Below are 71,709 nucleotides of genomic sequence, written 5' to 3'. Positions count from 1 at the left end.
TCTTAAAAATAAATAAATATTATCAAAACTATTTTTTATAATAAAATTATCTCTATTATATATATTTTTTAAGAAATTACAAATGACACTGTTACTTTTTAAACCGAGTTTATCTATATGAATAAATTGGTTTTCAATTATGCTGCTTCTATGGAAAAAAAAAAAAAAAAACCTTCGAAAAGGATCCCATGTCAATTTGATGGAGAGTCTTTTACCTGTCGTGACTCGATAGTCGTGGGTATTTTAAATCGGAGTTGGGTACATAAAAAGAAACGACTCCAACCCGACCAATCTTGAAACAAAATAGTTGAGTTTTGTCCAAAAAAGAAACTACAGAATTCTGAAAAAGCGCGCTTGCTTTTTCTGCCGCGGGTAAAAAACAATTTAATATTGTGATAGTTTTTTAAAATATATTTTTTTATTAAAAAATATATTAATTTTTTTAATATAAATACAATCTAACAATATATAAAAAATAATTTAAAATAAAAAATAAAAAAATTCAAAAAAAAAACACAGAAACAAACAGTATTTGAAAACTTCCCCGGTACGCTGACGCAACGTAAATTACTGTCATTCTCTAACCAATCATGACATTGTAGATCTGATTCAAAAAGTCTAGATCAAATCCTTTCAATTATCCAAGCAGTTAAATCAGTCACTTTTCCCGTCAAGTCAATAATAAAGTAGAGTCCATGTACCATACAGTAGTCCCTCCCTCATCCGATCTCTGTCAAAGTAGAAGACGTCCCGCGCAATTTTGATTCTCTAAAAAAGAAATAAAAATCTTTTTTTTTACCCCATAAAATAAGCACACGAGAGAGAAGCCAAAGAAGCTCCAGGCAGTGAGAGAGAGAGAGAGAGAGAGAGAGAGAGAGAGATGATGAAGAGGAAAACCCTTACAAAGAGAAGCTATACGAAGAAAAACAGGAGGGCGAGCAGCACCACCGCCAAAATGAAGAAGGGCACATTAATAACCCACTCGCAACAGGTTCAGCACCACCAAATCCAATCATCTTCTGCCACCTCAGCAGCAGCAGCAGCAGCAGCAGCGTCATCTCGCTTCCAGAACGTTCTGGACTCCGACCTCATCGATCCTCAGCTGCTTGCTGAGGATGTTGATGAAAAAGATTTCATCCTCAGTCAAGATTTCTTTTGGTAATTTTTGTTTCTCTTTTTTAGAAATATGAGTTTAATAATAATGTCTTTCTCGTTATTGTTTGGTGTTTTTGATAATGGTTAATCGAATTATCAATAGTTTTAATCGAGACGCAATCCTCTTTTTGATGTCACTGAAACTGTATATGCAATCTGCAAGCATCTGAATTAATTTTTTCTTTAATATCTTGTTGTAAATGCAGCACTCCAGATTATATCACACCAGACAATCAGAACTTGCTCTACAGTTTTGATTGCAACAAGGTGATGCCTTAACCAGTCTTATATTATATACAGATTGACACATGCTTGCGAATTAAAAACGAATTTTTCGATGGTTTGAATATTGGTTTGCCACAGGAAAACATTCCATGCCCCAAATCACCGGAGAAAGTAAACACTGTCATATCAAAAAAGCTTCGACAGGGTAAGCTGAGTTCATTTGTATCATGCTCGATTCTTGATTGATGTTTCAACTGGCTTCGCATTGCAAATTTGAGAATACTTGCATGAAATCTGTTCATATCATCTCGAGCTTTACTGAATTCTCATAGCGTGGTATTAGATGCTAATTATATGTATTCTTCTCTCGTGTGGTATTCCCAGTTCATCCTCTCAGTCCTACTTTGTCTGACCAGCAACCAATCGTGGATATCGGGAAAGATAACATCAGTGCAGAAGAAATGTTAATTGTGAAACCATCAACTCTGGAAACCAAAAAGCCTCAAAATTATGTATCACAATCTGCTGTTTTTTTACGCTGTCAGGTTATGCCCCCTCCTTGCATCAAGAACCCGTATTTAACAGATGCTTCAGAAGTGGGTATAGATCCATTTGGCAATCAAAGATCAAAATGCGCAGGTACACTCTTGTTTGTTATAAGTGAACAACATGATTATGGGATGATTACAATTACAATTACAATTTCTTATTCATTATTTTTCTATAAATTTTAGAAGGCAAAACTTTTCTCCAGAGAAATTCTTGTTACTTAATGCTGCAATCAACAGGATTTTTTGCAGCATTTGCCGGCGGTGATGGCCTGTCACGCTATCACACAGATTTTCATGAAATCCAGGTATCTATCCAGATTCCAAAAGCTCTAGACTTATTCAGATCACTACATATCATTTCTTGTACTTATGTTTAGTACTTTGCCTCCCTTTCTAGCAAATTGGAACTGGGAACTTCAGTTGTGTTTTCAAAGTTCTGAAAAGAATCGATGGTTGCTTGTATGCTGTGAAACATAGCACAAGGCAGTTGCATCAAGATGCAGAAAGGTAGTTTCTTCATGCTTTTTAGATACAAAAATCGTTTGTTCAACCAACACATTTAGGCTGTACGGTTTACATTTTACAGGAGGAAAGCATTAATGGAGGTTCAAGCTCTAGCAGCTTTAGGTTAGTGGAGTACTAATTTCTGAGCTTTTTGTACTTCAGCTAGCTGTGGCATGAATAATTGTTTTCTAGTTGATTTCATTGTCTTACATCCTTAGGATATCATGAGAACATTGTTGGATACTACTCGTCTTGGTTTGAAAATGAGCAACTCTACATTCAGATGGAACTCTGTGATGGCAGCTTATCCATTAATAGATCTTCTGAATCCATAACAGAGGGAGAAGCACTGCAAGTCTTACTTCAGGTGAACATTTTCCATGGACCATATAATACTTGAAAACTTCATATGAACTAGATAATTCTCAATGGTGGCACATAAATATGCATTCCACAAAGGGTTTTTTATGATGATGTCAATAAATTTCTTATTGAAATAATAAAAGCTATTTCTAACATCACAAGTCTTACAGATTGCGAAGGCATTAAAGTTTATTCATGAGAGAGGAATAGCTCACCTAGATGTGAAACCTGACAATATTTATTTCAAGAATGGAGTTTATAAGCTCGGTGATTTTGGATGTGCAACACTTCTTGACCAGAGTCTACCAGTTGAAGAGGGTGATGCACGCTATATGCCTCAAGAAATCCTGAATGAGAATTACAATTATCTTGACAAAGTTGACATCTTTTCCTTGGGAGCAGCTATTTATGAGCTTATTAGGGGGTCAATTTTGCCACAATCAGGAACCCATTTGTTTAACCTCAGGGAGGGCAAACTGCCTCTCCTTCCTGGTCATTCATTGCAACTTCAGAACTTGCTAAAGGTATTACAAGTTAATTTCTTGTCTGCTCTACTTGCGGTCTATAGGAATGGCAAAGGTTTTTTCCTCCCAGTCATGTGCCCTGTTTACGAGCTGATCAGGATTTATTTGGCTCATCATGGAAATCTTAAAAAGAATCTTTTTAGAATTTATGTGAAATATTTATCGTAATAAATCAGTAATTTATGTGTAAAAAAAATAATTATTGCAATTAAATTAGTTAAGTGTGCAAGTTTGGGGTTGGGGGTGCATCAACCTGCCCCTGCCGTAAAAATTTGGTTTTTTCAGGCAGGTTGGGTGGGGTATTCACCGAATCTGGCCAAATTGTCATCGTGCTTGCAGACTTTTATGGAAATGGGTCCAAACTGTCTTGAAGGCGGCATCTTAAAAGAAAAAAAATGGTATTTAATGACCATGTTCTCTTTTACAGTTTTGTTCAAGTACGTAGTTCAGAATGGTTCACTTACAATTTACTTGCTGCTGTATCTTATTTCATTGGTTAGAATTGTCCCTGTGTAGTATAGTTTGCAGGAACTGTATATGAAGAGAGAACAAAATAACATGTTAGTAGCCTTTCTGAATTTCTTAAGGTGGCAAACAAATTTCGTTGTCCATTTAAGTTGCAGGTTCCCTGTAATAAACCCAAACCTGCTTGAAGCAATTTATATACTTTATTGGTTAGGTTAAAAGTTTTTTTGTTGTAGATGAAACTTGTTCTTTCACTGTGTATCAAGTCTAGTCTTGTATTGTTATGAAATATCAACAAACTTTCTCCTTGTAAAAAAAATTAAAAAACAAAACTTTCAATTGTATGGCTGATTTGTCTGACGGTTTCGTAATTTTATCAGGCCATGGTTTGTCCTGATCCCGTTAGGCGGCCTTCTGCCAAGGAATTAATCGAAAATCCAATGTTTGGTAAGTTCAAAGAAATCTAATATCCCAAGCAAAAGCTTAACTGGATTTTGACAGGAACACGAGTTTTGTACGTAGCTGCTTACGATCAGCTACCCTGCCAAGGAGGCCCAATTGCAAGATTATGAATGGTCAATTTTGTGAGAAGCAGTCCCTTTGGGAGTACAGGCACCAAATTTTCCTACTTGGTAGGATGCATTATGAATGTGTCATGCTCATCAAATGTTGCTTTATAGGTATGCAATTGCAATGAAAATGCCATCAGGACTAGGATACTGATGATAATCTGATGCCGAGATGGATTTGGTTTATGATCTTGTGGAATGGTGCAAAGGACTCCTGTAGCCGATCCCAACAAGTTTGGGATCAAGGCTTGGCTGTAGTATACTGTGTCAAAGTTGATGGTTGATTTAAACAATAGATCAAATGATAATCTCTTTCCAACCCGGTTCATAAAACCTCATTTCTGCGTAATCTACCGGTACAAATTTCTTCTACTGTTCTTTACATATGAAGTGACAGTCTGGAACATTGAAAATAAAACGAGTCAAATTTACAAGCAATAAAATTACAAAACGCTGCATCTTTTGGTACTCGAGGTTGGTTTAAATAAATTTTAGACAAACAAATTACCTTGTAATTTGAAAAAAGAAAATGGTGATTGGAGTCTGAGCTGGTCTCTGCCATGCGTAGTGGAAAAGCTTCTATTTTTTATTTTTACTTTTTTTACTTTTTGTTTTTTATGGTGAAAGGCAATTTACTAGTAGTAAGAGACCTGATCTAATGTTTCCAGGTGCACTGTTGTTTGTAATTTTTGATATCAATAAATTAGAAAACTTTAAATTTTTTTTAAAAAATTAATTTAAAAAAATAAAAAAAATTCAAAAGCTTTTCAAATGGATTGCTAGCTGCTTGTCATTTCCTCCACTAGAGCTCCCGTTTGGAAACGTGCCATTAGTGTTTTCAATTTTAAAAATAACTTTTTTAAAATAAAAAAATAAATATTATTTTAATATATTTTAGTATGAAAAATATTTTAAAAAGTGACTGTTTAACCTGTACTCCTAATGTAATGTTTTCAGTGCTTGTAATTTTTTATATTAATGAATTAAAATAAATTAAAAATATAAAAAATAAATTAAATTTTTTTAAAAAGTAAAAAAAATGAAACCGCCAATCATAAACTGCTCTGGATGGTTTTGGTGTGGTCATGACTTGCAAATTTGAACATTTTCTTCACCAACGTACATGTCATCTCTCATCTGGTCAAGGAAATCAGGATGCTGAGAGCAACTGCCACCAGCAGTTTTGGATGCTTTCAGGAGACATGATTGACCTGGTTGCAGCTAGATGGATCATCTCCATCTTTCTTACATCTCGTCAAATTGCACTTGCCTTCGCGGGTTGTCCATTCAGGTCATCTAATTCTTCGGGATATCATATTTTATTCTGGAAAGTTTTTTTTAAAAATAAAATTTTAAAAAACAAATTAGTTTTTAATGTTTTGTAATATTTTAAAAAATAAGTTTAAGAATACTTTTTTAATTTTTAATATTTATAAAAAATTCCTTTTCATTAAATAAACAAGATTAATATTTGTTTGAAGTAATCGTCGTTTGCTTCAACTGAAAGCTAAGTTACCAAGTGACAAACAAAAAAGTTGTGTCGGCTTATTGTTAATCTACGTGTGTTTTTCATCCCTACATGGATGGAGGTAAACCTCTTAAAGGCGTTTGTACAGAGAAGAAAGACAAAGACCTAGCCAGCCAGCCAGCCTCGGAACCCAAAATCAGCTTCGATGTTTCTACTCGTGCAGTCCACGGATGTTTCCTTGGAACACATGAGCAGCAAGTTTCGAACGTCAAACAAAATGCACGCATGTGTTTCTTGTTTCCACCAGGAATATCTGTTCATCCATCATGCAGATGCCCGATTCGTTCCAATGCTGAAGACAGCAGGTTTCAACTTTGGGGTTTCTACGATTAGAATATGCACTTGGTTGTTTTTTAAAATATTTTTTATTTAAAAATATATTAAAAAAAATATTATATTTTTAAAAAATTCATATTTGATATAGTATTTTAAAATTATCTAAAACCACAAAAAAATTTAATCTAAAATTAAAAATTAAAAAAATTAATTTTTTAAAAATATAAAAATAATAAAAAATAATTGAATTATGCAAGGTAAAGACAGACCACTGGCATAAAAAAAAAAAATCAAAAGATGATGAAAAGAAGTGGGTCAGAAGAAGACATGGTATCCTCCAATTCCTTTACCTCTTGTGACCTGGCTTGTATTCACTCTTTTTTTTTAAAAAAAATAAACATTTCGGCAAAAATAAAGTATAATTTTATATTAAATATCTAACAAGAATTATGCAAGGTAAAACTACACAGATCATCAGATTACTCACAGCAAGCAAAATGAAACTGGATAATCAGAAATCAACGATGAAGTTATTAAATATTCTTGGAGGGACCATTCATGCGAAGAAAAAGAGCAACAATAGACTAGTGTCTAAGGCATCGCTTCTACTATAGTGGTATAAAAAGCAACCACTCGCATAAAATTTCACTATCAATAATAGAAAAAAGGGAAGGAGTGGAAAAAAAAGGGAAATTTTTTAATCATTTAAAAATGATTAAGAAATGTTTATAAAAAAAGGGAAGGAGTGGAAAACTCACCCGAAAGAAAAATTAAAAATATAAAAAAAAAGGAGCGGAAGAGAAGAGAAAGGAATGACTACTGATTAATCATTTTCCAGCAGAGACAGAGAGAAACGTGAAACAACCCAACACATTTACAAATTAATTATGCGAGATGGCTCGCTTGATGGTTGGCGCAGGAAGATGGTTTTTTCTTTTTTTTAAAAAAAAAACAATCATCACAATAAACTTTAAAAAATTAGGGGAAAATTTTGGTAAAATGAAGTATATTAATCAAAAATGAATTCTTAAAATATTACTCTATTCATTTGATAAAAAATAAATTATAGAAAATAAAAAAATTATTTTGATGCATTTCCAAATAAAAAATACTTTAAAAATCAATATTTACTACGCTTCTAAACACCGCTTAAAAGAGTTGGGGCTGTTATCTCTGGGTTTGATGTATGGTGTGGAAGAAAATCTAGCATTTATATTTTTTTTTAAATGCTGGTTGAACCGGTTCAATTCAGTTCAGTTTAATTGGTTTTAAATTTTTAAAACTAAAACCAAACTGAATCAATTTTTTTTTGAAATTTTCTAATTAGTTAATTCAATTTTTTTTAATTTAGTTTTCTTAATTATTTTTTAAAATTTTTAGGTTTAATCAATTTTTTATTTTTTTCTCATCTCTGATATACTATACATTTAAGAGGGGGAAATAAGAAAATTTAAACTAGTAACGCCACGTATGCGAAAGCTGGCGGCCATATAAAAGTACACAAGGAAGAACCACTTGTAGTGCAATAATAGAATGCTAGAAGTCTTCCTGTGAAGTCTGATGCTCCGAACACAGCCTGCCCTATATAATGACCTCTCAAGTCTCAACGAACGAAAATAAAAGCATGCGGCCATCTGCTTGAAAAGTCTAACCTCTAGTATAAAATGGGCAAATCATTCCAGCCACAACCCACAAGGTAGGCGAAGGAGATATCTACACATGTTTATTTTTGTGTTTTAAAATTAGTTTTAAAAAAATTTAATTTTTTTAATATTTTTGTTTCTAATTACTATATTTTTAGTGTTTTTAGATCATTTTAATACACTGATATCAAAACTAATTTTTTTAAAACAAATATTATTTTGATACATTTCTAAGTGAAAAACACTTTAAAAAATCATACTCCCAGACAGTGCTGTAGACTGTAATCATCATTTTTGAAGCTTGTCGAGTGGTACGCTAATAAATATGTTTTTTAAATTATTTTTAATTAAAAAGATATTAAAATCATACCTTTTTTTCAATATTTTTTTAAAATTTTTGACATTAATATTTCAAAACCATAAAAAAACATATGAAAAACATTAATTTGATATTTTTTAAATAAAAAACACAATATCAAACATGCTGCTTTTAAAGTGACTGAAAATTGTGAGTGGCTGAATTTTTTTTTTTCCTGTGGGAATTCTCTTCAAATCAACAGTTAAACTTGGTATTCATGTGCTTTCAAGTCAAACACGTTAACCTTCTAGAATTACAAAAAAAGTATTTCATTGTAAAAAAATTTAGATTACGCAATTGCATTAGTTAACTCTAAACCATTTCCAATACTGCGGATCGGAGCTACTGCATGCTATAATTTTAATGGCACAATTTATTTCTTTGTTTTTCTTCGTGTCTGCAGCAATAAACAGATTTTCGTTAATAAAATCTTGTGTTTAATTATTAGAATGAGGAAAAATATTGTCGCTTCGATTTTTTTTAATAAAAAAATAATAAACATGTTATTTGCACCTATTTTACCTACGCCAATCAATCATAAAAATAAAAATTAGGTTCTGTTTAATTTTGAGTGATATAATTTAATTGGTCAGATTTTAGATTTGTTTTCTATAGATTATCAATTAAATCCTATAAACCTTAGAGTTATTAAAGACTTACATGATTATTAACTTTAGAACTAATAAGATTAGTCGAGAAATATATAAACTGACCCGAATACTCACATTAATAATAATAAAAACAATAGGTTGTGTTCTAGGGAAGGAGATCCCTCTAACTAACCACATAAATCTTTAATATTCTAAACCTATTTAACTATTTTTTTTCATGAATTGTTATTTAATATTTAGCCAGTTTATTTCATGGAAAGTAATTTTATAAAAATTATTTTCTAGATTTTTTAATTTTTTTTATCACTATAAAAGTTAGATAATGAAAAATATTTTTCAACTAAAAAAAATTAATTTGGTTTTCAAGAAAATAATTTTCTTTTATTTTAAGCAGAATATACATTTTAAAAGTTTTTTTTTTTAATTTCATCTCTTGAAATTTGATCTTGATATCAACTTTGGTCCTCATTCTTTTGATTGTTATTTATTTATTTTTTATTATTTTTTAATTGATTGCTATTTGGTTCTCATTCTTTTTATTATTATTTATTTTATTTAAAATAATTTATAAAATTTAATTTTTTTAATTTCATCATCTTTCAACTTTTTTATCTATCAAATTTGTTTTTATTTTTTTATTGTTATTTGTTATTTAAAATAATTTATATAAGTAAATATTTTTTTTTATTTCACCATCCTTCAAAATTCTCATCTCTCATCTTTCAAAATTCTCATCCTTCAAAATTGAAAGTTTATTTCCCAGCAAACAAATGAAACCTTAATGCTTTCTGTTTTTTATTTTTATTTTTTGGTAATACTTAATTTTATTTTTTTATTAAATAATCATTTGAATTTAAAATTCTAAACTAAACACATGCTAATAGGTAAAATCCATTTGAATTTAATACTATACATTGTTCTCATAATAATTTAATTATCTTATAAAAAATCAGATCAATTCAAAAGGTCAAGTTCAATTGGTAAAAGTTCATTGAATACTTGCGCTTTTAACCAGAGTCGGCAGAAAATCATTTAGTGGCATCTTATTATTGATTAATCCTAGTTTGTCGCAAAGTCAACATTGGCATTTGAGGGACGACTTTCCTGTGGTGCTGCTCCAATTGGTCCAATTGCTTCACGTGATGAAGGCTAAAACACACGGGAGCAACTAGAAAAGTTTTGATAATTGTAAGCCAGAAAATAATGCTAGCATTTGCACACAACCCGCGTCGATTATTCCAAGGCTGTCTTAGTTTATAATACGTTGATGATGACTACATGTATATAAATAAATTAAATTGATATATTAAATAATTAGTTAATTTTTTAATTTTAAAAATTTCATTTATCTTTTTTAGTTACGGTGTCTAATGGTTCAATATAAAAAACTAGGTGGTTAGTAGCTGTTAGCAGCAGGTGCCTGGTAAATCAAAATTACTAGTAGCTAATATTTGTAAAAGATTTTGTTTTGATGGAAATGAGGATTCTCCAATATTTAAATCAATAGCTTTTAGAAAATATACATCCTTAAAGTGTTAAGAATAAAAAGATTATCAACCTTGAATTTAAAGGGTTTATGATGTATTTATAACTCATGAGTTTTGTTATTTTATGGAGATGAGGGCTAAAATGTAATTTTAGTATTGTGATATTTTGAGTTGTATTCAACTGAAAATCATACGTATTAGATAAATATAAAATCTTAAGGGACTCGTGTGGGATCATGAAAAAATTTCTAAAAAAAAATATTGGGTTTAGATAAGATTAAATTTTTTTGAGGTGAAAAATAGATTTAGATGCATTACCTGAATTCAAACATGGTAAGTTCAAGTATGATAGCCCGAGCTCACGGGGGTGCTGGGATGCACCCCCAACCAATTGGGCATGTCATGCCCAACATTATGGACATGCGCTCAGATGGTAGGTTCTGGCTTCTATGCCCGAGCCTAGGTGTATATCTAGTATAGACTCGGGCTACAATACACTAGCCCATATATCTTGGTAGGAGTTGGGCTTGGGTATGGTAGCCAAGTCGGGGTATTTTTAATTTTTTTTTGAGGTATTTTAGGTTTTTTGAAAGTCTTTTTAGGCCCCTTGAAATTTGGATCCGTTACTTGACAGCCCGAATTCCTTCTACAAAATACTAGATTGCTGTGATAATGTTTTTTAAAAATTGAATTTTCACTAAAAAAAACATAAAGTTTCATTTTAATATGAAGTTTCATTGTATCCTTCCTTTTGACCTAATAATAATTGCACTTTCACATGAACCTTAATCACAGGCTTGTTGCGCTTTGGTGTATAATTAATTTTAATATGTTAATCTGAAACTTCTAATCATTAATCAATTACTATGAAATTGATTTGAACGGTAACTTTTACAAATCTCTTAACAACTCTGTTTTTGAAGAAAGTTTTACTAATACTACAGTTTGGTTACAATGACATTTCAAGTAAATCTTATTTATGACAATTTTTATTGTTAATTATAATTTTCTTGGATTGGTATCGTCTTAATTGTTTTAAAAATGATTGATCATGTTAATTTCCAATCTCATCATTAATTTTGAATGCAATGATTTAAGCCAAGAATTTGCATCGTATTTTAAGCCAAGAATTTGTACCCCAAAACAAAAAACTTCATGCCAAAAAACTTGTGTAAATGTTACTAAACAATTATTTTAATAATGAAAAACACCATATCTGTTAAATAATATTTATATAGTCTTATTTATTAAGGGTAAAATAATACTTTTAGTTTAACCTATATATATTTTATTTGTATTTAGGTTAAGACTAAACACTCATAATATACAAATTATTCAGAATTTTAACATTTTTTTTGTGTTTGATATTAATTATTTTAACAATATTAAATTAAAAATCACTAAATTTAAGAAAATTAATTCTATCTCAACTGATTTTTATTATGTGTATAAACCAAGCCGCATTAATTAATGTTGTCGAGAAAGTTATGTATATATATAATAATGGATTTTTAAAGGAGGCACACGCGGTTGAGTTGTAAAGGAGCGAGGATTTTTTTCCCCCATAATTATATCAATTTAAATATAGATGATTTGGAAAGAAAAATAAAAATCTTGACCAAAATTAAGTATATAAAACTGATATATATGAAGATTATTTAGTAGTAAAAATAATAATATATAATTTGAGCCATAGATTTTGACCACAAGAAAATAAAAATAGAAGGATGGATTGTATAATTAAAAAAGAAACGTAGAAATGAAACAAGAAATTACATTAAAGAGATCGAATGGGGGACCATTTACCATCTCAACATGTTTACCTCGGACATCACGTTGGGAGTTGATGAAGATTGTAATGAAGTTCGATGCCCCCTTACTTCATGCATCACTCGTGTGGTGTGGGCCATGCTATGATCACACGTATGGTGGCTCTCTTTTCTCTTCATATAAATACCACCCTTGATCCTCACTTCTAGGAACTCCATCCCCAGGCTTCAAATCCTCCTCTTGTATATTTTAGCTGTGAATTTGTTGATCAAATTCTATTGCGCCTATATAGATTAGAGAAAATGTCCGATGAAGCAATAAAAGCTACCAATGAAGAAAGCCGAGAAGAAGAGTTTTCACCACAACTCAACGGGAAGAAACTTTCTTGGCAAAAGTTGCGCCGGAATGACTCCTTGGAAATGGAATCCGGCAAGTTTTCTGGTCGTCAAGTCCACGGCTCCAAGGTCGGCCTCCATTTCTGCTTACCACCTGACAAAATAAAAACACGGGATATTTATAACTAGACAAAAACACTCACTGATTCATTAATCCCATATCTTTCAGTTAGTAATTATATCATCATCATCATTGCCCTAAATCCTCAAGTATGCTGATTGTTTCATTTCTTCTTTGTACAAAATGATTATCGTCTAACTTCATTTGTTTTTGGTTTTCCTAAAGGGTGCAAGTTGGTCTGTGATCTTGCAACTAGCATTCCAAAGCATAGGAATAGTGTATGGAGATATTGGTACATCACCTCTGTACGTATACGCCAGCACCTTCAGCAAGGGGATCAACCACAACGATGACATCCTGGGTGTACTTTCTTTGATTTTCTATACTCTCACCTTGATCCCTCTTATCAAGTACGTCTTAATCGTCTTACAGGCCAATGATAACGGCGACGGTAAGCTCGCTGATCTGATAGATAGAGATATGCATATATGCCACTGTTTTTTTTTTTTAATTATTATTAAAGAGATATGCCACTGTTATCCTTTTCTGTTGACTTTATAGTCTATGTTCATAAGATTTGGGATTAGCCTAAACTCTTTTTTATTTTTTATTTCTCCAGTTAAAAAATACTTTTAAAGAGTATATATGAAGTGTAAAATACCACTTCAAAGCTAGGGATTTGTGTTTCCAGCTTTTTATACCGTTTAGATACTTTTCGTTTAGCACACGAAACACGTCAGTAATGGGAAAATGATGATCGGAGGGTGCCGTGCGGCATTTGGAGTAAAACTATGAGCAATATAATATATACAGATGTGGCCAAAATGACGAGTTATGAGCACTATTATTACCACAGTGGTGGTGTTCGTTCTTTCTTTCTTTCTTTTTGATTTTTTTTTAAATTTGTCCAGTAGAAGTGGGCCAAATAGCATTGAATCTACCCATCATACGTCAGTCATAGAATACCATGTCCTTAATTACCAGGAGAAAGGGAAAAAAAATCAAATCATGCACCCTATGCCAAGAGGTTTTAGTCAATATTTGAAAAGCATGAGCAGCTACGTTAGCAGGCACTAGTTGAGTTTGAATGATCTTTTGGTTGGAGCTAGCTGCAAATCTTGAATAAACATTACCAGATGCGTGCAGTATGTTCATTTATATTTTGGGCTTGATTAAATCTTACTTTTTGATATGAAAAAAAATAAAAATAAAACACTGATCACATCGTGGTCATTAACTTGAATGTTCCAGGAGGGACTTTTGCCTTGTACTCACTTATATGCCGATATGCCAAAGTGGGTCTGCTCCCTAGTCAACAAGTTGAAGACCGCGATGTTTCCAATTTCCAGCTGGAGTTGCCAAGCAAGCGTTTACGTAGGGCATCAAAGCTCAAATCTAAGCTGGAAAAAAGCAAATTTGCTAAGCTCTTCCTCCTGTTTGCAACGATGCTCGGTACTTCCATGGTTATTGGGGATGGTGTCCTCACTCCTTGCATCTCAGGTTTCAATCCATCATTTTTCAATTTGAGATTTTTTTTATTTACCATTAATTTACTAATTTATAACCATATATATCTTGTAATTAAATATTTGTAACTATCAAACAAAATATTTTTCATTTAAAAATATTATTTTAATTTAAAATTAAAAAAACTTAATAATATTAAAAAAAAACTTTAAAACACACTCCTAATCTCCTGCTAATTGATCACAGTTTTATCTGCTGTGGGTGGAATCAAGGAAGCTGCATCATCAATGACCCAAGGTACAGATTATCAGCATGTGTATATTTTAATCATACCGCTTACTTTGACAAGAGAGCTGAAGACAAAAGCTAGCATTGAAAACAATGACCCAAGCTACAGATTATCAGCATGCGTGTATATATTTTAAACAATGACCCAAGCTAGCATTGAAACTCATGTCTCTGAACTGCACCATAGAATCTAGACATCCGGAGTAACCAGCACGTTGAATGGAATCTTTCCCATCTCTTAGGATATTATAATTTTTGGCGATTGAGATCTGAATCTTGGAAAACTCAAAACCCACCGGTCTTGGACAGAATTTGTTCTAATAGTTTACTATGTTTAGCTACAAAAGATGACATAGGTTGTTCATTAGTCTTTTCGTTCTACTGTTGAGGTGAGAAGACATGCTGGCCCAAGTTATTCTTTAATTATTGATGGATTTTAAGTAATCAGCTAATGAAAGATGAGTTTTTACTGTATAATTTCAGTATTTATTTATTGGGATTTTAGTCAAATAAACCTTTTCGATTATAATCTCGTCATCACATAAAATAACAAAGTCATAAACCGATACACTAGCGTATTAAAATTATCCAACAGAGTAAGTAGTACAATCCTTCACGTTTGGGTTTCAAAGGCGGCGGCTGCAAGCCGCTGCTGCTGATTTTACTGTGATTTTTTGTTTTCCTGATAGATAATTGGCTGGTCAATTCCAATCATTTTTCATGGCTACAACCCAAATGCTTAGTCAATAAGATCTAGTAATTCGATTGATCATCAGAGGCCTAATGAATTTCTAAATTAACAAAAACGCAAATATATATATATATATATAAACTTCATTTGGATTTTTGGATATATATATGTGTGTGTTGAATTTCTCTAGTGATAAAGTACATAGCCACAAATTGAGGACTGTTAAATAATGGAGTTAGCTTGCCAGTAAATTTAGAGCAGAGGAATCCCTGAATCTGCATCATTAACTCAGATTTAAGTAATAATTCAAATAAACTAAAAAAAAAAAAGAGAAGAAAAAGCTACTCATACTGTTCAATCTTGCGCATGCAGATAGCATCGTTTGGATATCGGTAGCGATCTTAATCTGCCTATTCATGGTTCAGAGATTTGGAACAGATAAAGTGGGCTACAGTTTTGCACCTGTGATTTGTGTCTGGTTCTCATTGATTGGCGGTATTGGCATCTACAATCTCTTCAAGTATGATCCAGCAGTGGTCAAAGCTTTGAATCCAATGTACATAGTTGATTATTTCAGGAGGAACAAAAAAGATGCATGGATTTCCCTTGGTGGCGTTGTCCTTGCCATAACAGGTTCTATTTCTTTCAATTCAAACAACAAATACTGCTTGATTATATATGAATTAGCTCTTAAATTTTTGCTCATTAGACAGCCACTAACTAAAAACTTGCATGCAGGAACTGAAGCACTATTTGCTGATGTTGGTCATTTCACAGTTCGGTCCATTCAAATAAGCATGTGCGTTGTGACATACCCTGCTCTCATATCGGCATACGCTGGACAAGCCGCCTTTCTTAGAAAGCACAACGATCTTGTCTCAGCGACCTTCTTCAAGTCTATTCCAGGTTGATGAATTTCCTTGTCTGTTAATTTTTCATTATAACCATAGTTTTTTAACCATTCAAGGCAACTGCATTATATACAGACCCACTGTACTGGCCAATGTTTGTGGTGGCCGTAATGGCATCAATTATTGCAAGTCAAGCCATGATTTCGGGGACATTCTCCATAATTCAACAATCACTAGCACTTGGATGCTTCCCTCGGGTGAAAATCGTGCACACATCGGCTAAGTATGAAGGGCAAGTCTACATCCCTGAAGTCAATTACCTTCTTATGGTGGCATGTGTCTGTGTCACGCTTGGCTTTAAGACTACTACAAAGATTGGCAATGCATATGGTAATCCGCAGCTCTTCACAGATTATTTTAGCCTCTTTCAAATGTCAGATGATGCACCCATAATTGTTTTTAATATATTCTTTGAGGCTGATAAATTAGTTGCTAACTACAGGAATTGCCGTGGTGTTTGTAATGACTCTCACATCATCCTTCCTGGTACTCATCATGCTAATGATATGGAAAACCAACATATTTCATGTAATTGTCTTTGTGCTTACAATTGGAACTGTGGAGCTTCTGTATTTAAGCTCTGTCCTCTACAAATTTGACCAAGGAGGATATCTACCATTAGCATTTGCTGGGGTTCTAATGGCTATAATGTATAGCTGGAACAATGTGTATCGAAGAAAGTACTATTACGAGCTTGATCACAAGATTTCTCCAGACAAGCTGATGGAGGTTTCTGCAGGGAACTTTAGCAGGCTTCCTGGACTTGCCATGTTCTACTCCGAACTTGTTCACGGCATCCCACCCATCTTCAAGCACTATGTGGAAAATGTGCCTGCACTCCACTCAGTCCTTGTTTTCGTATCCATCAAGACTCTGCCAATTGGCAAGGTTCCAGCTGAAGAACGCTTCCTTTTTCGTAGAGTGGAACCAAAGGAGCTCAATGTGTTTCGTTGTGTGGCCAGATATGGATACACGGACGTGCGCAATGAACAAGAGCCTTTCGAGGGAATGTTAGCTGAAAAATTGAAGGAGTTCATCAGAAACGAGCACTGGTTCTCCCAAGCATTTCTCACTAATGGGGAGGTGACCGAGAAAGAAGGAGAACCAGATGATGGACAAGTTGAAGATATGAGGATGGAGCAAGCTGCTGAAAAAGAGAAGCAACAAGAGGATGCAGAGAGAGAGATAGAGATCATCGACAAAGCATGCCGTGCTGGTGTTGTTCACTTGATTGGTGAGAATGAAGTGATTGCAAGCAAAGGAGCGAGTTTGGGGGATAGGATTTTAATCAATTACGCTTACAATTTCTTGAAGAAAAACTTGAGACAAAGTGAGAAGGTGTTTGACATTCCTCACAAGCGCATGCTTAAGGTTGGTATGACTTACGAGCTGTAAGATAAAATCAAGTGCTGATGGTAAGACAAGCCCAACTCTAGAAGCTTAGATGTAATTACTACACTACAAGACCGCTGATAGCAGATAAAGAGAAATGTACTTCGTGAAGATCATATTGATTTTGTAAAGAATAAACAGAGATATGAAATGATGAATCCTAGAATACCATATATAGAATGTTAAATCGAGCACTTGTTAAGACGAATTAGGCGGTGAGCAATGATTTCCCTAATTTACCATACATTTTCATGCAAGTGTTGCACTGTTGTATACATACGATATCTAACCACCTGTGTGCAGGGCAGCGATGTAGTAGCTGTGTTTTCTGCAGATTCTGCAGGAGGGACTTCCACAAAACGTTGCAGTAACTTCAGTTATTTCCAGTAGACATAAAAACCAGTTAGGGTTCTTATCTATCATAAAATTAGATGATTTTTTTTTAACGTTTTTTTACGCTTGGCTCGCAAAGATGTGTTCTGCGATTATTAATATTACAAGAACAAAGGGTATCCTTGAATAGCACAAATTCCTATTCGCTCGGTTAAGAAAAGTTTTAGCAAGCCAACGGCACTAAAAATTTAAAGAGTTTTATAAAAGAATAAAGTCTTAGCTGAAATAATTCTGTTTTCTGTTCACTTTTGAAATGAATACACACAAAATTTACCACAGTTTTATACGGAGGAGCAATTCGTCTCAAGATTCTGATACTCTCTCCTTTATCGAAATGCTTTAGACAAGAACCAATTATTGATGGCACTCGAATGATCGCATCACTAAGATAATCTGCCTGTACAAAATGGTGGCCGGCAAAAATATTTCTGCTTAGACTAGCTAGCTAAATTGCACCATTTACAACTCCACCACGTGTCCTGAGGCACATCGGCAATACATGCCCGACTGCTAGATGTCACATGGAGAAGTGCTCATACCCACTTCCATTTTGTCCCGTTCATGGGTGTGACTGTAGTCCGTACACTATGCGTACGGGTACTGTAACGAGTGATAAAATTCGTCAATACCCAAAAAAACAGTGGTTTCTGCTGGTTTTCTATTCGTGTATTAGATGGGCATTTGTGTATTTCATTTTAGAGAAATTTTAAGATAGTTCAGAAGAAAAACTAATCTGTTAGCTCGAGAAGGCCACACGAGTATGAAAACTTCCTAGCTTTTGTAAAAGAAGAACGGAATAGCTCCCCAACATTGAAAGAAAAGCGTAAATCTTGTTCCTCTCTCATGATCTTTAGTGGTTATCAAGGAAATATCAGCTAGCTAGCATATGTAATAAATTAAATGGCCAAAGTAGAATTTGATGCCTTACAAACCCCAGAAAGCCTTCCTAGTAATGTTTACTCTAATAGCTTCTCCATGATCTCGTCCCTATCTTCTAAGAATCTAGACAATATTGACTAATCCTCGCTTTTGGGAAGATGATCCAAATCATTTATATAAAAAATTGCAGCATGATCGAGACTTGATGTGTGTGTGTGTGTGAAAGAGATCACGACAAACTAGGATAGTTCGAGACATTTAAAATCGTGGTCCCGGATCTAGGGCTTTCAAAAACAAAACAAAAAAACCATAGACAATATATGGTCTACCAGGAATATCACATGGCTATATGCATGAATGGCGAAACATGAACCCAGGATACGGACTTGTAATGAAAATTAATGAAAAACACATAGAGACGGCAACAGGGGGATTAATTCCAGTACTATGAATTCTTCATGAAACAGTAATCAGTATCATAATTGTACGATTTATGGGTTAATATTTATATTATTGGATGCTTTAAACACGACGGCAGGATTTTTCCGGATTGTGTATACGAAAGACATAATATTTTCAATCTTGAGATTTTATATATTTTATTACATTTTGTAGTACAAAATAAATGCAAGAACTTGAGATCTCATGTTCAAGAGATTTCAATATTCTCTTACATATGATCACCACAATGTCGAAGGCCTCCTATATATACTTTTGTGTTAAGTTATATATATATATATATATATATATATATATATATATATATATATATATATATATATCCATCCTTATTTACAATTAAACCAAAACAGCCCGATATAATATATAGAATCCGTTTAGGAGAACGGGTATACTTGTGGTTTCTGGGTTTTTGACCCTGAAACGCCACATCATTATTTTGGTTACCTCCACTTTTTTGTAGGAGGGAGCCCCATGTAAGGAAAAAAAAAATAGAAGTTTTGTGACGGTTTAGAAACGGTATAATATTTTAATTTACAAGAAAAATAGATTTCAGAAAAAAAAAACTGAAACTTACTATTTAAACTCAATATTTCAAAAACTGAAAAACTAGTTTTTAAATTTTTTAAATTTATACTGATTTTATAAAACAAAATTTAAAGGTTCATGATGGTTTTTCAATGCAAGTTTTCCATCATTTTTCAAAAAAGAAAAAAACAATACAATTTTCTTTCTTTATATACAAGTATATTTTAGCAATGTAAAGGTTATTTTCATATATTTTCATATTTGGTTAGTGTCATAAATTAATTTTTATTATAGATATAATATAGATATTTTTTGAGTTAACAATATAATTTTTCATTACCATTTTTAATTTGAATGGAATAAAATTAAGGTTCTATAATTAGATTATCATGCACAATATTTTTGGATTATTTTGATATACTAATGTTAAAAATAAATTTAAAAAATTAAAAAAATTATTTTGATGCATTTCAAAATGAAAAATACTTTAAAATACAATTATTATCACAACCCCACTACAGCTACACCTAGAGTTACCGATACAACTAGATCCCACTCTCAATGCCAAACTGGCACATAAATAAATTAAGTGACAATTAAATATTATTTTTTTCATGTTTCACTCAATTTACTTTATTTTCCATCCATCCTAATTATACTTTAAATCAAAATAAACAAGCTCAGAATTACAAATCATATGACTTAAGATTCGTTTTGAGTACCATAGGCAGCTGTAAATCTAATTGATATTTTGAAAGTTCATAGCATGAATTTCTTTCCTTTTTTTTTTTTTGCAATTCCAACCCTAAAGGATTAATTATCTCATGTGAATTAGGGTTAAAAACAAAAGGAAACGGAGAGAATCCTTCTCAAAGATATTAAAATTAGCAGGAAAGAGTTAATAGCAGGATGTAGCTTGATTGGACTTCATTATCAAAGTCTTAACCTTAATTTCACATAACTCTTACTGTAATTAATAACAATCAATCAAAAACAAACCCAAGAATTTTTAATGCTCACAGAAATTGATCGAAGACAGCTAAATCAGCCTCCCCAGCCCCTCATCAGCAATGCCCCACTACGATCACCACCACAAAAAAGAAAAAAAGAAAAAAAAACCATAACCAAATATCATAACAACTAGCTATATCAATACCAGCAATATTTAAGACTAATTAAGGACTATTACCATACTTTGTTCCAAGAATTCAAAATCGCCTTGAGAGACTATTACTTCTATCAATATTCCCAGGGAGCTTCGATGGAGTATGAGGATAAACAGTAGCCTTCAAAATAGATTCACCTCTATACTTCGACGAATCATCCTTTTCTTCGTTGTTGCTTGCCTTGATATGGCTAGCTCTCTCTCCTTCGACCTCCCTATATTTGTATAAATACCTCTTTAGGGGCTCGGAATAATCATCAAACCCTAGGGATGCAAGAGCCCAGCATATGTCGTCCCCGTTAACTGTCTTGCGCTTCTCCTTGTGACACTTGTCGGATGCCTCTCCAGTGACAAAGCTTATGAACTCAGATACACATTCTTGCATGGTTTCCTTGGCTTCTTTCGAGATTTTCGCGTTGGGAGGCAGAATCTGCTTCATGATCCGTCCCACATTAGCTATGGGAAGCAACCTGTCTTGCTCCTTGATGATTCCATCATCACTGGTACTGCCTCCAGCAAAGTCGTACTTTAGCCATTCCTTATCTGAATTATTATTGCCTATGCTATCAACCATCTGAATAAAGAGAAAGTCGATGTCCTGTTAAACAAAGACACGTTGCTATCCCTTGCTTGCTCTCTCGCTGATCATTTATAGAAGTGTTCATGTGTGACATGCCTGTCATATATGCATGTCTATGTGTATGTGCACCATCGTCATGGGGAATCTTGACATGACGTTTTGTTTTGTGAACGAAAATTCATCTAATGATGGGAGTTATTTCTATTGGCGACTTAATTTAAGATGTTAAGCCTAAGATTTGTGCGGTTTCATCATTATATATTATTATGCCTATTTTTCTTAATTTAATTAGATATAATAGATGTAGAGTTTTAAGTCCATAATTATTTAGCCATTAAAATTTTAATATCATATTAAATAAATATTTTAATTAAAAAATTTAAATTAATAAATAAGATTTTATAAATAGTTTTTAATTTAAGAGCAGTTATAGAGCCGGGGATAGGGCGGTAGCCAACCTCTAGAATAACTATATCATTTTTTTTTAATATATAGTAATAATTTCCCCACACATGATATATATTATCAAATAAAATTTCATAGAAGAATTAGTAATACTCAACACATGACAGGCTTTTAAACTATTACATTTAGTATTATATGTATTAATACCTTTTTAATTACCAATAAAATTCTCTAATTGTATCATTAATAATTATTTCCACCGCATTAGTTCCTAAAAAAGACTTCTCTTCTGTTACACACGATTGATTTCTATTTCTAAAATATATGTACAACAATTAATAAATATTTCTTAACACTTGAATAAATTGTTATAGGAAGAATTCCTTCTACTTTAAGCAGTAAATTTGTTATCATATATATTTTTTATGTTTATTTTTTTTAATTCAATTATATAACAAATTTTTATTATCAGTTTAAAGTTGTTTTTAATGAACATACAATCTTTTCTATTAAGTTAAAAGTTAAAAAATCAGTTTAAATTAATTGGTAAAAATCACATTTCCTTTTTAAGTAATTAAGTAATTATTTGTTTCTAGCAATTGAAAGTAACTATTCTAATGTTGCTTCTAGAGATAACGATATATCATTTAGGTTTTGCTTTGAAATGTGATAAATGTTAGTTTTTAAAATGTTTTTTTATTTAAAAATTTTTTAAAATAATTTTTTAATTTATTTTTAATATCATCACATCAAAATAATTTTTAAAAATATATAAAAATTAATTTAAAAATAAAAAATAAAAAATACAATAAAATCATAATGACAAGACAAAGAGACAACATGGTTGGTCATGTATGGTCAGTAGGATAAGATTCTCCACATGACGTGGCAGATCGCGACATGGACTTGGTCAGTTATTTGAAGCTAGGGGCCTACGGGAACACATTGACGGGTAAATGCTGTAGCTGGTATGAGTTAGGTCTTCTTTTCAACACCTAACCATTTCGGGTTACGGTAACAATGTAAGACTCGGTTTTTTTTTTTAAAAAAAAAACAAGATTGAATTTTAAATTTTAAATTAATTTTTTATATATTTTAATCAATCGATGTAAAAAATAATTTTAAAAAATAAAAAATATTATTTTAATATATTTTTAAATAAAAATTATTTTAAAAAATAACTATTACCTTTAAAAATTCCTAATAATCCTAAAACTTGTGTAAGAAAAGGGGTCAAAGAACTCAAAAACTTATCAACTTCGACAACATGGTCCCCCCTCCTTCCCCTTGATTTGATATTGAACCTCTAATGCTCTCAATAAATTTGAACCATATATGAATGTTATATTAATCTTTTAAATTTAAGTTTGTGGACCGCATATGTGCAGGTGTGCTTCTTAATTTGTACATACAACCAAACTAACACCTAAAAAGAATCAATCAATTATAAATTAGAAACCCTATGTTTATTACCTAACTATATACAACCTGGAAAATCATTTTACTTGTTGACCGGAATTCATGAGGTGGTGTTTGAGTCCAGAAACTTTGCATCATTGCAATAAATAAATAAATAAAACCGTCGAGTAAGCAGAAAATTTGAATTTATGAGACATGTTGACATGTGGCAATCATTGATATAATATGTGTAGATTGTGCAGAATTTTCTAGTGCGGTCACTACCAGGATATGCAATATGCAAAACATCGATGAAATATTTTGTCAATGTTTAAACACTGATTGTGTTAGAATAAAATTTAGCAACAAAATTATAGACGCAAGATTGTGGTTGGAAACACATCATCGATGATTTATATGTTACTATTCATTTCATCAGTAATATAATCATCAATAAATTTACAAACAAAAATGAAGTGCCAGAAAAAAAAAGATTTACTGGCACCCATTTCATCGGTATATCAATCGGTGATTAATTATATTACCGATGGAATGATCGACAATATAAATTGTTGATAATTCCATTGGTGATCATATATGTATTACTGCAGAATTAAATCGTCGGATAATTATATTTAACATTGATAAATCTTGTAATTTTTTCCTAACTCTCTAGAACTTTCTGATGGACTTAGTCCGTCAGTAATCTCGTTTGTAATTGTTAGGGAAATATCATGTAATTTTTTTCCAACTCTTTAGAACTTTTCAAGGGACTTAGTCCTTCAGTCATTACATCGGTGATGTAAATTATGTTAATATTGTATTTAATAAAAATTAAAATAAACGATACAAAAAGAATTAAAAAGCCCAAATTTTTATTTTTAATTTAATAAAATATTATTCAATACAATTTATCTAGCAGATAGAAACTAGAGGATGAGGTGGAGGTGGATCTTTGTAGGAACCAGGAGGCGAGGAGGTTGACCACATGTATTAGTGAGGGTTGCCAATAATTGCTCGAGGAGATTAAATTTATCCCTCAAGTCAGTTGTCTCAGACCTAAGTTGGGTTGTCTGAGCTTGGACTTGTTCTCATATGATCGCCTAGATTGTGGAAGATTGATGGCTCAATCCTAATTGTGAGGAACCAATGGTCGATACACTACAACATGTCCACTTATTCTCGACCGTAGTGTTAGAGATACCGTAAACTCAATTTCTATCAAGTCCACTAGTAGATCCAACCTCCAACCACAAATCCGAATCAAGTTCTGGATGGGTTGAAGGATCCTCCATGTATCTCTCATACAACCAGGCGTTATATATTTTATATAAAAAAAACAAGTCAGCAAATTAAAATAGTTTAAGAAAAAATTTATTGAAATCCAACTTTCCACGAACTTCTGAGCTCAGCTATCCATAAGCTATGTCACGCTCGATGGTTCTCATTTTGCATATAGGTTTCAACAAAAAGCTTAATCAGTCTTGGATTGTGTCCAAACACCATAGCCCGCAAAAGAAAGCTATTGTTTGTTAAACATTTTTATATAATACAACAATTTTTTTAAAAAAAATTATCTAATAAAACAAAATCTTACCATCCGCTTTGTATACGAAATGAACAAAATGGATTTGCTGGTGTGCGTGGTAAAGAAACCATGAATCTCCATGGTTTGATTCTTTGTATCAGTCTGTGATCGTTGCATAAAAGCTCAGACATTATGTGCTAGATATAAGTGTCCTAGATAGCCTTCAATATGGGCAGAGGTCTGAAATCCCTCCACGCGGTCATATCTTCCTAGCCTGGAAGACCTCTTTCTTTTGTATATTTCATTGATTTTTCTCGCGTCTCATACCAAGAATCATGCAACCTGGTTTGTAAAAAAAAATGGATTTTTTTCTTAAAATCATATTTTATATTCAATCTTACCTAATGACGTTGTGATTCCCCCACTCTCCCCAGGAAATAGCGTTGGCACCTTCCTCTCATTAAAATTTTTCATTATACATCAATTTCATAAAATAATTAATTTATTAAAATTAAAAAACTAAACGAATTAAATAATAAAAAACTATTTATATATATACTAATTGTGAACTTTCTGAATCAAGCATTTTTTCAAGATTTTTGAAAACACGACTCCACTGAAACAAAAGTACTTTCATCGATGATTTCATCGTGCGAGAACCTCCACATTTGTAAACTTTAAATTCTATTTGTTCATTGCAATTAATTATTAAAAAATTATCCATTCTTGTTTATTTTTTTTATCTAGCAAGAAAGAAAAACAAACTTATATGTTGTCGTTGGGCTTCCACTGAGCAATATATTTCCCAATGTATACCTGCTACTCAAACAAGGCATCCCCTCAGTGAATTGCCCCTCTCAAGCACGTGTTAAGAGAAGGTGCATGTGCCTGAGGTCACAGCTGGCACCTAGCGATTTATTGTCATTACAAGAGTTATCAGAAGAATCAGCAACGCTCTTATCCGTATTACTATCTAATGACAATATTCTTTTCATCATCTAAACAAATTAAATATAAAAAAGATAATAATACTATCATTATATTTTATTTTAAAAAAATTTCGTTAGCACCTTTCTTATACGAGAGACTATCTAAAATTTTATTACTTGCAAATATGCATCAATAAATAAATCCACAACACAATTGGTTTTATTTATAACTATTATTTCATTTATTTAATTTGAAAATAACCACACAACAAAATTCAAATATTCATTGTTACTTTCAACTTGATATAGATCAACTAACTCATCAAGTTGAAAGACATCGTCTCCCACAATTACTTCATTTTTACTATTCTGAACAACTTAGACACGACCCCTAAGTTTGGTTTTAACTATGAATAACCAATCAACCTTAGAATGATCCTATATAAAGGAATGAGTGTATGTGTAATAAACTTGTTGGCATTGCTTGACAAAAATAAAAACATCGTCAATGTTATGAAATCTAACATTTGTATTAATTTTGACCAAACCATGGTGGCCATCATTGAGACCTGTATAGAATATTGATAACAACATGTTTTAATTAATAATGTTAGCTAAACAAATTATCGATACCCGGTTAATTATTATCATTGATTAAATTCAAAATTATTCAATCTATTTTAATAATATCCTTTAATGATTATTATTTTCCCTAAAAAATTCAAATTTCTCTAAATTTATCTAAATTTTCAACTTAACAATGAAATTGATAAAATATGAAACGTACTCATTAAATAAACTATTATTTATTTCATTATAAAACACTTAAGTTACAAAAAATTTCATCAAATGACAAGCAAATATAATTTGTTAAAATCTCAAACAAACCCTATCATGTACAAATCATATATTCAGATAAAAATTTTTTATAGAAAAAAATAATAAAACAAGTTAACACACAAACAAACTACATATACTACATAAAAATACCAAAAACTTATCATAAAAAATAGACAGGTTTGCTTACTTGATGTGGCGAATCTTTTAAAAAATTGAGTCAAAACAAGGATATTGACAAACCAAGTGTTAGGATGACCAAATTTGTGATGATAAGAGCTTGATTTGTGACAAAATAACAGGGGAAATGGTGTTGTTTTCTGCAAAGAAGAAGAAGAATAAATGGGGGAGAGGGAGACGGGCAGTCATCTGACAGTTATAATTTAAATATTATCGATGGATTCAATGATGAGTATTAATAAATTATATTTCATCGGTAATTTTATTTGCAAATCTGATATGTCATATTTTCATTTTTTTCTTCATTTCTTGATTTTCAATTATAATTTCCTCGGTATTCATCAACAGAAATTATTTGTCGGTGAATAGAGAGAGAAACAACGATATCATTTTTTGTCGGTAAATATCAGTGTAATTTATCAATGATATTTTTTTCATTGATATTTTTATTTGTATTTAATAATTTTCTAGTAGAGGGTATTCGATATGTTAATTAAAATATAAAATTGATAACTTCTTGTTGAACCCATATATTCAAAATTTTAGTAACAAGGTGTGGGTTCTAAATAAGATGTTTCATATATATTTGATTCAAGTTAAAACTTTTGCAGTTCAAATTTTGAACTAGCTGTTACTGTTTTCAATAACGAAAAAGGTTGTATAAAATGATTTCACAGAGTTCAACAATAAAATATTCTTTATAAAAATATCAATAAATACTTCAACCACAACCTATTATTTTTTATTACGAAAAAGAATCAGACATTCCCAGCTGCTAGTTTGCTCATTTTACTTCATTTTTAAAGCTTGTTATTATCAATAAATACCTTCATTTATTTATTAATTTCTTTATTTAATGTTTTAATGTGATGAAATGTCTAAAAGCAAAACAACTACAAAACAGTGTGTGTATAATTGATAAAGGAATAAAAATTAAGTTACAAGTCATAGAGAGGATGATCGAGGAAAGATACAAAACTAATTTAACATTCAACAAAAGAAATGCAGCAAAACAACTACAAATAAACAGCATCTAGAGATAAATGAAAAAATCCCATCGCTTGATAAAAAAAAAATATAAAAATTATTCGAAAATATATGGATGTAATATTTAGAATCTTAACTTACAATTTTATATCCTTTGTTCTCCACTCATGCAACTACCAAATAGGAGAAATATTTTAAGTTTGATTTACTTACTTTTCCCTTTTCTTCTCAACCCTTTCACATAATAACTCTTCATTTTCATGTATGTATAGTTATCCACACATTTGTAAGCGTAGAGAGAAAAATTCTAACTCGATATATATGGCACCTTTTTCCTCAACCTCAACAAAAGTAAAATCAAACGAACTCTCATATGTCATCATTTGAAACGAAATAGAACCAAGGAATCAGGATATTTAGAAAACTTTGGATGGTGTCATGCATGGTGATGAAAGAATTTCAAAACAATGTGAACTGTGATATTCTGCGGAAATGGACGTACATATCTTAATTTAGTGCATATTCCTTGGAAAATAATTTAACGCTCTCAAAGAATATATCCCATTGCAATTTTTATATTAACGTGTGTCAGCTTGATGTATGTTAAAAGTTTATTGCTTCTCGCGAAACAGGTTGTCTAATTACCCAAAACTCAGCATCAAACTGCCTTTTCCTGCGTGTATTCACTGTTCACAGAACATGATTGTGGTCCTCGCAGAATAAACAATTGCAAAGTTTTCTCAAGATCATTAAGTACAGGTCTAGAAAAGCAGAAGACATACTTATGGGTCTCATACCCTCAACTTTAAACTTTTTTTCTCCTTAATGAAAGCTGCTGTATTTTTCCATATTTATATGTGAGTGTGTGTGTGTGTTTCTTCTTATCTTCATGAGCTCTTACATTTATGTAAAGAAACCACCATCCCAAAATTTTGAGTTTGTCTGTTTAATTTTCCATCTAATGTAATTACTGACATGAGCAATAAAACCCCAGATGTGCGTTGTTGGTGGTGGTGTAAGACTTTTGCTGTGTGTTTCTGTGACGAACAGCTGGAGAGAGACGTAACAAGCCCAACCATTTGGGGCTTCAGGGTTGGACTTCAAAACAGTTCACAACTAATTATAAAGTATTAAGAGAATTTAACTTAATGATCAGTAAGTGGGGGAAGGAACTTAATCTCTGAAAGGGACTTGGAGGAACCCTAAAATTATTAAAATTAATTAAGGATAATGTATACAAAACATTAATTAAGTTCTTGGAGGACCTTAGGAAAGTTATACAGTACTTCCTGTTTTTCAACCTTTTCCATCTTAAGATTCCTCCTCTAGCTATCCCACTCCTCATCTCTAGTGGGCATCTCAGCTGATCTGATCTAGATTTTCTGAATCGAGAGCTTTGTTATAGTGGGTTATGGACCAATCCGAGAAAGTCTGCTATGCATTAGGAAATAAAAAACTGCCTCCATTGTATCTTTTTGCAGTTTGTTTAGGGTTTCGTTAACCCATATATAATAGATTTTTCTGCATTTGGAATACTCCTTTTCCATTGTATTTTTTTAATTATATGCTATTCTACCACTTGACTGAGAAATCTTTGCTCTGAACGAGAGAGCTCTTTTATTTTTTCTGTTTTTGTAAATCACAGACACGCAGCAGTCTGATCCGGGAGATTGGATTCAACAATATTGTATCTTTTGAAAATCACTTCCAGAAAAATCTGCTTCATTTAATGAGCAGGTCCCATGAATTCAAAGGTTGAATTCTTTTCCCAGAAGATCTTGGGAAGAATTCGGTAAAATTAGATTCAGAAACCTTTGAAGGCTTAGTGTAGTTTGGTAAATAGGTTCGTTCCTCGTATTATTATCCGGGTTGGAATTTTAGAGAAGGTGTAATAAAAATAATTTATTGTGAATATCTAACTTAATAACATATGAAAGGATTTAATCTCGATGGGCTAAAACTATCTCGAGTGCTTTACCGTTAAGACAAAAAAATAAATAAAAAATTTCACACCAAGGTGTAATTAGAGAATCCGGTGGAAATGGAGATTTTAATTAGAAAACCTTTTGTGAGTGCATGGCTGAACTCTCTGCGGAAGGTATAATTAGAAAATCTGGAATTAAATGGAAAATTTAATTCAAAATTCGTTGCATGAATTGAGGAATATGAAAACAATAGATAGTCTTTTACACGTCTAAAACATTGAAATAGATAATCTACAAATGTTTTCCAATGAAATTAATGTTGGAAAAAAACATGGTTAATAAACACATTTAAAATCAAATTAACGTATTAAATATTATTTAGAATGTGTTTGAAAACACGATGCAAACAGTGTTCCCAAAAAATTCAAATATTTTTTTTGTTAAAATTTAATATGGTTTATATGTTTTGGATCGTTTTGATGTGCTGATGTCAAAAATAATTTTTAAAAAATAAAAAAAATCATTGGCATGCATTTCGGCACAAAAAGTTATTTGAAAAACAACCGCTACCACACTGCCAAACACTCTCTTAATTGATATATTTTGATAAAACTCAAAACTTTTTTAAGAAATTATATCCACATAAAAAAAATCTTGATATTTATAAAATGAAAAATTATAAAATTAAAATTGATCTCCAATAGCACCAAGTTTTTAAAGGGGATGAGTCCTAAGCAAAAGAAATTTTGGACTCCAAAACCCACATGTACACGCATCAGCTTATGCTTGAGCATGATTCATAAAAAATATTTTTTCAATTTATTGATTTGTGTACAATCCATTGAAGGAAATATTTGATCAATTTTTCCACAACTCTTTCAATTTCAACTCAAAAGTCATATGATTTAATTATAGTTTATTATGGGCAATTAAAGCTGTTAATGACTTTAGCTCAAAAGTCATAATATTTAATTCTAGTTTATTATAGGTAATCGAAGTTATTATATTTTCTTAAGAAAAAGGTAGAAGAAGAGTGTTTGGGGTTGGTGATGCGTTGTTCAGAGTGACATCGTCACCTCCACCATTGTTGTCGAGTGAGTTGGGTGTGACTGCCATTATCATGTATCTCCTAGTTCTGATAATGTTGGTGCAGGGACAACTTGAACTCCTCTAGAGCAAGGCAAATCCTCGTAGAGTTGGACCTTTGGGCAAAATGGCACAAAAAGCTACCCCTGGGGAACTGTACTTGGGCTCGGAGCAGGTGGACTTTTTTCTTCTGTGCTTAGAGGCGAGGTCATGGCTTTTTTAATCCTTTTTTTAATAAATAATTAATTGATTTTTTTTAAAATCAAACATATTAGTACAATATATTTAAATATAAATATATAACATTTGCATGATATAAATACTATAACATACAAATTAAATTTAAAAAATTCCAAAATATACATTCATTGAATTTAATTATGATTGGAAAAAGATGTATACTCGCAGTTAAATATAAAAAAAGCACTAATTAATTTTGTAGTAATCACATTAAGGATTATGAAATTTTTTCTTGATTGATTCATTTATAGAAAATGGATTCCATATCTTCAGATCATTCTTGTAGTACATGATTAAGAAATTATTAGTCATATGAAAATTAAGTATTCTAAAATTTGGGAATAGAATAGGAACAATTTTAATTTCCAAAAAGCTAGGGGTATTTGTAATGTACGCATAAGCTAAAATCAGCTACAAACAAAGAACACATATTTTTTTTTTATGAGTTAAAGGGTTTGTAGATAACAACTTTAAATTCATAAGTTTATTCTGGATAAAATAATAATATTAAAGTCTATCTTTTAAATATGTCAAAAACTCTACCACAATTAAAAAATAAATAAAAAATCTAAAATTACAAAGAAAATAAATGAAAATCCAAAAATAACAAGAAAAATTACAAAAACTTGCAAAGTCGAGGGCCTAAAGCTAAATTTTTTAAATCTAATAATCCGAAGGTCGAAGTAGCAATTTCATAGCTATTTTTAGAAAAATAGCCTCTAGAAATTTCTATAAAAATTTAAATACAATCCAACAATTAAATTAAAAGTTATGATCCTTTTAAGTTATTATTCTGGTCTAACATGATTAGATATCCTTTTGAATGTAAATCTATTCCATTAGTCTATAAATATATTTACTGGGTATTTCATGTAATTTATTCGGATAAATCATCTTTTAATTATAGCATACTTACATGCTTAAAATCTCTTGTTATGCAAGCTCGACTAAATCAATTTGCCAAACAATTGTCACTTATGAATACTATATAACAATTGTCACTTATGAATACTATATATATATATATATATATATATATATATATATATTTATATAAAAAGGCCAATGAAGACCGGATTCCAATGCTAGTCTTGTAGCAGCAACAGTGCCAATCCTGACCTTTAATGGAGGAGAATTCCATGGTTTTTTGTCTTCCTCTAGTGTAGCAAGCCAAAATACAAGCCCTTCCTTGTAGTGAGAAAACCAACAAGAAGAAAAATCTTGGAAAGAAACGAAGAACTTGGAAGGGGAGGAAAAGGGACAGAAATTAAGACAATCTAACTTTGTTGATTATTTCAATCTTTTGAGTTTCAAATGTCAAATATCACAGGTGATGAAGGGAGCTTCTCTTCAGGAAATACTGGAGAAAAAGTCCAACAGCTTCAAGAAAAGCAGCAACAACAGGCACAAAATCATTTCCATGGCTCAAACTCATCAGGACCTTCAGCTGCTACTAGCAGCAATGGGTCTATCTCCAAACAGCAACACCAGCCGGTTAAGAAGAAAAGAAATCTACCAGGAACTCCAGGCAAAGTCAACCTTATATATTGGTATTGCTCTTAGATGCAAATTGAGTACATATTTAATTCTGATATATCGGCATTATAATAAATTCGATGAATGAGATGGGTTGTTTGGCACAGTTTTTTTTTTTTTTTTTTAAACTAAGCTGTTGGCACAGTTGGTTGATTACTGTCTCATTGAATTTGTCATGTTCAATGCAAGCATGCAAATCAAGGAGGGTTTTTTTTTTTTTCTTCTATCAACTTTATAAAAAAAACAGAAAATTAAATTGGATTTTAAATTTTCGCTTTAACTTTCTCACCTTGAACCAAGGCTTCTTTTTTCTTTTCATTTTTTTATTTTTATTTTTATGTTTTGAAAAGAGATGTTAGATGAATTGAAAGGTTCGATTATTGCTTTGAGATTACAATAACTGGTAAGAACTGTACTACAGACTTCAATCTTTGTTTCCAACTGTACTTCAAAGAATAGAGCCATGGATTTTACCATGCATAGAAATTAATAACATCACGTACGATCACCCTCGCCTGGACCATAAGTTAAGCTTTTTCTTCCTTCGTAGTTCGTATGGTATAATAATCAAATTCTTTTTCAGAGAAATAAATCTGAATCATGAAAACAGTGGTTACTAATTAACTAGTCTAGCTTTTATGAATCAGATCCTACTGCTGAAGTCGTCTACTGCTGAAGTCGTTGCTTTATCACCAACGACCCATATGGAAACAAATCGTTTTGTGTGTGAGATATGCAACAAAGGATTTCAAAGGGACCAAAACCTGCAATTGCATAGGAGAGGCCATAATCCTCCATGGAAGCTCTGGCAAAGAACTGCCACTGAGGTGACGAAAAGGGACTGTATATGCCCTGAGCTAACATGTGTTCACCACAACCCGGCTCGATCAATAGGAGATCTAACTGGCATTAAGAAGCATTTTAGCCGAAAAAATGGCGAGAAGAAATGGAAATGTGACAAGTGCTCGAAGAAATATGCAGTACAATCTGATTGGAAAGCTCATCAAAAGACATGCGGTACGAGGGAATACAAATGTGATTGTGGAACCATCTTTTCCAGGTTAGCAAAAAAAAAAAATTATCATGGAAGAAAAACATGGATCTAATTTATTTTTTTTAATGATTATGGTCTTTTTATATGCATGATAAATTATAAGTAATTAATTATGTTTGGGATGTAAGTAAATTTTTAAGTTGTCACATGGTAATTTCTGAAGTTGCAGAGCCACATATAGTAGTTGGCATCTTCATGCTGCCAAAACCAGTTCAAACTCTGTCTGGTATTGTACGTAGATTTTTTTGCAGAAGTTATGGTAAAGATGTGAGTTGTGGTCACTTTCCAGATAGAAAATATGGTTGGAATGACCGGAAAATTGATAAATTTTGAACATTCAAGTTACAAATCACTAATCTTCAGTTCATATCAGTATTTTAACTCCTAGATAGCAGCCTAACGTGACCCCACTGCTACCAATCATGCAGAAGAGATTGCTTCATCACCCACAGAGCTTTCTGCGATGCATTAGCGGAAGAAAACAACAAAGTAAACCAAGGAGTAATGGCCAACATGGGTTCAAACTTGCAAAACCACATGTCAGAGCCCATGTATTCAGTGTTAAGATGTAATTTGTAATTTTCAATGTCTTGATCAGTGATTGTTTTTATGAGTCAAAGGGCTCTTTGTTTTCTCTAGATCTTGGAAGTTGGAGTTCCTTGTTTTCCTCAGTCGAGATTGTCTATCAATACTATATAATGTCTTTCACATTCTGTCATGTAATCAGAACAAAAATAATAACAGAAGTCTATGGTATGCAGCAGCTCTACCAATTATTTTTTTAACACAAACTCTTTATTCATTTTATTCTGTTGCTGCTATTTATTTCCAGCATTCAATGCCCTTGAGCACCAACACTAGCACATCAATTGGGATGCCATATTTCAATAGCTTCGACCCCAAGAACTCCCTCAAATACCTCCCTCAAGAACTCGTGCCAATTCCATCCAAGTCCATGAACATGGCAGGGGGCATGTTTTCGAGCAGCTCGGGCACTCTCTTCGGCAGTTCAAGAAGCATTTCCTCATCTTCTAGCCTCCAACTCAGTTCCAAGGGCTCATCTGGGTTACATTATCTTCAAGATAAAAAAAACGGTTGCCAAATTTCGGCCTCTGCTCACATGTCAGCGACAGCCATGTTGAAAAAGGCAGCACAAATGGGTGCCACCGCTAGCAATAGTATTAACTCTCCCGTGATGCAAAAGAGCTTTGCCAGTAGCATGGCAGGTCCTCATGATCAGCTTTCTTCTATAAAACCACCAACTTATGGTAGGATTCAGCAGCATAACACCTCCTATGACCACCTCCCACTACATGCGTCGGGTCAAACTAGCATGGCTGGAATCAATGGCGTTGGAGGATTTAGTAACCAGCCCTTGCAAAGAGGGCCACAAGAAACCTCACAGATATTTGACACTAGTGGTACAGTTAACTCAGCAATGAATGACATGGAAATGTTTACAGGTGTGTTCATGAGTAACGACCAAAATTCAGGGTTCATAAGAAATATGGAACAGGAGGATAGTGGCGGTTCTAGTTTGGTACACGGAAGAAATCCATTGATGGAGCGGAATCCAACAGGACCTTCAAGGTTTGCTGGTACGTCTATTGAAGGTGGTGATATGATGACTCGTGATTTCATGGGGGTTGGAGGAGCAAGGCCAACAAATTTGCAGATCAGCGACAGCAGCACCAACAGAGATTGGAAATGGAAGGGATGAGCCTGCAGCAAAAAATGCCGATGATGAATCCCTTTCAACAACAGCCCTCACTTAGGGAATCAGCGATGGAAAAACCTTCTAAATGGGATGTTTGACACTTACAATATATTAGCTTCTTCCGGCATCCATCATGGAGCTATTCGCCCATGGCTAGCAGGGTCTGTGGCCATGAAACGTTGAGGTAGGAAGAGTATAAATGGGCTTTGAAAGGCTCCACGTTCATTTTAGTGGACGTGGTATCTCGGGCCTCTGTTTAGAATTCATAGGCCACTGGTGCATAATTAATTACAAATATGCCAAGTTATCATTTTTTTCCTCTAAAAAAAAAAAAAAGGAAGCAGCAAATGTTGAAATCTCAACTTGACCCAAAACCAAAGCTGAAACTGGGCTGATTGGGCTGATAACGGGCTAGTCCCTAAATTATTTATGGTACTGGAAGCCCATTAACTCAAGCGATAAACCCTAACCCTAACCTGAAGCTCGAGCGCCGCTTCTGAGAGAGGCTCTATATATATATATATGGATGAGCAGCAAGGCAGGTAAGAGTAATATCGGAAGCCTCCCTCTCTCTCTCTCTCTGAATTTTTCTTCGCATGCAATTTATCTGTGTTTTGTGTTTAGTATTTGGATGAGGAAGAGCAAGTATGGGTCAGTGATGATGAGAACTACCTATTTTATGATCTTCTTGTGATTATAAAACACCAATGGATCCTTCTGAGACCTCTACTCTTCTTCTTTTTTCTCATTCGTTTCAATTTCTTGGTTATAATTCCTTCTTTTTTTTGTAATAAAACAAAAAATGTTGGAGAGCCATTGATGTGATGATATCCTTGACGGAATTATAAAATGTCGAATAAAAATTTCAGACTACAATTATCTGATCGCTGGCTCTCTAATCCATTCATCTCCCTTTCTTTGTTTAGTCAAGAAGTTTTTGGGTCTTACAAAGAGGAAAAGGAAGTGAAAGTAATTCTCTCTTAAATTAGGAGGAAATGGATGGAAATTAAAAAAAAAAAATTATTTCATGGTAAAGGAAATAATAAAACATGACATAATTATTTTGTCTTAATTTTCCTTCGCATTTTTAAGTTGCTTACCCACTATTTGTAATTTTTTATTATTATTTTATTTATATATAATATCCATTGGATTCCAGACCAGGATCAATGATGTGATGGCAATTTAAGGGCTTAATCTTCTGATTACAAGAGATTAAAGTTCATTAAAAATGATGCTTAACCTAAACCCAGGAATTCAAATGCTGAATGCCGACGACCCAAGAAATTTTGAATATCAATTATTATTTGATCTCGTTATTTTTAATGGAATAATTAATTAATCTTAAGTTAATTGAAAATATTTTAAAATAATTTAAAGCTAAAAAAAATATAATTTAATTTAAATCTAAAAAAAAGTCTTGAAAATACGGAAGCTAGGGGAAGTGCGATTATTCCGAGCCTTGAGAAGGGGAATTTTCTTCCGGCGGCATGTTTGATTTGATGAGTTAAAAAAATACTTGAAAATAAATAAAAATTAAACTAAATTAAATTTTATCCAAACACGTGAGCCAGAGTGGCCTAGCGTGCGTGAGCCTCAACAAAAAAAAAAGCCGTAGTTGCGCAAGTCCTCCAGCTTAGGCTTGCACGTGGTATTTTAAAAAAAATGGTGGATGACCCTGATTGTTTTTTTTAAAAAAAAAAAAAAAAAAAAAAAAAACAGGTGAAGTATAGCTTGTTGTGTCCAAATTCTTAAGACCAGAGATTGTCGGAATGTTGGGCTAACAGTCTTTAACATCCAAAATCATATTTTTACACCATATTTTAATTTAAAAAACCTGAAAAAAAACCATAGAGACACAAAGAAACTAAAATTAGTTAAAATAAAAATTCAATCCGAAACTCCAAAACTTTTTAATATTAAATTTATTTTCTCAAGCAATTTAAAAGTAAAATAATATCTTATTAAAACTCTTTTCATCAAATGAAATTTATTTATACCAATAATATTTTTTTTAATTAAAATCAGTATCAATCAACAATTTTCTTTCTCTACATTATAATTTAGTGATTTTTTCTTTTATTTCTCAAACATGAGATTAAAAATAAAAAAAATTTTGAACTGAATTTGAATTTTTCAAAACTAAAGGGATGAGAAGTTTTTAATCAAAATACTTTAAACTTTTCTAGCCAAGTAAGAAATTGACATCTAATTTCTCCATTTTTTTCATTTTAATAGTTTGTTTTTCAATGTCTTTTTTTTTAACAAATTTGAGGCAATTGGCCACTAGTTTAGCCTCATAAAGACTCAATCAAGACCAGGAATAAATTTTAATCCATACCCTTGACAACAAAAAAAAAAAGTAATGTATGAATAAGGGAATGGGGTTTTGATTAAATAGATATATTTTTCTCCTTCTTGATACATTATTTTTTTTTAATAGTTATTTTAATTGTCTTTAGTTTTTTTGCAATAAACCAAATACCTAAAAAAAAAAGATGTTTTTGGTTAAGAAAAAAATACATTAATAAGAAAAGGAGAATTTAGAGTGAAAAATCATATTTTGTACATAATCTCCAATTCAACGATTCATTCATGGCTTTTATTATTATTATTATTATTATTATTAAAAAAATCGTCCTTGTTTATATTATCATATTAAAGAAAGGAAGAACTGCAACTTCGTCAAAGTATCACACGCTTTCAGTCAAGATTTAGTATCGAGTTACCAAGTACCTAGACAATTGCATTTGCTGTTAGAATTTGCACCGCTTCTTACCTCGGCTCATCACAACTTCACATCCTATATTAGCGTGTAAATCTCCGTCGTTACATTCACTCTCGACAACAGGTCCATGATCGGCCACATCATGAAAGGAGCATTCATTCACTCAGTGCCGTCTTCTGTTTCCATTCCGGTTACCATTCCGGTTACGGTCCCTGTACCCAGAAGAATTCCGTTGCCTGGACCTATTATCAGGCAGGTAGTCCCATCCGGAATTCGTCCTGGCTCCTGAATAGTTTCTCCCTGACATGTACTCTTGTGATTCAAAACGGCTGTTCTCCGGACTCCAAGACTCAAAACCCTCATCACCCAAATATTCATTTCTTTCCCGAGGATGACCTGACCGCAACTGTGGCTGCACAGGCCCTCCATATGGTGGCACATAGTTATTTTGATTAACATGAGATGGGGAATTTGATACTAAACTCTGCCCAACTCTCCAGGAATCACGCATTGGACCTACATCGCCAGTATGTGGCCACGACGAGTGTACAGTGGGAGGTTCGTTTATATGTGACTGTAACTGTGTTGGTGCTGGTACTGCGGATGTTGATCGTGGAAATGGAACTGGCCATCTCTCTGGTGGGTTTGATGTGAGAGAAATGGATGGAGTTGGTTTTACGTTGTTCATGGTTTCAACCCACATTGAAGGCCCAATTGCAGCTGAAGGGTTCGGTAGGGAAGGGGTATTGACGGGTAAGTTTTTCATGGAAAAAACAATTTCTGAGGATAGCGTATGTAACATTGAAGAATTGGTGGGATAACTCTGTTGGGATTGGAGAACCATCGGAGGTTGTCGGTTTTCAGGTACTATGATGCTTGTTTGAGACAATGAGAAAGGATGGTGTTGGGATAGTAATGGCATGCTTGCTTGCTGCTGTGGTGTTCTGATGTTAGTGGCTTGATTTTGACGTTGCACCAAGCTTGTGTTCTCGGCTGGAGGAACAACGGTGGGGACTCCGGGGTCAGTGTATGCAACTCTGTTCCCCGATGAAGCCTGCTGGGAAAATGGATTCTTGGCAACTTCTGATCTCCATCCACTCTGCATATTTTACAATGTTACCAAATAGAATATTAGTGGATGCTCATTATAACCAAGGAAGAATTCTGTAACAAACACATACCATTTTATTTTTCTGTACTGTTATTTTTAGTTCAAGTGACAGCACCTATGAGGGGGCCCACTACTTTTTTAGTCAAGAGCACAATTTTCACAGAAGCATGCATGGGACACATCAATCCACCATTCCCGGCTTATGGAAGATACGATCAATCAGTGGATGGACAATGGCAAAAAAATGCTTCAACCATATATCTTCCGACCTTTGATGGCGATTTTAACAGACGAGGCTGAAAGAACTATATGACCCATTTCTAGACTGCTTAAATCATCCAAGCAACTCCCATGGTCAAATCCCAAGTCCCACAACAGGTTACATTACATCTCTAATTGCTCAAAAGTTCATATTTACCTTTATTTTAGTTTGGCTTAAATAAACAATGTTGGGCTTTGTGCAACCCAGATTTTAATGTATGATTCCCCGTGAGATTTATATATTTACTAAATTGTAGGAGCAAATTGCTCTACCCATAGGAAGTTGACAACAGTTTAATGATTTGTAGCAAAATTTGCAATATTGGCCTAAATCACGCACCGTTCCAGGATTGCTTGACGGAGTTGGTGATGGAAGAGAAACTTCAACCTTCTCCTCTACTTTCCCACCAAGCCCATTTAAACTACCTGCCAAACCAGCCCCTCCAGCCTTTATCATATCAAGCAGCTTCACGGTTTCCTCACTTGATAAATTGCCGGCTTGGCCAGAAGTCAATGCAAAAACCAATTCTGGATTTTTTAGCAATACAGCAAGCAACTCAAGATCTGGTTCAGTTGCACTCCCTCCACCAACCTGAGGCAGGGAAGGTGCTGGTGATGGTGCAACTACAGTGTTTACATTTTCGGTCAGGGAAACCTGTATTTCTGCACCATCAGCATCAGGTGGCTGTTCAATTGGAATTTCTGGGGTCAATGTGTCATCATAGTCCATCTCGAGGTCCCATGGTTCCTTGGGGTTAGATGGTAACTCCTGGACTGTCTGATAGATGGTTTCTACCTCCCTACGGTTTCTGTTTTCCTGAACATCAACTTCTTTTCCATTTTCACCAGTGCCCACTCTCCAGAGAACGTTGAGTTTTATTTCTGCAGAAAAGATAAGTGCATAAAAGGATGAAAAACCAAAGAATGTGCATTGAGTTAATAAGAAAAACCAAAGGAAAACAGGAGTGGAAGAGAAAAGCCTAAACAAAATCAAATAATTATGCACATTTACAACCAGCAAGCAGCTTTTAACTCCGCTGGGTGACAACCCATGAAAAGTTGAAGAAAGCAGTTTGGTTTTGAGAGGAATAGGAAAGACAAATGGAAGTGAAGGAGCTCAGTCACAGTCAATCTGCAAAGAGAATACTGTCGGCCTCTCTCAGCTTAGCTAACCACTAAATCTGGCCAAAGTCCAGTAGTGCAGAAGCTGATTATCCACTAATGTGAAACTGATTCTCTATTTATAGTTTCATAGATTTACAAATTTGTAACAAGATTTTCTCTACATTGAGTACAGCATCCAGGTGTTTGGGCCTCATGCTGATAATATACAATCCCCAATCCAGAATTGATAAAGCACTGTGAAACTCTTTTCACTCATAATTCTGTGCTTGATATGTGCTCAATTCCAAGATGGGAAACGAAAAAGTTTCAGGCTGTATAGCAAACTCATTGCCAAATCAAAAACACCATATGGCAGAAAATTTCACCTTTACATTTCATCTGTTCAACATAATTGTATAAAGATGGTCCTCAAGATGTAATCCAACAAACCATATTCAGGAGTTTCCAGGTTTGAAATAACTGATGTGATTTGAAACCATATGGTAAGTGGATGCCATAATTGGGAAAGAATTAAAAATCAATGTGTACAAGTGCTAAGATAGATAATCCATGTTCACAGTGCATATGAGCAATCTTCAGGCATTTACTGCATCAAGTTATGAGGCTATTGTCACTTGCTACCCACCAATGCTATAAAATCTGGTTGGAAGCATAAACTTCACCATATATTTGCATTATTATGACATTATGCCAAATTTTCACAACATTAACAGTTGCAATACTACATTCTTTCCTGTTGATAAGTTAGTATTAAGCAAACTAATAGCTTGAAAAAAGTTTTTAATTCAAGCCCCCACAACTACAATAATAGTCTTTATCAACAGACCAGTTAGCATCTTCAATGCACATCAGCAAATGTTGTATTTGTAAAGGCTATCCACTTGCTGTATTAGACGGCTAATCCAAATGCTAAAATCATTGCGATGTAATGGCAGGGAAACAAGGTATGGGCAATTGAATGGAAAGAGTCACGTGAGAAAGTGAATACCAACATAGATCCAAAAGCATTAAACTGCAATTTTTTAAACACCTGTATCTTATCTATTCTACACATTGTTATACAGTGTAAAAAGGTGCCTCACTTTATCCACAAAGCATCTACTCATCTGCACTAATATAATAACTGATCAAAAGTTAAAGTAACCAACAAAGAAACACCAAAAGCACGTGTACCTGGAGGAGTCTTCCATGGGATCTTAAATTCAATACAAACTCCCCCCATGGCTTCCTTTGAACCAATTTCTTTCTTTGGATTGAGGGACCCCTCAACCTTGCAAGAAACTTCCAGGGGAGGCATCACGGGTTTCTTGTATTCCTCAATCTTCGGCCGAATATGAATTTTAGAAACTAGAGACAAACTTGCATACATACTTGAAGGTCCATTTTTCATACCAGTATTTCCATTAGATGAAAGACCTGTTTTCCCGTGCTTGTTCTGCATGAATAAAGCACGCATTTTTGCTTTTTGGATATCATCAGCAGACATTGGGCGACCTATACTAACAGGAGCAGCTTTGGTGGCCTGAGGGCTTCTGCCAGCTGTTTTCTGGCCAGGCTGTTCCACAAGCTGAACTTTTCTACGTTCTCTTGTATCTGTTACCAGCTAAGGAAGGTACTTATGCGTTTTTCCCGACTGAGAAACAAGAAAACTACAAATGCACATTCATCATTGAGTTGCTTCAGTAGTTCAAGAGAGGATGAATTATTTCCAATTCCAAGAAAAAAAAAATCTTAATTAGGAACTTTAATTTTTTAATGCCAGACTGAAAATGCAAAAAGATACACTTGATAATTAACAAGTCTGAGACCAATTTTGAAAACAAATAGAAGTACAATCAAAAGTGCTCTTGCACTTCAAGCATTATATTTGCGATGAGGTAAATTTAATCAGTAAAAATGACCGAGCACAGATCACAACTTCATTAACCATTCAACCAGAATTCCAAAAAAAAAAAACTGTAACCAATGCAACCAACAATATTTCTAAGGTTATGCACCCAAATGGATTACTGAATGGGGTTTCTCCTCATTAAACGGACCAGAAGCCACCAACAAAACCATGGGCCACAGATATAGAAACAAAAAGGTTCAAATTGAAACTGCTGACCATCTACTGCCATATTTGTACCTTATAATTTGATAATAAGCACAAGCCGTCAATTAATAGCCATCACAAATTGAAACATTTTGAGATTGTCAGTCAGGTTAATGTTGTTCATTCATTACATACATGTACGGAGGTGGTGAGAGAAGTTGCAGTATAACTTTAAGTGAGGTTTAACAAAACAAATTGCAAGGTAATCAAACCTGAAATAGCCACATACATCACCATCACCAAGGGAACACATTAATTTCATTTTTATACTCAGCTAGATTATAGCATATTTTGCCCCATGAGTTGAAATTTGATTGATTGACACCAAAAATGCGGGTGAAGTCAATTATTGCAATTAAAAAAGCTATTAGAAAAGAACTAAATTGCACTTTTTAAGAATACAAGTATGTAATCAAATGTTTTGAAAAAAATCCCCCCTGCATGTGTTGGTTTTGTTTGCCAGTTCACCACCAAATCACCCTGACATTAGCCAGAAGGCTGGTGTTGAAGCTGCTGTAATTTTTCAAAATAAGTTCATTTCAGCTATTGATTTGAGAAAAAGCGACCAACATTTAGTCAATTTGGTGTCAATCAACCAACTTTGAAACACGGGTAAGCCAGTCATTTGCTACAAGCAGTGGGGAAAAAAGGTGGTTTTGCCAATTAAAATTCTACCAAAGGCAACCAGATAAGCTTATCCTAGTAACTAAACTCACCTTCCGGTGTAATATTAAATGATTTCTTGCTGCAAATCATGTCATTTAACTACTACAATAGAAACATATTATCAAAAAGCATAAAGCTCATCAATCACTTTAGTTGATTTGGACTCCTTTACTGGTAAAGAAAAGAACAAAATCCAGAACAACCAACCCAGTACAAGCGATTGCATACACAAAATCCTCCAATACTTCATGCGCCAACTCTGAGGAGAGCCATTATTAAAACATAGTAGATAAATATCAACTAAAAAATAATACAAGTCAATGGTTTAGAACTGCCCTCACTATTATAGTCACTGTAACAGCTAGCATAGGGGAAGAGAGTAGCATCTGTCAGTTCTTGCCATCCAAGTTCCTTAGGCTAAGCCTTTAAACCATAAGACTGTCAGGAAAATATATTTGACCTAATGGCGAACACTTTGACTAGGCATTTCCCAGACCATTGCCTATATCATAAATAAAACGGTAAACATATCAAGTGGCTTTGGACTTCTCAGTTAAAAATACAGCTACAAGTTCACTGTATAAAATAAGCATGCACCAAGAGATGGGTGTAACTATATGAAGTAAATAAAAGCTTCATCCCTTAACCAAGGAAATGTTAATTCTATCAATTTTCCTTCAAATGCCAGCTAAGTTGCAAGGCACCACTTAAAAAAAATATTGAGGATACGGGATGAAGGTGCACCTAGGATGTGCTTTCTGCTCGGATCATCTGTCGATGCTGGCAACAGCTTCAATGCTTGTGAAGACTCGATTTTCCTAAAAACAAAGAAATTTATACTGAATATCCAAACAAACACCAATAACATTCCCAACAGGCTGATTGTAAGTCAAACCAAAAAACATATCAATACCTGATATTTTCTGAACTTTCCAATGAGAGAGCAGGAACACCATCCTGTGCAGAAATAAAAGCTGTTAGAAAACGTCCTATAACATCAGTCCACTTTTGACCATGTACGGAACTGTGCATAGAACTTACAGCATTACCGATATCAGACTGCCATAATTCATTGCCCATAATTTCATCAATGCTGCACGAAATTAGTGCCAAAAGATGAGACTTGATTGAACAAATCTTAAGATTATAGGAGGTAATCTCATGAACTTGCCTCTGCTTCAAAATCATGCCCTGTGCATCTGTAGAGAAGTTTACGCCATAGGGTTTTTTCATTGCTTGACTTCTTGCAAACATTTTGCTCCATCTTGATAACAAAACCCTAGCCCTGTTTGATATGTCTGATCTTCAAATCAGATATATGAGATTCAAAATTATCACAAGGCACATAATAAAAAGAAGCACATTAATGCGTCTCATATCATATAATGCACAACTTGAAATGATATCATCAAAACAGAGAACTAATAGCTATAATGAACTCCAAGAAAAATTTTAATATTTCCATGTACATACAGCAGCTAATTCCTCCATTTTGCTTATTTGTCTGACAATGACAGAAGCAATCTGTGGTCAATGATGACCAGGCAGAAGAGCCATCGAAGTGGTTTACAAAAAATACATATAAAAAACAAAAATAAGAGAGCACCATATTAGTTTCAATATTTTTATATGAAATCAAAACAAACTGATATGAACTTCATTGTTAATAACAAGGAAACAAAAATTCCAGAAACTGTCCTCCTGAAGCAATGAGAACAATTAGAAACATTACCAATAGCCCATGGAGTTCATTTATCAATTAATAATTAGGAAATGACATCTGTGTGAGATGCAAGAAGCAGGATATAGGGAGGTCAAAAGGCAAGAGTTAACAAAAGCACACCTGAAGTCCTGTACAACCGCAGTCTATTAACACCGCGAAGTATGGCTGACACGTGTTCAGGAGGAGCTTTATGGAGGGGCAAATGACAGAAGACCTGAATACACCATAGATGCAAAATACTAAGCATGTTTATGAAGCAAAAATGTTGCAAGGAAGACAATAAAATTTTATAACTACATTCAAGGTGACAATAATAACGCTCGTTTGTTCTTCAGCAGCAGCTTGACTTAACCATGTTACCAAAATCATGACACCACCATTAAATAGAAACCTGGGAACGTGCATGGAAAATATTAAATGCAAACAGAGAAAAGAACACATCTTGTTAAATATAATAGTGAGTTGAAAAGTACCAATTTAGAACAGAGAGAGTATGTATTTGCAAGATCCATTCCATGAGCTTCACCTGCCCAGTAAATGTTTCTTCTTTCCGCAACAAACCAAAAATATTCTCAACAAAATGTTTGTCTAATTCATCTAAACCAGGTAGCATGTCGTCCTGTGTTGAGCAAGAGGGGGCTTCATCAACTCTGGAAGGACCAGAAGAGTTTAAGGGAACAGGATTGTGGGCAACTGAGTCTAAGGGAACTGGATACAGACTTGCAGGGTTTAAGGGAACTGGATTTGGACTAACAGAAATTAAGGGAACTGGATTGGAGCTGACAGATTCCAAGTGAAATGGATTGGGGCTAACAGAGTTTAAGGGAGCTGAAATGGAGCCAGCAGAGTTCAAGTGAATTGGATTGGGGCTAACAGAGTTTAACATAGCTGGATTGGAGCAAACATAATTTAGGGGAACTTGATTGGGGTCAACAGAGTTCAAAGGAACCAAATCAATAGGTATCAAAGCATCCGAAGTCGTTAGGACCCCAGTTTGAGGTTCCTTGTGTGCATTAACTCTAATAGCCTTCTCCATTGACAACCGAATCAGTTTCCTCACTCTCGTACGTTGGCTGGCAAAAAAATCCCGAACCTATAGATGATGCAACACCATGTCATGATCCATAACAGATACACATCCATCAAGTCTATACAAAGCCCTTATCTTCTCAGGCAATGCACTCTTTGAATGGTACTTGATTCATAGAGAATCAATCTTTTGTTTAGATGCAGACTATATAACTTAAAGTAAGTTAGGATCAAACATGAACAGATTGCCTAAAAGCAATCAATATAACTGCATGCGTGTCTCTAAATTCATGTACATACATGCAAGAGTAATGAAAAACAATGTTGGTAAAAAGTTAATGTATGAATTTCGTACAAAACCAAACTTAAACATGAAGGAAGGGAAAATCACCTGCGTGACTGTAGCACCAAATTGAACACTAATATCTCTTGATTCCTTCTTACTGAATGCATCTTTAATAGTGAAAACTTCTTGCATATACTTGACCGCCTTAGGGTTTATCAAATCTCGAGGTCTTTTCCCTGCCAAATCGACTAGTAATGTTAGCAGTGACTGAAAACAACCAAATTTACAAGAATTTTGATTATTATCAAGAGACGAACATAATAATGGAACAATGGAATCATATACTTATGGTGTGTCATAAAAAAGGCAAGGCAAAAGCCCTAGAAACTCACCGATTTTTATAGAAAGAGCACCAGCTGCCTGCGAATGATTTCATAAAAGTTAGTTATGGCTAGGGAAAGAAAGCCGGAAAAAGTTACATATTACTAAAAAAAAGGGAAAAGACGCGCCATTTCTTGAGAAAGAGGATTGACACCAGTGAGCTTGCATTGAGTGACGACAATTCTTTTGGTTGTGGAAAACCTCTCTCTGCGAATCCAAAAACTTTTGAAAGGACTCGACAGAGCTCCCAATCTCTGTCTCTGTCAAATCCTCCATTGTCAAATTGGAAAGCTGGAGTCCTGATTTTCGAAGTACCTGCACAACTACGCATTACACTACGGTTACAGTATGAAGATTTGTGTGATTTCTAAAAAAAAAATAACAGAAAGGCTTGCGTTAGGGTTGCTAGATTGGGGGGGTGCAGGCGTGGGTTTGGGAATAGGTAGCTGCGAACAAAGTAGCAAGGGACCCAAATTAACACGTGAGACAAAAATAAATTAAACTTACAAACCACACGCACAATTCTGCTGGCGCGCGCGCGTGCTCCTTACCGCGCATCATTGATAAAAAAGATTCGGTGGGCTCATGATATTTCGGGGTGTTTACAAATATGATAAAGTTGTGTTTTAAAGTGTTTTTGTTATTTAAAAATATATTAAAATAATATTTTTTTATTTTTAAAAATTATTTTTAATATTATCGTATTAAAATAATATTAAAATATTAAAAAATTCGAAGTAAAAAACATAAATAAAAAATTAATTTTTTTAAAAAACACTTTTAAAATGTAAAAATAAACAAGGTGCGTGATATCTTAAAAACAAATACAATGATGATTTTTAAGAGATTATTTGATATTATGGTAGTGATTGCCTTCAAAATACTTTTTATTTGAAAATGTATTGAAAATTTAAAAAATATATATTTTTTATATCAGCACATCAAAATAATCTAAAATTATAATAAAAAAAATATTTTTTTGAAAGTATTTTTTATAATAATTTTACAAATTAATTTATAAAAAAATTATATATATCCAATATACAGTATTTATTTAAAACATTGCTCATAAATATTCAATAAAAAATATGTATTTTTAATTTTTATATTAGCTTTTTACGTAATTTTATCAATCTAATTATTTTTTATTCTTTTATATTATTGTGTCCAAATTATTATGGTATTATTTTTTATTTATTTTTTCTTATTTTTTATAATTTTAAGAGCATTGGGTCCTGCGTCAGGACTCAATTTTTTTAGGTCCGGCAGAAGGATCCAAGGTTAATGGATCTTACTTAAGGATCCGAGAGAATTAGTTTTGATGTCAGGATCCAATTCTCTTGGGTTCCACAGCAAGACCCAAGACTAATGAGTCATGTGTTAGAACCCAAGAGAATTGGGTCTTAGGTTATAAAAATATTATTATTTATATTATAAATATTATTATTTTATTACTTAGAATTATAATAAGAATAAGAATATTTATAACACAAATAAGAATATTTTTTATATAAATACTTTGAATTATAAGAAAAATAAAAATATTTATAACACAAATAATTATATTAAGAAACCAAATAATATTTATAACACAAATTATAATATTTTTATATTAATACTTAGAATTATAATTAAAATAATATATTTATAACACAAATAATAATTTTTTTAATATGAGTACTTTGAATTATAAGAAAAATAATTATATTTATAACACAAATAATTATATTTTTTATATGAATATTTTGAATTATATTTTTAAATCTTTATTAACACAAATAAAATGATGGTTTTTCTTCGATAGCTATAATAATATTTTTTAAATTTATTAATGATAATAATAATCATAGTAATAATAATTTTTCCAAATTTATTAATTATTTTATTAATAATATTAATTATAATAAAAATAATAATATGTATGATACAAATAATAATATTATTAATTATAGTAAAAATAATAATATTTATAACAGCATTAATACTATTTTTAATACTAATAATTTCAATTAGAATAAAAATAATAATATTTATAATAGAAATAATACTATTTTTAAAATGAATAATGAGTCCTGACTTAGGATCCAAGCCCAAGGCCAATTGGTTTTGCGTCTGGATCATCCAAAAGAGTTATAATAAAAATAATAATATTTATACCCCAAATAATAATATTTTTTCTATTAATAATTTGAATTATAATAAAAATAATTATATTTATAACACAAATAATTATATCTTTTTTATAAATACTTTGAATTATATTTTTAAATCTTTAAAACAATGATGGTTTTTTCTTCAATAGTAATTATATTATTTTTAAAAAATTTTATTAATGATAATAATAATAATAATTTCCCAATTTTTTTAATTATATTAATTATAATAAAAATAATAATATGTATGATACAAATAATAATGTTTTTAATTATAATATTATTAATTATAGAAAAAATAATAATATTTACAACACCAATAATACTATTTTTAATATTAATACTTTCGATTAGAATAAAAATAATAATATTTATAACACAAATAATAATATTTTTTTCTATTAATACTTTGAATTATAATAAAAAATAATTATATTTATAACATAAATAATTATATTTAGAAACCCAAAAATATTTATAACACAAATAATAATATTTTTTTATATTAATACTTTGAATTATAATAAAAATAATAATATTTATAACATAAATGATAATATTTTTGATATGAATACTTTGAATTATAAGAAAAATAATAATATTTATAACATAAATAACTCTTGAAATTTTGTTTCTTTTCTCTTGTTAATTTTTTTTCGTACTGTAAAGAGGAAATAATAATATTTTTTTTCTTTTTTCATATTTTTTATATGAATACCTTTTTTATATTTTTTATATTTATCTTCTTGAATTTCTTTATTAAAGCATGTTTATTTTTACATTTCAAAATTAATTTGAAAAAATTTTGAATTTTTTTTATTATTTTCTTTATTTCAAATTAATATTTTTGATGTTTTTTTTTATATTTAGATTGGCTCTTACTGGGCTGCCAGACTTAAGAAGAATATATTAAATTAGGTCCTGCCCCAAAAAGACCAAAAATAACTTTGAGTCCTACTATGACTAGACTCATTAGCTTTGGCTCCTGCTGCGAGCAGAACCTATTAGTGTGGGTTATGTCCATAACAGGACCCATTAGCGTTGGATCCTACCCCTTGCAGACCCGAATGCTTTATTTATCTTGGAATCGGTTAGCTTACAAGGAACCAGGAATGTTGGGTCCTCCTGTCCAGCAAGATCCAAAATTGAAAAAAAAAATTAAATTTTTTTTTGACTTCAAATTAATATTCTTTTGATATTTTGATATAATTTTTTAACATGTTTTTTAAAAAAATTATACTGAGATTCTTTGACTGTGTAGCTAGACCTGTGGTTGTGTTGGGCCCTGCCTACAAGCACGACCCAACAATGTTTAGCCTTACTTGTAGCAGACCCTGCCTTCCACCACACCAGGACCTAACAACATTGGAACCATGACCCAACAACATTGGACCCTGCCTTCCATCATGACCCAACGCTCAATTGGGCCCTGCCTCGCACCACGCCAGAACCCAATAGCTTTGGCCTTGTTTTCTACCATGACCCAACGCTCAATTGGACCCTACCTTCCATCATGACCCAACGCTCAATTGAGCCCTGCATCACTATGACCCAACATCTTTGGGCACTGCCTTCCATTATGACCCAACGCTAATTGGACCCTACCTCCACTAGGACCCAACATCTTTCAGCCATTTTCAACCAGGACCCAAAAGCTTGAGCCATGCCCAGCAGCAGGACCCAATGCTTAGGGTCCTGCTAGGAGGCCAGACCCAACAACGTTGAGGTCTGTTACATTCAAAATTTAGGCTTGCAATTAACTCGGAGTAAACCAGTTGGGTCAATCCATAACTCAAGTGATTCAGAAAAAATCCGAAAGGGACATTTTTTTTTAAAATGTTTTTTTCTCCTATCTTAAAGTGATGTGACGGGTTAAAAAACCAATAAATAAATAAATAAATAAAACCTAAAATCTTTTATTTTATTTAGAAGCTTTTTTAAAAATATATTAATTATTTGATCGATGAAGAAGCGGGTGATATAACTATTTCTCTAACTATAAAGTGTTAAAATTTTGACTAATGATAGGATGTCTTCGGTGAAGGATTAGAAAAATCATATATGTGATCATGACATATGATTGAGTTTGAAGTCACGGTATTATTTAGTTCTGAGGTAGATTTTAAATATATATATATATATATATATATATATATATATATATATATATTTAATTTAAAAAAATTAATTTTTTTTAAAAAATTGAAGCGAAAACAAAAAAACATGGCGTTTATTAACAATCATGCCCTGTTTGTTTTTACGTTTCAAAAGTGTTTTTGAACAAAATTAATTTTTTTTATTTTTTCTTTGATTCAAATTAATTTTTTTATGGTTTTAAATTATTTTGATGTGTTGATATAAAAAATAATTTTTAAAAAATAAAAAATATATTATTTTGATATATTTTTAAATAAAAATTATTTTTAAAAACAACCACAACCAGTACATGCCACCGCCAAACCAATTCAATATCTTGCCACAAATTTATTTACTGGTTCTTTGGAAGGCAAAATTCCTGTGTAAATTATTTATTTTTGTCCTTGTATTTTTAATCAATCAACGCTCATGTTCTTTGAATTTGTTAAATTAAATCTTCTTTTCGATTTTTTTTTCTTTCAATAAGCTAACTTCTTTTAAATCTCAATATTAACTGTACATATAGATTATTAAATATTTTTCACATGACCTTCCTTTCTATATTCATATAGGTTTGTTTATCACCCAGTAAAATTGTCTTATAAAATATATTAAAAATAGATAGATGATGACTTCTACATGTTTAAAACTAAATAAATCTAAATAATAAGTCATATAGTAAATGAGAATATCTAATAACGCAACATATTATTAGCATACATTGAAACTTGACAAAAAATTAGTCATTAATTGAACAATTTTACAGAGAACATAAAAAATTATTTAAAAAAATTAAAAACACGAGGATAAAAATGAACAATTAACACAGATGATGGATAAATTTATGGTACATGCCTAAGTCAAATACCCAATGTGTTTTTTTTTAAAAAAAAAATGATAAATATTCATGTATCTACATTTCCTTCCTGCGTGGATTCGACTCTGTTCTACAAAAGTGGGGGAGTATATCCAATATTTTAAAGATCAGCACAAACATGCATGCATCTACGCATAACAGCCGCTACAAAGGAGAGGGGGAGGGAGAGAGAGAGTCAGAGGTGATCACACACTAGAACAATGAACAATCCAACTAATGTTTACAGCTATTGTCAACCCACAAACCTTCCAGGGCATAACCTCGTCTCATGCAACAGTTATGTTATTTTTCCACCATTAACTCTCCAACTTCTACCTAATATCTCTCTATTAACTAAAGGGAAAAAAATGGTTCAAACTGCAATTACAGAAGCTCAAGAGGGTAACCTGCAAAAACGAAGAAAAAATAGAATAAAAATAGATGATTGAGAAGAACGGAAAACAAAATCCTGCTCATTGAATGGGAGAAATAATAAAAAAAAAAAAGATGAAGGAAAAGAGTAGGGTAGCCAACCTGAGAATGCCCTGTCATCTTTACATGGTGCTTGGACCGAAGAAAGAGTGGTCTCTGACGGTCAAATTGAGACCATGATGTTAGCGGCGCCTATATTACAATTTTTCCTCAAAATGTCTTCCAATGAGTTGTAAATAGCAAATTAACACGATGGCAAAACGAGAACTCCATCCAGGAAAAATAAAAAACAATCTCCATAAAAATGGGATCCTCTGGTTTTCAGAATTCTACAATCCCACGTAAATTATAGTCGGGGATCTCTACCCTTATCCATTATTTCTCAAAGCACAACCATTTTGGACCATAAAACTTCCTTATTTCTACAGTCTCCAAATTCTCTCTTCTGCAGAAGTCTCGTGAATCGATAGTCCTCGGTTCTACTCTTGAAATGGCTCAAGTGAGGTCACTGTCTGCATCAGAGGGCAGCTGAAGTATGATTAAAATGAATATACTCAAAAGTCCAAAATTATCCTGTAGTATACACATGTACAAAGAGCACCGAGATGGCATCTTGCTGATAATTGATCCCTCAAAAGACATATCAAGCACCGCAACAGAGAGATCAGGGTGCCTTCTTTCGTTTCCTTAAAGGCCAAACCCCAAGAATACAGCAACAAATCAAAAAGTCGTCCAAGGTTGTTATCATCTCCACCACAACCGGACACATTAGCGGCTAATAGCTTCAATTGCAAGCCGCACCAAACGTAGTAGTCCCTCCACATCTTGGAAGTTAAAATCAAGAGCTGTTTTAATGGAAGAAATGCCATCTCCACATCGGGCCTCTCCCAAGCTGACATTAGCTGCTGCGAAAGCAAGGTGTGACTTTCTAGAGGCTTCCATTGCAGAATTTACATCCTGTGCCTGCAAAATTACATTTAATAACGCTGCCATTCCTAAACATCTCATATGGATGTAAAGTTGTGAATCAAATCATGGAGCACCAGCTGCTGTAATATATGAAAGCAGAATTGCATGGGTTGATTAACTCAAACACTGACACCAACGAGTTACAATTTCATGGCCTATGGTGCATAGAAGAATAAAAGGGATGATCTTGTATCAGAAAGGAAACACTAATCAATATACATTTTTCCCAACCAAACTTTCTGCAGGTTGTCATCAAAACATATTCCTTGGCCGATATCTTCATATTCCAATGCTCAAAGTTATGTTCTAAAGCGAATTCTTCTATGAGAAAATCAATCGACAAGTTGAGCTTTTTCTAACACAAAATCTGAATATACTTACAAATCTGAGCAATCGCACGAAGTTGGGACGATTCCGTGCAGCAATAATGTGACTTCCAATTACTTGAGGAGAGCTTACGCCTTTGGTTAAGGGAACCTTGTCTGCTATTGTCGTGTGGTTCAGGTTATCAATATCAGAGGCAGAAGAAGAAGGTGATTCACCTATAAATTATGAAACAAGTGTGGCATCAAAGCAATTCATAAGCACCCATCGAATGGCCACATTAAGCATTAGGAAAAGCTAAAAGCCCAAAGAGTGACAAAATGTTTATATGACAAATGAAATACGAGAAATTTAGGTGAAGCACCCGAGGATACAATATTTATACATGACAACATATATCAATGCAAAAGCATAAATTAAGCACACATGAAACTTGGACACCCTTTCTTAAGAATCAAACGATTCCTTTGAGACTTAGTGTGGAAACTGAGAGCTGAATATATTGATGCATCGAACAAGTGACACAGAAATGCCATCCGTGTGTCTCTGGCAACATATTTAACAGCCCACCCCCACTCAACAGGAACACTAGAGAAATGAAAATGAATTTACTTGGATTGTTTTGGCAACACTGGAACCATGTTCGAAAATTATCAGAAGTGTATGCTATTCTTGTGTAAGAAATCCAAGAGGTCTGGTTCCAATCAGTGTCATACTTAAGATGAACAGTTTCCCAGCCTATGAGTTGATAAACTAAAAGCTCTTGTATGAAGTGCCAGGTGGTTTGGTCACCTAATAAATTTTGAAAAGCCAAACACAAGTCCAAGGAAAACAGTGACTAATTGTCGTGTGATAGCCACAAGATTAAAGTAGCAGCAGGATTTATATATATGTACACACACACACACACACATATAAATATCAGGAGAAAGAACTCTAATTTAATGTAAGATTAACGTAGAGATCATGGCTTGTTTCTAATTACCTGGAGGAATAATTTGTAAAGCCATCTGCAATTCATGTCGATCTCTGTTTGCAGTGGTATGTGAGGAATAAATTGCCCTCATGTATGCAACCTCCATGCATTTGTAGGCCAGAGCAGCAGCAGCCATGTCTTTGGATTTCTCATATTCGTGAGCACAAAACCTAAAAACATCAAGAGGTTTAGCAAAGGAAGGTAGCAGGGTAGCAGCAGGAACTCATTTTTTCCCATCAGAAATGAAATCATCAACGGAAAATGCAATAACAAAAGTCACAAAAACTCCTGGAAGAGATATATCCAGGAAACTGAATTCAAGTTGGAAAATATGTTTGAGAAGTCAAAGAACAGACTAACACCCAAAATGGGACAGCTAAGAGCTGTGGCTCGCATAGCATGACACATATGCTATGTAGTCAAGTCATGAAAGTATTTCCATACAATACCCTATAAGGAACAAATACAAAACACTAATGCAACAAATAAAAACAATTCCCATTCCAATTATTAAGTGGAAAGAGAATTCTGTAGTTAGAAAGGAAAGAAAAATGTCACGCAAAAGGCCAAGCTAACCTAAGCAGAGAGCTGTTTATAGTTGAATCCAAGCTGGAATATATAAACCCAACATAATGAAAGTAAGCAAGACACAAATTCATGGCACCTGCATTTCCAGCATCTATGTGGCCAGTTCTAACTACTTAAACAACAAGAGTTTCCGTGTTGCAAGTTTAAACAGTTAAACAAACAAACAGAAAAGGCATGATTCCATGGTTCTGAAAACACTTAAGCCCCCACCCCACCCCACCCCACCCACCAAAAGAAACAAAAGAAGTCCCTTCGTCAAGTCCTATACGCTGACTTACTCGCACAGTTTCGCAGTGCTGCTGTAAACTTGCATTGGCTCTCCATTTTTGGCACTCTCACCACTACAGATTTCCAACAGAGATGCTCCATGAAGAAACTTCAGAGCTGCCTCGAAGTAAAGCCTTGTACTCTCAAGATTTGACCCGGCATTCTGCAGAAGGTAGTCAACATTGGAAAAGGTTGCATATCAAAAAGAAGACAAATTCTTAAAAGATCAACAGTAAAAACCTTGACACGATCAGCCATGTGTTTCATATTTGTAGCTTCTTTCAAAGCATTGTTAGCAGCCTGACTGGAGGAATCCCTTTTAACTGAACTTGGACCATCAAGATCCCTGACCCTGTGCCCATTTGATGAGGCATTTCTGGAACTGCTATGATGATGATGATTAATCCCATTTGGATCATTGACCTTTCTACTCTGTTTCAACTCCTTCATTTCAGTATTTTCCCCAGCAGAGGCATTAACAACCAACATATTGGCGCTGTTTCCTTGGTGAGATAAAGAATTTGGATGAGGGCTGCCAGCAAGTTTCTCATTTTGAGCTCCTCCAGAAGAAGGCAATGATCGTGTCGTCCCTCTATCAGAAGCCTTTTCATTATCTATCAGCACACTCTGCTTTGGAGTAGAGACTGCATCATGGTTGCGAGTAGCACCTACTTCAACATCTGAACCGCCGGGTCCCCTGACATTTAACTGATTCACTCTTTTACTGTTATCACTCAACACTTGTCCTTGATAGTCCTTCTTGTCAACATATCTGTCCTCATTTTCCTCAGGTTTGATCCCTAACTTCACTTCAGTCTTGTTTTTGCAATTTGTCGGTCTTACTTCATAGGAAGGTGCTTCTGCATTAAAGGAATTGGAAACCTTAACTTCATTTTCGAACTCAGAATTAAATTTCCTAGTCTTGTCCTTAGACCGTGAGGAGGAACCCTTTCCAGACTTCCTTGGACGCGACCCCTTCACAAGATGGTGATTTTCATTTTGTCTTTCATCATCATGGCATGGATCCAAAGCTGCCGGTTTGCTACGGTGAGGAGTGTTTTGGCTTAGAAAATCTACATCATTTGAGAGGTGGCCATCTGCAATATCTGGAGAAGGAACAATATGCACTAGAGTTTTTGCCTTCCTTGCTGTCCCAGATTGATCATTCCTACCATCATCTTCCCCATCTGAAAATCTTCTTGGGCCACCTGGGGCAAAGAAACCAGCATCAACAGAAGCATCTTTTTTGGTGACATTCTTTCTTGCCGATGCAGGTTTTTCTGGTTTTGAAACTCTCATAGGTGATGATGAAACTGATTCTACAGGCGAGCCTTTTGCATCAGGAAAATTGGATTTGGTTTTATGGGAACCAGAAACTTTGGACGAACTAGAATTAGCTGCCACATGTAAAGATCCAGAATCCCTCTTCAAAGAATCCACACCATCCAAGCTCCGCTGAGATAGGGTGCTCCCTAGGTCATGTCGTAGTTGCTGGTTCTTTCTATGACTACCTTTTTTGTCTGTTCTACCGTTGCTTTTACTTCCACTAGCCTCCTTCCCTTCGGACCTGGATACTCTGGGCTTCTTAACCTTCCTGTAGTCATTCTCACTGAACTCCTCCTTGGCCATGATATTACTATCCTGGAGATGATGCCCTGTGTTTGGAAGGGAATCTTGATAGAGTTGAGCATCATGACTTTCCTTCACTTTCCTCTTTTTTGTATCTCTATCATCACAGTTCCCCATATCCACAGACCCATTATCCAAGGAAGCGCGGACATCCTCCTTTGGATTTTTAGCAGAAAGTTGAGCCCAGTCCTTCTGATCATGCTTCATGTTCTTAGAAGTGCAATCATTGTATTTGGGTGGATTCTTCCCTGATGATGCCATAGCCAAACCATTGCTTGAAGGAGGACCCACCTTTTCAATTGCCCCACCATGATCAGACGTCCAATCTTCTGGAAAACCTTCAGTTCTGATTTTCTTAGAAGCTCTAAAACAATCTTGATCAGGGTCCCTTTTGCCTTTCCCCTTTGATCTCTTCGAACCACCACCTAGTGTTTGTTTTAGAAAATAAGTAAGTTTTATGCTTCAAGGAAAGGAAGTTTACGGCAGAAAAAGCTATTTTAAATCCAATACCTCGGTCAGAAAAGCTGTCCAGTCCTCTATGCTTATCTTTCGGCTTATGTTTGTGTTTCTCCGCAGCTAAATTAGACTTGCTCGGTTTCAAAGAATCAGGTTCGCTTACCACAAGAGCTGGTTTCACATCATTTAAGCCTCTATTTGTCACTGGCGCATGTAAGCTTTTCTTTGTATGGTTTGACAACTGAATAGGTCCATCTTCTTTAGACATCACATTTGATAACTCTTTTGAACCATGCTTTTTTCTTCCACCAGGAAGTGCAGCTTGTGAACCAAAATTTTGGTGGCTCTGATCAGGATGCCAAACACCAGCCACAGTTTCTTTGGATATATCTCCACCAGAAGTGTTTTGTTTAAGAGATCGAGTTGCAAGGGTTGTTTCATCCTCACTAAAACTACACCGGTTCATACCAGGCCTAAGGCATTTATAATTTAAAAATCAAACATCAGAGGAAAAGGAAGAGGCATTAAACCAACACATTTTATCTCTAACTACTTGATATGAGAGGTTATTTCATTGTAACAAGTGTAAAATATAAAAGGGTACTTACAGCCAGTCAAGCATGCTACACAGCCACTTTTCAGGCAGGTCATCAGGATTTGTACGAGGTGGAAGAAGCCGCCATGTTTGACACTTGTCACAACAGACCCAATTATCTTCAGCAGGAGCAGTATCATTTATGGGCCCGTCTCCATTGTGCAAAGCACCAGTTGAAGCAGGTTTAGGAAATGCTTCAGATGTTAACAGGTTATCCACTTTCTTACTGCTTGATCTTTCCTTGGATGTGCTGTTAGTTCCATGTGTGCCCAATTCAACCATTTCAAAGTCCTCCAGCCTATCCTCATAACTCTTTACCAACGTACTCATTCGGAATTCTTCTTGTTCTGGTTCCATGTCCCCAAAAAACTCTCTATATCTATCCCCAGCTTTTCCAGAATTCTTTTGTAATTTCAAGTCTTCCGACTCTACTTTAGTTGTATAATTGTCAGCATAACTGCTCTTCTTATTTTTCGGTGCCAAAGACGAGTTAAGCCTCAAACTCTCTTTTGGCGCCTCAGCAACTACAGTGCCGTGACTTTGACTTCCCTTTAGTTTTTTTTTCCCCTCAGAAGAGGACTCCTTAGCATGAGGTAACTTCATACCTTCCTGTTCATACGACATAGCTTTCTCATCAGCATTCTGCTTGGCAGGTTCTGTTGGAGCCTGATTTTGAGCCTTCCTCCCCTTTGAAACATTCGAGTCAATTTTGACTGATTCATGAGGCTTTTCTCCTTTGCGATGGCCGTCTTTCCTTGGGGAGACTGAATCACTGCCAAGACTAATAGCTTTTCTATCTTCCCAAACCTTTCCAGAGGACTTGGATTTGGAATTCTTGATCGACCCATTTTCTTGAGTGAATACTGGCACTGGTAATTCCTCTTTTGTTAGACCAGAAAAACCTTTGTCACTCATCACTCCCTTGGACACGTTAGATGCCCTAACCATTCCCTTTGAAGTGCCAACAACAGCAGAATATGAATTTGACAAAAGTGGAAGCTTTAAGGTATTAGAAACAAGCTCCTCACAAGCAAAGGTGTCAAGTTCTATCTCCTTTGATATAACACCAACACCAATCCCAGAATCCTTATTAATATCACTCTTTGATTCCGCTGAAAGTTCATTTCTTGCCATTGACTTTATTTTCTTCTCTCCAAACATTGTCCCATCACCCTTTACAGAGCTAGACCCATTCACTACAATGCAAGAATTTTCAGGACCAAACCTTGGAACAGACAAGCATCCACTGTCTTTAATAAATTTTTCCATCTCTTTCAGATGGAGAAGTTCATCAGGAAGAGGTGATAGCAGCAGAGCTCCATGCACCGGAAAAGATGTCATTATCTGCTCAATCACAGAATAAAAAGAAACACATTCTCATCACTGCCAAGTGCCAACACAAAGTGGAGTTATACACGACAGGTTAAAACTTGCAGGGAGATGACTTACCTGAAGAATATAATTAGGAGATTCCAGATGAGCATCTTGAGGATCATGAGACATCCCTTCACTTTCAGAGGGGCTGTCATCCATTGAGGAAGATGGTGAGACATCAAGCCCAAGACCACTGTAGATTGCAGCATTTTTCTGTGTCAACAAGTTATCGGAACCGACTTTGATTCGAACTTTCAGCATCTTCTGTAAACTAGCAGATTTCCTGTTTACACATTCATCTCTAGGAACAAGTTCCTCAGCAAAATGAGTGGATGGCACACATGCTTCTTGTTTAACCGTCTCATTCAAGGAGGATGTTGTTTTCAATACTGTAGAAGGTTCAAGTCTTAGTGATTGAGATGCAGTTGACGAAGATACAGAGCTCCGGCGGCCACCCTGTTTTAAGAACAAATATTAAAATGTTCAAGATGGTAACTCCAAGGTAGACCAAGATTTAGTTAAAAGTTCCTTCTTTAAATCAATTATTAACAAGTGATATGCTCGATAATGAAAATATATATGTCTACCTCCAGTTGCAAATTGTTTGGAGATCTAGATGCATTGCGATGTTGAATTTTTGGTGAGGTCCTTGGGTGGGACCAACCAGGAGACCGCTGATAGGTAGGTAAAAATGAACCATAACCACCAAACTTGGCCCCTGTAGAAAAGTAAACATCCAGATACAATAAATATCAAGATATGGACTCTATTAATGCAGTTGTTTTAGCTTATATTAACCACACTTCTGCAGTATGTTGACTTACCCAAGTTCTCAGCCGAAACTCCACCTTCAAAATCTTTTTGAAAGTGTCCCAAGACATCTTGCAGTTTTTCATCCTTGAAAGAGATAAATAGAAGAAAGCAGTTGCAGATCAGGGAGGAAGGAAAGTACAGATATAAACAGGTTTTGTACTAATGGAAATGCCAACAATTGAAAGATGTGCAACCTTTGGAATAAAAAACAGTCCATACATCTCGCATTGTATACCTAGGTGCCACGAATTTCAACTAATTTTGTGAGGCAATTATGTAACAGGAACCTAACACAAGTGAATTAAGAATGTTGACTTGTGGTTCTAATCCAGATATGGAAACCTAAAATTCAAGCATTCAAAATTTAGATGATCGGTTTCATGCCACTTAAGTGTCAGGCTAAAGTTTCCAAAAGCATCATTTTTTACACTTGCATGTATTTGCAGGGTCCATAACTGAGTACTGCTTTACAATAACTGAACAAGCTCAACATATGTTTCATGTCTCCATAAAAATGAAGAGGCCAAAACACAAACATTTCTCCATTCACTTGGTAGGTCAAAATAAGCCAAAACACCATGTCTATACATCTAAAGCCAACAAAACCTTAGCACTAAATGAAAACCTACTAATTTCATCTATATTTCTCTAACTAAACACAATCAAAACCCAGAGCAACTGTTTTTTCAAAGACCAGAAAGGACATATTAATCAGATAAAAATTACCATACTTAACACTGTAAACAGCCAGAATTAAGACTTAACATCAAGTTTTGGATCTGAAGCATCGGAGAACAGCAACAAAATAAAGTCAACAGATGATATATATCACTAACAAAACCAAACCTTCACAAAATTAAAAAAAATAATAATAAATCAAACTTGAATTATTCTCACAGATATATATGGAAGAGAAAAACTTACTATGTAAGACAGAGCAATATCAGGGTCCATGCTCGCATCATAATCATCATCGTTGTTGTTAATATTATGGTAAGAGCAGGCCTCCCCTTCTTCAAGCTCGGTATCTTCCATCTCTCTCTCGCTGCCAAACCCTATCCCTAGGTCCTCTCTCCCATCTCTCCTCCCCAGAGAAATCATCAAACAGCAACAACACCAACAAAATGTAAAACTAAAATAAAATAATAATTTAAGCTCATGAATTCATAATTATCTCTCTACAATCCCAAACAAAAAAACCAAAGCCAACCCATTTCACAAAACCGAAAACCCACCACGGATTTCCAGTGAATTGGACCCGATCACTAAATTCAAATCGGTAACAACCGATGTTTGAATTTTATTGCCTTGAGAACTAATTATTTATTAAAGTTTTAAACAAATGATCTCAATAAAAACAAAAAAACAAAGAAATTGGATTGATTTAATGGGTGTGGGTTCTCGCTTGGGTGCGATCTCTGTAGCTAGAATCAATTACCCAGCACTTTCTCTCTCCCCCTCTCTGGTTTTTGGTGTCTACAGCAGCCGCGTCTTTTCTTTCTTTTTTCGTTTCTTATTTTGTTTTAATTCGTTTTTTTTATTTTGTTTTCGCATTAGAAGGAAATTGTTTGTTTATGTTATTTATTTATTTGGAAAAAGAGGAAGAAACAGGGCGATCTAACCACGGGAAGAGAAAAATAGAGACTAGTATTTACTCGACAATATCGTTTTTACACAGAATCTCAATTTAGTCCTTAAACCCATGTTTTCATTTCCAAGAAGGTCCTAGATCTTTAAATTTAATTAGATTGGTTCCAAACGTTTCAAGATATTCTCAAATGAGGTCTCTCTATCAAAGTTGTATTTCAGTCCATTTTCTCTGAAACGGGCAAAATATATTTTGGAGTGTGTGAGAATTAGTTTTAATTTTTTTAAAAATTTAATTTTTTTTATTTTCAATTATTTTTTTAGTATTTATAGATTGTTTTGAAATGTTAATGTCAAAAATAAATTTTCAAAAATAAAAAAAATATTTTAATATTTTTCTGAGAAAAAACACTTTAAAAAACAATCGTTAACACACATTTAAACACCATCTTCATTTCATCTTACATGAATTTCATCAAATACTTGTAATAATAATTTTTAGTTTTTGACAGCATTTTATGATTTTTATATTAATATTTTATTTATTGGTAATCAAAATTGATGATAACTTACTTTGAGTTGGGTTTTTTTTATCTTAAAAGTTTTTTTCCATTCGCTCTCCTATTTATAAATAGTATGCAAGACATTACTTTACATAAATCTAAATAACTATATTTCTAGTCATTTATTCATTATTCATTGATTGAAGTTAATAAAATGATAATTTTTTATTCAAATTTTTTTCATAAATAATACCTTTGTATTTATTTATAAATATTAGTAAATAAAAAAATATTTATTGTGTTTATATTTAAAACTATGTAATATGAAATTGATGTTGTTCTTTCAAGTCGATGTTGTTTTGGTACATAAATATGCACATCAAGCTTAAATATATTATTTCCATTGACTTTTTCATCAGTTTTTCTTCAAATCAATGCGTCCATGAAATATGAAATTAGATCTATACCGTTAAAAGAAATAGATAAGAGGATGCGATTGAGAGATTAGGAAAAATCTTGGTACGAGCTGATAAAGTTTATAGATTTGGGATGTAATTGAGAACGAGTATATAAGTCCAGGACTAAATTTAATTTTTTCCATTTTATGTTTATATTTTGATCCCTGTAGTTTGTTTTCCTACACCGAGCTTCCTTGTCTGAAATTTTATGTGGTCTTTGACTCAGTGTTAACCCACTTGCACTACTAGCGCGTGGATACATGCGTTTAGATTCATCTCCAGACAATTTTTAGCCAAGCCCTATCCATCTCAGGTTCTCAACTACCTTTAACTTAAATCCAGATTTGAGAAATTCGATTGTGTTGTTGTCTTACCTTTCTCGAATAAAATCCCCTGAAAAGAACTGGTCTGCTTTTAGGAGTTTTACTGTTTTTTTTTAATCCAGTCCTTTTTTTTCTATTTTTCTTATTTTTTATTTCAATTTTATTTTTTTAAGTATTTTTTTTTAACAATAATATGAGTTATTTACCCAATTAATTAGTTCATATTAGAGTAATTCTCGCACAATTTAATTTTAAATTCAAACTAAATAAAAAGTTGAGTTGAAAAGTTTTTTCTATTATTTTTATTTTTTTCTCAATTTCATCTTTAGAATTTTTTTTATTAGTTGGTCAAGTTATTTTTGAATCGACCAATTCTACAAAGTTACGTTGAGACAACTCTTATATAATTTAATTTTAAACTTAAATTAGAAAAGGAGTTAAGTATGAGGTTTTTATGTCAGTTTTATTTTTTTTTCTTAATTTTATCTTTGGATTTTTTTTTACAAATTAACCAAGTTGTTTTTGGATCGATCACGTCAAATGATCACAATGAGACAACTTCACGTGATTTAATTTTAAATTTAAATTATATAAGAAGTTAAGTCTAATGATTTTAAAGTTAATCCACTTGGACGATTTTAATCTTTATGATCTCAATGTTTTTTGTTATGTTGAATTTTTTTTAATCAAATCGGTATTGTTGCATGATCATGTAAACTAGTTATAACTATAGAGTGAAATATTATAATTTAATATATATATATATATATATATATATATATATATATTGAAATTTTTATGATTTTTTTTTGTTAAAATAAAGCTAAAGCAAATTTACATATGTTATTAGGTTTTCGTTTATAATCTTGGACTATATTTTTTTTATACCTAATAGATTTTCTCATTGTATGTGCAACTAAATGTAAGAAAAAAATTATTTGGTTGTTTATATATGTATATATATTTACCATAATACAATTTATTTAGAGGAATATAGCTAAAAACCATAATTTAATGTTATTAGATTTTATTCTAGTTACTGGAGGATAGATGTAATTGGCTTTAGGCTATATAATTAATGAGGAGTAGAGTCCTCTAGTTTCTAAATCCCCTCCGAATCTATTTTAAAATGTAAATTTGAAAATTTCAAGTGAATATCAATTACTAGGCATTGAGACGTGTCTTTGAAACCTCAAAGTAAATCCAACTTGTATATAATATAATACAAAACTTGCTAAGAAAACATTCCAATGTAATTAATGATAAAATAAATCAATATAGAAAACTTACAAGGAAGATATTCGCATTTATTTTAAGAAATATATGGAACTAATTTGATGCATGCAACCCGTAAAATGCTTTAAATAAAAGAAAATCGTATGCTATAGAACTTTGTCTGCATGGATTGTTGAGTCTGGGATGAAAGTACAAAAACTTGACTCTCAAATGACTATTTTAAATAATATACCACATAAAAAAAATATAAAATAAGGAATTTATTTATGTAAATCATTCCATTTTGCCTTATCAATTAAGATTTTTAAATCTTTGTTAATAAAATATTCAAGTTGAAGGTGACACGCTCAAATATGTTCTCAAGAGGATCTGCATAAATATTAATAATAAAAACCCTATATGTGCAGTTATTCATAAATAAACTATCTTTTAGACTAATATTTTGTCTTATATCTCTCTCTCTCTCTATATATATATATATATATATATTACAACGGATAGTTTTTGCGGTTGAATTTGTGAAGTTTTGAATTTTTTTATTTCAAATTAATTCACTTTTTTCTTTTTTGAAGGCGTTGAATTTCCAGGGGAAATTATCCTGTTCTAAGTATATCAGGGCGAGTATATTTTAAGAAGAGAAGAATTTACCTCTGATGATGTATCTCAAGGCTTGATGGGACTTGCAATAGAGTTTTTAAAGGGCGCGTGAGCCTCTGCCCCCTGAGGAAAGAGTGCTTGTCAGGTGGCGGAACCCATCATGTTAAAATCTTACCCGACATGAGTTTTCCTCGCCGTCTATTTCATTACATGAATTTGGATTTTCCTTTTTCCTTTTTCTTTTTCCCCACCTTTAACCGCGACGAGTGTATAATTTTGGAAATTTGACAAGTAGAAGTGAGTTACCCTGGTTGACCAAGATGAGAATATTTGGGGGTTTGGACTAATTTGCCCTTGTGGTTTAATTTTATTGTGCAAATCTTGGTGTGCTCGTCGCCGACCTCAGACCTGGGAGGCGAACAGTTCCTGTCATGTGGGGACAGCATTGGTTGGTTTTTAACATGCTTTAATTGCAATTTTTGTGCCCTCCTATCCAAATCTGCTGTGTCATGCCAGTTTTGCATTATTAATGGAGGAGTACCCGATTCATTCTCAAGAAAAGAAAAACCTCAAATCACAGGATTTATGAGATTCACAAGCATCGTATTTCCAGGTTTTTTGAAAGTGAATTCAATGAAGCTATTCTGCGAGAGTGCAAGATCAATGTTACTCTCTCTCACAAGCTTCATCAACCAAGGATTATGCTAAAATCAAAGAGAATGGAGCATGCTATATATGAACAATTAGACTATTGCATCGAGTACATGAAATCAAAAACAAAAACAAAAATAAACCACATGAGATATTTAGGAGGGGCAACACAAGTGAACAAGACTTAAAAAGATAGGTAACTTTTAAAAAATAATATAAATTATATTTTAAGATTTTATCTAACAGTTTAAATTTTTAATTTGAATTGTTTTTTTATATGATATCAGAGCCTTAACAGTTTAAATTTTATCTAACAGTTTAAACTTTTTATATGATATCAGAGCCTTAACAAGCAAGAGGTTACAAGTTCGAATCTTACTATCTTTATTTATTTGATAAAAATTAAGTATAAAATAATATGAGTTTATACAAGTTTTAAGTTCGAAGGGCTTTCAATTGAGGAAGTGTGTTAGAGAATAATATAAAACATATCTTAAGACCTCACCTAACAAACATATCTTAAAACCTCACCTAACAACTTAAACTTTTAAGTTGAATTGATTTTTTAACATTCTTGTGAGAGATTGCATATAATAAGAAATACTAAGAGCTTGTTTAGAAATGTGGTAGATATTGTTTTTATTAAAAAATAATATACATTATACATTAGAATCTCACATAAAGACTTTCTTTGACATTGTATTAGAGTTTTGATGATCAATAGTTATGGGTTTGAATCTTATCATCCTCATTTATTTGATAAAAATTAAGCACAAGATAATGCGAGTCTATACAAATTTCAAGTTTAAAAAGCTTTCATTTGAGGAAGTGTATTAGAGAATAATATAAATTATTTTTTAGAATTTATTCATGAAAAAATAACATTAATCTTTCTCTTCATTTAAAAAATCAAGGGGGTTGCATGAAGGTATTGGTATAGTTTTCCTCTGTTTTTTTTCCCCATACTTACAATTTTTTTGTCCTTCTATCATTTCCTAACAGTCGTTAATGTCAATTTATTACTCAGCATTCATGGTCAATTTATCCAGTGCTTCCCTTAGACCATACAGCATTTATAGTGCCTAGAGTCCTATATCAGACTTGTAAGAAAGCTCGATAAACTAACGCTGTAAAAAAATGGGGATTTTCAGGTGTTTGATTTTGAGCATGGCTGCAAGTCTGCCATATATTGCAATTACAGAAATCAAATGCAGGCTAATCGCAGGCAGGCACATTTACGCTAAGAGTTAATTCTTTGAGAAGGATGCCGGATATACATGCTCTTTAATGGGAGCATAAATTTGCTTGCCCTAAACCATAACACCTGTTCTCTCTTTAAAGCGACATCGATACTGATAAGACGCATAATAATAATAATAATAATAATAAATTCTCTTTCTGCACCAACTCAAATGGCTGGAATTCTAGCCCAATGACACCCATCGCCGACAGCTACAAGAAAATTGATAAATGTAAATAAAAATACTGACGGAAACAATATTACTGGTATATATGGGTAAATTTTATTTGTTAGTTTGTTTTAGTTATTTTTTTTTAAAAATTTGTTATATAAATATATGATTCATGGAAAGAATGTTTTATATTTTAAATAATGATTTATTTAATACGTATGTTAAAATAATAATTTATTTAATGAGTATGTTTTATATTTTGTCAATTTTATTGTTAAGTTTTTAATAAATATGAAGCCGGTTATGATAGAATCATCGAAAGAGCGAGAAATATTTTACTAGAATAGAATTGACATTTCTTTTGAGATTCTTTATATCCACTAAATAAGATTTTTTACGGGTATCAACTATAAATCACCTTGACCTGCTAGATACTAAGTATAAACTATTAATTACCTTGGTTAGAAAAAATAAATGAAATTACTAGAATTGTTACTAAATTACTTGGATTTTTTGGATTTCATCAAGAAAGAATTTATCCTTGCTCCTTTATCCCCTTTTTATATATGTGCAATTAAACTACCATTAGCTCTAATAACCGTCCATACCATTCTTTCTAAAATGGCTAGTAACTTCTTAAATGACAAGTCAATTTCTTTAATTTTTTTGGTTTTCTCTGCATTGAGTAATTTCTATAATTTGTTGGATGCTAATAAAATGGAAAAAAAGCAACAATGTAAAATAATTTGGTTTATATAGTTTTTTTTTTTTGCAAGATTTCTTAGAGACAAAAAATGCAGCTGAAAAGAAAGACGATTCATCGAGTTTTCCTTTTTGTTTGTCCTGTCTCAATTTCTCCACTCATTTTGGAACTATTTTATAGACTCTAATATAATATTTCTTGGGTTTATCAAAAATATTTATTGTTCTTACACGTGTTTTCTTCAATATTTCTTTTTGTATTTCTCAGCTAATTTAGGTGGCTGATGGGGTTCCAATGCTCTCTCATTCTTTGTAATTTTTTGCAAGTTGAATGGAATAAAGAAACAAGTGTTAGAATTGTGCAGCCAGAACTTTCTTATTCTTGAATTGAGATGGGACTCTGCTTATGTGAATAGATAAGCTTGTTAGTGGTCTTAGGTACACGAGATGAATACTGATTTTTCTTCTTGCTGCAATGAAGTAGTTCCCTCGGTAGCTAGCAGATTCTTGGTTGTTTCGTTAATTTGTTTAAAAGCATGGTATAATGCATGGCCAGATCACAATCACCAGAAGCATGAATAATAAATATTCTTTTCAAATTATAGATCATTGTTTAAGTTCATGGCATGTTAACATGTTCTGCAGAACTTCATAATAAACACAACATGGAAGCTTGAATGCTCCCTATTCACAGGGCGCTAAACTCATACTATTCTAAGTTGTGTTTACTGGCCCCAGTACAGATTTGTGACTGTACTGTGCTTACAAATTCATCGATGCTTCTTTTGATCAACAGAGATTTTTTTATTTATATTATAAATTCATCATGATCAGTTCTACTGAAGTGGCTTTAAATCTGCACTTTATATCCAACTCTGAAACTTTTTCCTTCATATTTTTTACAAGAAGACGGCAAACTATGGAGGGACAATCCGCGTTCATGCATGCCGAGTTTGGACAACTTCATGAATCTCTTCAATTGTGTTTTCAAAATAAATGTTAGATAATGTTGCTACGTAACCAAAATAAACAAAGCTTCGACCTTTATAAACGATAAATGTTATCTAAATGCTCATTCTGATGATCGATTTCAGTTTTAGGCCGCTTCTCCCACATGTCAACATTGCTACTTAATTTTCTACCTCAGCAGCAACATTAATACAAGGGAATGCTTTCATTTGCTGCCACGGAGAAAATAAACCCAATGAAAAAGCAGAGGCATTCCCCATCATCTTTTCCATAGAAAGGTAAGTTCCCCCACCATTGCTAGTGTTATATATATACTCCGTTGATCATTCAACAACTGACTTGCAAAGCGCCATCATCATCACTGAAGTAATTGCATTGAACTTTCTGGAAAGTAGATTTCTAACTTTTTATATTTATTTCATCGTGGAACACATTAATTTGTTACAAATTGCCTACGCATGCAAAGCCTTTTGTCAAGTTGAGCTTACATCTTACCCAATAAATATACACCGTTTGATCATAATGCGCCATGCTTTTGATAATTCAACTGTTTGCCGAACAATGTTCGCACTTTCTAATTCAGGTTTGCATCGATGTCCAGCTAGAAATGTCAATACCGAACAATAAATGCAATCACGCGGGCAAGTTGCTAGTTAATTTGGACTAGTTAAGGTTTCTTAAGAACAGTGAAAATAGAGAAAATTCATTTAAACACAAGTTATTATTATTATTATTATTATTATTTTAGAATAAGTCAAGATCCAAGTAAAACATAACTTGAAAATCCAAAACAAGCACAAAGCGTAATATATATGATGTAGAAAATCATAAAAAGACCTGAAAAACGCCTCTTGAAAACAAATTTAATCTGGCCTAAAAAACGGCATGTATCAGCTTCGTAAGGAGGCATAAATATAGAATACTTGATCACCTTTCGACCAATATATATGCAAGGACTCCGAATAGAAATGTGACCAAAACATTCATGTCGATTTGAAACTAAGGTATTTGTTTATCTTAGGTGCTTAATTACCTTTCGAACTTCTTTATATCCATGTGGTCTATATATGAACTCTCGAGTTTCCTGCTCTAAGGTTATCGCGACATTATTATTACATGTAATAACTTTTTAAATTAGTGGTTGGATCTATGACTTTCACGATCAGAATTTCGGCTGGCATGTACATTAATAATTTACATGTGGAAAATTCCATTCATTACACCCTTTGATTCTCGGAGTTAATAATATTCCATTCATTAACACTTAAATTTATTTTGTTCATGATTAATGTGTATTTGGACTGGCACGTTGCATATACGAATTTTATCGTTATCTATCAATATATATACTTTCGTTAATAAAATCAAATCTGTATTTGAGAAAATCCCGTCTTTTATCTTCTTGTTTAATTTGGAGTGTGTGTCTATATATATATATATATATATATATATATATATATATATATAGAGAGAGAGAGAGAGAGAGAGAGAGAGAGAACAGGCCTAGTGTTTGATAACACTTGCACATTGCATCCCAATGTGCTCATAATAAAATGGAGGACGAGGAGGGACCCGAGCAATTAAACACATTGAGGAATTGGAAGGCAAGAGGGTCCCGCTATAAGTAACGTGAAGGTTTTTGGGACGTTACTTTCTCATGGTGGTGCCCGTCCTATTGTCTTCTCTGAACGATTAAAAGGAAGCCAAAAGCAGTACATATCTTAATTTGACGGAATATCTTGATTGCAAGATTCCTAATCCCAATATTCTCTCTCTCACATTTTATTCGATTTGCAGATGTACGCGTTTTCTTCTTCATGGGCAGGGGTTAACAGTCCCGAGCCCCCATCACCAACATGAGTGATGGGTTCGGGATAAGGCATCTCGAGCCTATCTCGAGGTCCCCGTTTAGGGTCTCATCACCGACACAAGATCTTGGTTTGGGCTCAGGATTGAGCTTTGGGGGTCCCATCATCTTGTGCCCTTGTCTAGAGGCAGGGCCTCTATTACAAAATAACCTGAAACTTTCATGTTAACAGAGTCAATTTCCAGTTAAGACATGCCTATATTACAAAGAATTTTTTTTGGAATGAATATAATACAGAATTTCCAAAAGGTAGAATATACTCCACTCGACTAACCACATTGCTCACTCGATTCGATTTGACCCCCAAATAATTAGATATTGACGTGGGTGGTAAAGGGCTTGAAAAGGCTGGGATATTCGTCAGAATTGGAATCACACCGCCTCGAACTATCCAAGAGAAAAAGAAGAAACCTTCTTGCGTATTTTCTTTTTCTTGGATTTAAACGAGGCTTCCCATGAAAAGACGAACAATTTCTGGACTTTACAGAGAGCTTGTGCCACTGTCCTGCGATCATATTACATGACTGGAAGAAACTCTCAACATCACGAGTGTTCTTATTCAACAAAGACAATCACCCAAAATAAGAGAAAACCAGGGATGAGCTTCAACTATGTTCCTATGACACGGCACTGGGTCCACAGCTCACCCACCCACCCAAAAGTGTACAGATTTGCTTCAAACACCATGGCTGTTCAAAAACTGCATGGATGAGGATTCGCGGGAGATAATGGCAACCACGTCACAACTGCATTATTGGGGTCCACTTTTCAGATTCCAAACAATGTACAACACGAAAGGAAATGAAACACACAACGATCTGCCCTTTTTAGCTCATCGCTTGACCGATATCTACTTTCTTGTTGCATAAGCAATCGATCGACATTCTTCTTCATTATAAAGCGAGGATAGGTATTTGGAACTTGGCACTGTGACAGTCTACTTGCACAACATCACTGTACGGCGCTACAGAATTTTGCAACACCTCACCGGGCATTAATTAGTTTGATGGTCCTTCGAATTTATCTCGCAGCAACTCGTACTTCTTAAGTTCAGCCATGGAGAGGGAGGGAGACAGTTCCACCAACACCTGAAAGGAGGTGACATTTAGCATTTAGTAAAAAAGATAGGGGGGGAAAAGAAGCAGCAGTTTTGTGCATAAGAACTAAATACTAAATATTTAATTGTATGGAACGGTAGGGCTAACTTGTAGATGCGACCATCCACTAATCAGAACACATTGCAAGCAATTGAGATGATCTGCTTCCAATGTCCAGAAACTTTTGAAACGCACTAGTGCATGAAAATAATGCCATGCAAATTTATATTGTATGAATGTGAAGGCTAAATGAAAAGGGCTCAAACATTTAAAA

General features: G+C 33.2%; 5 protein-coding genes, 2 non-coding genes and 2 pseudogenes across 13 annotated transcripts in view; 5 read left to right on the top strand and 4 right to left on the bottom strand.

Moving 5' to 3' along the window:
* The first annotated feature begins 765 nt into the window (after positions 1–765).
* On the top strand, positions 766–4,676 carry LOC133682065 (wee1-like protein kinase). 7 transcript variants are annotated; one of them, XM_062105311.1, is made up of 11 exons: positions 767–1,158; positions 1,362–1,422; positions 1,519–1,585; positions 1,765–2,019; positions 2,115–2,236; positions 2,329–2,438; positions 2,518–2,558; positions 2,654–2,802; positions 2,969–3,322; positions 3,608–3,720; positions 4,168–4,676. In XM_062105311.1, exons 1-11 carry the CDS (start codon positions 881–883, stop codon positions 4,214–4,216), a joined length of 1,599 nt encoding a protein of 532 aa, XP_061961295.1. In that variant the 5' UTR covers positions 767–880; the 3' UTR covers positions 4,217–4,676. The 7 variants fall into 7 exon arrangements, with proteins under 7 accessions (XP_061961291.1, XP_061961295.1, XP_061961294.1 ...); XM_062105312.1 differs by having other exon boundaries at positions 769–1,158; positions 3,662–3,720; XM_062105307.1 differs by having other exon boundaries at positions 766–1,158; positions 3,608–4,676.
* Positions 4,677–12,254: 7,578 nt separating this feature from the next.
* On the top strand, positions 12,255–17,442 carry LOC133681862 (potassium transporter 5-like). Its single transcript, XM_062105033.1, has 8 exons — positions 12,255–12,493; positions 12,711–12,936; positions 13,737–13,985; positions 14,199–14,249; positions 15,304–15,564; positions 15,670–15,837; positions 15,918–16,172; positions 16,285–17,442. The coding sequence occupies exons 1-8, from the start codon at positions 12,332–12,334 to the stop codon at positions 17,235–17,237; spliced, it is 2,325 nt and encodes a 774-aa protein (XP_061961017.1). The 5' UTR covers positions 12,255–12,331; the 3' UTR covers positions 17,238–17,442.
* Positions 17,443–20,419: 2,977 nt separating this feature from the next.
* LOC133683161 (nuclear transcription factor Y subunit B-1-like) lies at positions 20,420–21,387 on the bottom strand. Its single transcript, XM_062106698.1, has one exon. The coding sequence runs from the start codon at positions 21,230–21,232 to the stop codon at positions 20,702–20,704; it is 531 nt and encodes a 176-aa protein (XP_061962682.1). The 5' UTR covers positions 21,233–21,387; the 3' UTR covers positions 20,420–20,701.
* Positions 21,388–31,831: 10,444 nt separating this feature from the next.
* LOC133681339 (zinc finger protein GAI-ASSOCIATED FACTOR 1-like) lies at positions 31,832–35,202 on the top strand (annotated as a pseudogene).
* Positions 35,203–35,706: 504 nt separating this feature from the next.
* Positions 35,707–35,789, top strand: LOC133684382 (small nucleolar RNA R41). Its single transcript, XR_009837884.1, has one exon. It is a non-coding gene; the product is annotated as a small nucleolar RNA R41 (small nucleolar RNA).
* An 85-nt stretch (positions 35,790–35,874) lies between these two features.
* On the top strand, positions 35,875–35,950 carry LOC133684387 (small nucleolar RNA Z155). The gene has a single exon (XR_009837889.1). It is a non-coding gene; the product is annotated as a small nucleolar RNA Z155 (small nucleolar RNA).
* Positions 35,951–37,741: 1,791 nt separating this feature from the next.
* On the bottom strand, positions 37,742–46,925 carry LOC133682410 (homeobox protein LUMINIDEPENDENS-like; annotated as a pseudogene).
* A 4,721-nt stretch (positions 46,926–51,646) lies between these two features.
* On the bottom strand, positions 51,647–61,582 carry LOC133682614 (cysteine-tryptophan domain-containing zinc finger protein 7-like). The gene is made up of 12 exons (XM_062106033.1): positions 60,958–61,582; positions 60,045–60,117; positions 59,808–59,938; positions 59,296–59,676; positions 57,860–59,190; positions 57,306–57,724; positions 55,407–57,220; positions 55,178–55,329; positions 54,321–54,481; positions 53,393–53,553; positions 52,145–53,005; positions 51,647–52,017 (listed from the first exon to the last, which is right to left on the bottom strand). The coding sequence occupies exons 1-11, from the start codon at positions 61,132–61,134 to the stop codon at positions 52,811–52,813; spliced, it is 4,995 nt and encodes a 1,664-aa protein (XP_061962017.1). The 5' UTR covers positions 61,135–61,582; the 3' UTR covers positions 51,647–52,017; positions 52,145–52,810.
* Positions 61,583–70,750: 9,168 nt separating this feature from the next.
* The window catches only part of LOC133682362 (peroxisomal ATPase PEX6), a 7,815-nt gene continuing 6,856 nt past the window's right edge, over positions 70,751–71,709 (bottom strand). The window contains exon 16 of the mRNA XM_062105675.1: positions 70,751–71,426. Within this exon, the coding sequence (XP_061961659.1) occupies positions 71,337–71,426 (90 nt within the window). The 3' untranslated portion in view covers positions 70,751–71,336. The remainder of the gene's footprint in view (positions 71,427–71,709) is intronic.

Source organism: Populus nigra, chromosome 2 (assembly GCF_951802175.1).
Source record: "Populus nigra chromosome 2, ddPopNigr1.1, whole genome shotgun sequence".
NCBI classification, from domain to species: domain Eukaryota; kingdom Viridiplantae; phylum Streptophyta; class Magnoliopsida; order Malpighiales; family Salicaceae; genus Populus; species Populus nigra.
Note: the sequence above shows the minus strand (reverse complement) of the source record. Positions and strands in the feature narration are given on the sequence as shown.

Coding starts and splice junctions, on each gene's coding strand:
- LOC133683161 (XM_062106698.1), bottom strand. CDS start 21,232: ATGGTTGATAGCATAGGCAATAATAATTCAGATAAGGAATGGCTAAAG.
- LOC133682065 (XM_062105307.1), top strand. CDS start 881: ATGATGAAGAGGAAAACCCTTACAAAGAGAAGCTATACGAAGAAAAAC. Junction 1,159..1,361: donor CTCAGTCAAGATTTCTTTTG/GTAATTTTTGTT, acceptor TTGTAAATGCAG/CACTCCAGATTATATCACAC. Junction 2,020..2,114: donor TCAAAGATCAAAATGCGCAG/GTACACTCTTGT, acceptor TATAAATTTTAG/AAGGCAAAACTTTTCTCCAG.
- LOC133682614 (XM_062106033.1), bottom strand. CDS start 61,134: ATGATTTCTCTGGGGAGGAGAGATGGGAGAGAGGACCTAGGGATAGGG. Junction 59,191..59,295: donor CTCCTAATTATATTCTTCAG/GTAAGTCATCTC, acceptor GTGATTGAGCAG/ATAATGACATCTTTTCCGGT. Junction 54,482..55,177: donor AGCACTGCGAAACTGTGCGA/GTAAGTCAGCGT, acceptor TGATGTTTTTAG/GTTTTGTGCTCACGAATATG.
- LOC133681862 (XM_062105033.1), top strand. CDS start 12,332: ATGTCCGATGAAGCAATAAAAGCTACCAATGAAGAAAGCCGAGAAGAA. Junction 14,250..15,303: donor TGCATCATCAATGACCCAAG/GTACAGATTATC, acceptor TTGCGCATGCAG/ATAGCATCGTTTGGATATCG. Junction 15,838..15,917: donor CTTCTTCAAGTCTATTCCAG/GTTGATGAATTT, acceptor CATTATATACAG/ACCCACTGTACTGGCCAATG.